Source organism: Xiphophorus maculatus, chromosome 20 (genome assembly GCF_002775205.1).
Source record: "Xiphophorus maculatus strain JP 163 A chromosome 20, X_maculatus-5.0-male, whole genome shotgun sequence".
NCBI lineage: Eukaryota > Metazoa > Chordata > Actinopteri > Cyprinodontiformes > Poeciliidae > Xiphophorus > Xiphophorus maculatus.
Genome location: NC_036462.1, coordinates 32,776,573 through 32,848,661, shown reverse-complemented (window position 1 = coordinate 32,848,661; position 72,089 = coordinate 32,776,573). Strand labels below are relative to the sequence as shown.

General features: G+C 39.6%; 1 protein-coding gene across 1 annotated transcript; it reads left to right on the top strand.

The window, feature by feature from the left end:
- Positions 1–29,610: 29,610 nt before the first annotated feature.
- wnt4 (Wnt family member 4) lies at positions 29,611–67,919 on the top strand. Its single transcript, XM_023353472.1, has 6 exons — positions 29,611–30,088; positions 60,916–60,997; positions 63,132–63,285; positions 63,518–63,649; positions 63,825–63,967; positions 64,649–67,919. Exons 1-6 carry the CDS (start codon positions 30,012–30,014, stop codon positions 65,117–65,119), a joined length of 1,059 nt encoding a protein of 352 aa, XP_023209240.1. The 5' UTR covers positions 29,611–30,011; the 3' UTR covers positions 65,120–67,919.
- Positions 67,920–72,089: the final 4,170 nt, after the last annotated feature.

Sequence of the window (72,089 nt, the reverse complement as noted above, 5' to 3'; positions counted from 1 at the left end):
GAGGGCTGGTAATTCCATCCGAAACCTGAGGGGTGACCTCAAAACACGTACCGACTACCCTTCACTCCCCTAACCCTGCCTGAGGCCGCACACAACCCAAAACAGACACACACACACGCACACACACCAAGTGAAGCCACACGCAGTGACAGCTAACCTCCCTAACATGAGCAGCAGCAGCTTTTCCTGTCTGGTACAATGACCAAACATGCGTCAGAATGAACATGTGCTGTACTTTTATCTGCACATAAATTCAGTCTGCCAGTGGTTGTGAACTGCAGATCCATAAATACACAGAATTAACAGACTTCAAAAATATTAACAAAATCACTTTTTGCGATTCATTCACTCCAGCCCTGTTCAGTCCACTTTCATCAAACTCTGGACCATCTGCATAGAAAGTCTGATTCACTTGGGTAGGTGTGAACGTATAATCAAACTCTGATACGTACCAAAAAATGCTAACTTTTTTGGTACAAACCTGAGTCTCTGTACAATTTAAGTGAACTCTGCTGCATGGACTGTAGTGCCGGGCATTCTGGGTAAAAACAACCAAAACCACAATTTCTCCCATTGCGCCAACAGGGGAAATGGCTTGTGGTCTTTTACCAAAAACAAAAGAGAACTCCTACAACAGCTAAACTCTGATGCAACTCCATTTTGTTTCCATTGGTGAAGAAGGAAGTTGCTCTCAGTGTCTTCAGAGGTTTTCGCGTCATTTCCTTCAGTGGTTCTTGGTGCAGCGCCCCCACAGACGGGGAGGGGAGCAGGTGGTTCATTTGAGACAGTACTGCAGCAGCTTGGTTCAAATTCCTTAATTTATTAATCTGATTTGAACACTATGACACATAAAACATAGAGGTAAGTAAGGTTTTCATTTCTTTGTACAAATTTGTCTTATTTGTGCTTTTAACTACAATGTTATATCTCTTTAGCAAACTGTGCTACACAGAACTGCCGAATGCACTCCATGTATTAAATAGCATCACACTGACTAGCTTTGGTTTTAGAAACGGCTTTCAAGCATTCGAAAGGTTTCCCATAGTTGCACTAAAAACTGCACAAAATACCAGAAATAACGACACCACGAGGCAAACAAGCGAACCTTCACTGGGGAGTGTCTGCGTGTGTGTGTGTGTGTATATGTGTGTGTTGCTGGACTGCTTTTATCACGCTGAGATTTTAATCGCTTGTTGTTGATTCAAGCCTTTGTGTCTTTCATCCCTGACACTTGTGCTGATGCCTTCGGTAAGCTGCGCTGCGGCGTCTGACTCCATGTGTGGAAGAACTGTTTGCTTTAGGATTGAGACTGGATTAGTGAAATTGAGACAAAACAAACTAGGCACAAATGTTGACACCATTTTGACTCCTCTACATCTCAGGAACTCATTTAGAAAAAAAAAAGTGAAATAACAATGTGTAATTGAAAGTTACGTTATTTATGAGGTCGATTAGAGAACAACAACAACAAAAAAACCAAGTATCTATGAAACTTGCCAGTGTTGACATGAATACTCAAAGCTAATTTTAAAAATCTAACAGTGAAAATAGTTATTGTATAACTACCGTTAAATGAGTTTCAATGTAATGTATTGTTTTGTAAGACTTATTGATGGTACAGGTCTGTTGATTCACTATATTGTTAGCACAGAGACATAAATAACTGTATATGGAGGAGTGAATGCTGCAAGTCAATGACTCGATGCAATTCCCTGAATTTCCCTAGAAAACTTTTCACACTTGAGCTTGATGCACTGTCTGATAATTAGGATCAATTGGAGTGTGTGTGATTGAATTAAAATGACTATTTTAAAAAGTGACGGTGACACCCTACCCATGTCAAAAAATTCAGCAAATAGCCTGAGGGGTTAGTGCTCTGTCGGTGCAGGTTTGTGCTGTTAAAACTGTCGTCTGCGCAGCTTTGGTTTCTGATTTTAAAAACATTAAAAATAATTTTTTAGGTCATCCAGAGTTCACCATCCCCACGTGTTGCTCCAAAACAAACCAAAGTGGGCTACTTCGTTAGTGCTCCGTTGGTGCAGGTTTGTGCCATTAAAACTGTCGTTTGTGCAGCTTTCCCGTACGAGTTATTAAAAGTTATAATTTTAGCCGATGACGTCACCAGCCCCCCATTTTTCCCCAAAACAAACCAAAGTGGACTACTTCGTTTGTGCAGGTATGTGCCATTAAAACTACCGCAGTGAAGTTGTTTTCAAGTTGGATATTGAATATTTGCTCTCCGCGGAGGAAGAGGCGCCCAGTTCAAGGTTGATCCGATTTATGAACTCTAATTTCGGTCAGCCGTTCTCTACCGCTCCCTCCTCAAGAGCTCAGAGCTTCACTTAGGGACTGTCAACAAATTTCTGAACCAAACACTCCTAAGAAACAAATGTAAATAGATATCTTTCCTTGAGACCAACTGACACAAAATGTATGCTGCACAAGGTGCACTGTTCTCTAGTGAATTTTTAAGTCATACTCAATATTTTTTACAATTATAATATTAAAAAGTATATATTTTTTCTTCAATAGCTTCCAAGTCATGTGCCCTATTGACTCAAACTCAGTGTGAAACTGTTCTTCTAGGCTCGTGAGATGAGGTACACTCATTTTTATTGCATTTGTAACCTTTTTGATATTATTTTACCATTTTTTGGTCAAAATTTAGTATTTTTCTTCTATAGCTTGTGGCGTCATGTGACCCATTCGCACTAAATCAGTGTGAAACTGTTCTAGACTCGTGAGATGAGGCACATCTGGTTTTATTCCATACTACTACTTTTTTTCTTCCATAGCTTCCCCATTTTAGATCTTTTTACATTTTTTACGGAATTTTGCATTTAACAAATATGATTGTTTTTTAATAGCTTACATGTCCCATAGACAAGGAATAAAATGTTTAAAAGGGAAAACTTTCTCATTTTAACAAGATGCAAATTTTATTAAAACAAGAAACAGTTTCTTGTTTAAAAAGGGATGAAAAAAATTGTTATAACAGAATGCATAACTCATTAATACCAAAATATTTTCTCTTTTAAATAAAAAAGGTTGTAACAGTATACAGCAACACCTACTGGGATTTTTAGAACAATAAGAAACAGGGTGAGAAGAAGAAAAGTCAGAGTGAAAAGTCCCAAGAAGAATCTTGATCCAAGTTGTTTGTGTGTCAGTAACTGAAAAACGATTAATGAGTTGGACAAGAACCTGTTTTTTTGTGGCTAGTTAGAGATAAGTCATCATCTACAAAAAACCTCCATTCATCCCAACTTAGTTCAAGTCACAACAAAAATCATCACAAAACAACAACAAAAAAACCCTCAACTTAGTTCATATACAGAAATACACAATCAATTCAAACCAATCATACAGACAGACTCCAATTCAGGCACATACAATATGCACATAATTATTATTCAAAAGAGTAAAAACTTTTCTATTGAGTGACTGACTTGCACTACTATCTCCTCCTGGACATTCAGCTTTAATTAAAAGTGTTGTGGAACATGGGCACTGTTATCAAGCCAGATGTACTGTATATCCACCACTAATTAGAACATGTTGTTTCACATGTCTCCAGCCGCGGCTGATGTTTTTCATAAAGGGCTGCGTTTGTGTGTAGTTTCCATGAAAGACAACAGTTTAAAAACAAATAAGACGGATTCGCCGAACATGGAAACAAAAGGTCCAGTCAGCGGTGATCAGACCACGTCCTCTGCTTATCATCGGACAGCATGCAGAACCGCACGGAGATCCCACATCTGCTCGGCATATGACCTGCAACCGTGCCACAGGGCCCCGCGGAGCCGCCAGAGACAACCGGGCTTTGATGCGCCTTCACAAAGGAAAGGGAATCGGCATGATGGAGACAACGAGACATGAGGGATGAGGCTGTAGCCATGGTGTGTAGAAAAGAAGAGGTGCAATGACAGCACATGGGCCAATATCACTTATAGATTCATGATGAATTTGTCTAGCGGATGCATTGTTTAAGCATGAATGTGAGCTTCAGTTATTCCTTCCAGATGATGATATCTCTCTGCCTGCTGATCATGTGACCTACAGGATGATTGGTTGCACTTGTATAGCCACCCTGCATCCTCTATGCCATCACTCTTCTGGACAGGCCTCATCAAATAACCTTTATTCTGGCCAAACTGCCAACAGAGTGACCGCCTGGAAGCCATCACTCCGACAGACGAGCAGCCAGGGGGTTTACCCGGCCACAGTCCGTGCATACACATGTGCATAAACCAATCCACGCATTAGCAAACCGGAGCGTGAGTTTGTTGTATACAACATTGTTCCATATCTGTCAGACCGGAAACAGGTCTCTCATCCTGCCAGTAATGTCCCATTAATCACCCACGAAGCCCCCGCCCCCTACCCAAAGCACATCAGGCCGGGTGGATGGGACTGTACGTCTGTAACTCTAAACCACAACTCCTCGCTACTCAGGAACATTACCCGTCCTCCATCGATCACGCATCTGGATCCCATTGTGTCATGCCCCGACATTGCAGTCATCTGGAGCCCACGGAACACAAGAGAAAGAAGGGCACTCCGATTACTGGTAGAGTGATTAATCATAAACAGATTGGTAACAGGATGAGGCAATGACAGAGTTGGACCACAGGGCAGAATGATAATGCTGCCTCCTTTGGGTTTGAGGTGTCAATATTTCTCTAATACTGAGGGCCTGAGGCCAACCGGGGTGGAAATGAGACCTGGGTTAATACGGACAATGAATTCATGCTTTCTATTGCCAATCGCAGAATTAAATTCAGGTAATGCAGTTAAGGTTTGATGTTTATGCTTTTTGATATCTTTCTCAACACACAAAGGCTCAATCTTCATCGGAAAAATGAAGGATAGTGAAATGCTTTTGGGCGGGGGAGGTTATTTTATGTTGGAAGTAACCTCGTAGCAGAAAGCTGGCAGGAGTTTACTGTGTTGGTACCAATAAGTCAAGTAATGCAATAGTCAATGTCCAGTTAGATTAGAAAAGTGTGCTTAAATGTTGTTAGTATGTCAGAGAGTTAAAGTTTAGCTTCTAATACTTAGAAAAGATTTCAAAACACAAGTTGATATTTTTATGCTTCACCAGACAAACCATGAGGTGAACACGATAACCACTCAAATGTTCAAAACTGTTTTCAGAAATAGTTCCATGAACAGTCATGCAACTACAGTAATTTAGTTTCATGATACTTGTAATTAAAAATGTCATAGGCTACTCATAGATGCTTTCCTACATCTCCAATACATCACTTTGAATGATGTCATTCTTTACTGAGGCAAAACCATAAGGAACTAATAATAGTGCTTTAGTTTCTCACATGACTTTCAGAAAACAGTATTCAAGCTCTCTTGATGACTTTTAAAAAAAAACGGAAACAACTTCAACATTTTGCTCCAAATAGTCTGAAAGTCTATTTGATGACCCTTTTACATCTGGACAAAATATATTAACTCTAAAAGGAGAATAGACTTTAATTTTCAATAGTTTAATCAAATGCATTTGCTACATAAATAATGGTAACTTGTTCAAATCCAGCGGCTGCCATATACAATAAACAACATGTATATTAAGGGCTATAAACAGAGAAATTGTGAAGGATAAAGGCCTCAGTGGTGCCAGTGGTGCAGCTGTAGCCCCCAACTTAGGGGAGTGGCTGAAGCAGCTATCAGGAACAGTCTGAGGTCTTTGTCTGAGAGAGCGCAGGAACAGCTAAGAATCAGCACAAGACCCTTAAACTCTGAGGCGTCTGGTTGAAGACCTGAACTCAGTCTGCTGAGTGACAGGGAGAACAGGCACAAGGGGAGGGAAGTGCAACAGGGTACATATGCATTTCTCATTTTGACAGGATGTCTTCTGAGTTGTGCCCACTGCCATCAATTGAGTGTCTTGAAATAAATATATTTAAAAAAACTGAGCATATCTTTTGAACGGCTCTTTAAAGGGACTGACTCCAGCTCCCTTTAAAAAAAACGTAAACCCCACGGCTTTTCCTCTTGGAACTCGATTTGTTTTATGATACGTTGAAGTTACTTCCATCCATCTTTATTTGTTAAAATTACCAAAGCAGACTAACTTCTCTATAGATAAAGCCAATGATAATGGGTTAATAGTGGACTGCTAAAGTGCCCAAAGCAAGTGTTGGGAATATGTGTGGGCAGACAATGTTGCTGTTCTGTTCTAAGTCAGTTCGTCCATTAACAATGTTTTTCAGTGCCGTACACCTTTACATCATAGAACACATGTTTTGTGTACAACTGTATCTCCATCCTTCATATTTCCCTCTAAAAGTTGATCTACATGAATGTTCTCTTTACCTCCTTCTAGAGAAAACTGCAAGCAGGCAATTAATCATGGAAAACCTCCTTCTGGGCCTCAGAGCCAAATTCCTCCCACATTCCCTCCATGACAGTCCTGTTACATGGCAGGGAAAGGAAGAGAGCCGCTGACAGTTAGAACTTATAAAAAAGAAGAATTTCTGTAAAAGTGTCTCCTGATTCGCCTGAGGCTTTCCTGATGCTGGACCCGAGACAAAACCGTCCATCTGCCTCTCATCCACTGAAGAACGTGTTCAAAGAATTTCTGTTAACAGATGAACTGTGAGTTTTACCTGGCTTTCCAAATCTGTCACTCTGTTTATCAGGAAGACCCGAGATAACAATCAGCATTAAAAAAAAAACTTTTAGGGTTGGAGTTTGGCTTGAAGACGAACAATGGTTCGTTTAGCTACATTTCAAAAATGATTTAGTTTTGTACATAAACGTAAATGGTTTTCAAGATGAAGTACATTATTGATCTTTCTTTTCAGGTTTTAGCTTATTCCGCAGTACTGATTGTTTATCTCTACTTACTCCTTTGCTGTTATATTTACACACTAAAAATATTTTTGTTAAATTGAAGTAAAAACTGATGATGATGATGATGATGACCATAATTATATTTTAATATGAAGTAGCACACACAATATATACAACTGCACACATACAGATCCTTGTACTTTTATCCAATTGAGGACTTTGTATTGACCTCCATTCATTTTAGTAACTGCACTTAAGCCTAACCCAGACATTTTTCCTAACAATAACTATAGTCTATTCCTAATCCTAACCAAAACTTAATTCACAGTGTACCTCTAAATGAGTGGAGTGCAGCAGAACTGAAAAAAGTGAGAACCAGTAAAATGTCCTCACTTCCACAAATGACCTCTATGTTGGTAAAAATTGTGAATGTGGTCTTCTATGTTTAGTACATACAAGTACACACTTGTACATACCAAACACACACAAAAATAAAAAAAAAAATTGTGACCTTTCGCTCACAAAGAAAAGTAAAGAAATATGGCGTGGTTGGAAAGATGTTTTAACATGAATCGGACCCAAAACTCAAACCAGGAATGGGTATGTCAATGTCAATGTCAAATTTATTTATATAGCACTTTAAAAACAGGCAGAAAACTGCACCAAAGTGCTGTACAAGAATGACAATAACACAAATGAATAAAAACAGAGTATCAAAACACTAGTTCAATTAAATGCTAAGGAATAAAAATGAGTTTTAAGAAGCGATTTAAAATGATCCAGGTTGTGGGCAGATCTAATTTGGAAAGGAAGATTGTTCCATAGAAGAGGACCAACAACAGAAAAAACCCGATCTCCTCTCCTCTTAAGTCGGGTCCGAGGAACTGTCAGTAAAAGCTGATTATTTGAACGTAGGGTTCTGGACAAAGACTGAAATTTTAAAAGGTCCCGAAGATAAGGGAGAGCTAATTCATTTAAAACTTTATAAGTTAATAAAAGAATCTTAAAATCTATTTGATAAAAAACAGGCAGCCAGTGTAAAGAGGCCAGTATGGGCCTTATGTGGTCACGCTTCCTGGTTCCTGTAAGAAGCCGTGCTGCTGCGTTCTGGATCATTTGAAGTCGCTGCATCTGTGATTTATCCAGGCCTCTATATAATGAATTGCAATAATCCAAACGAGATGTAATGAAGGCATGGCTAAGTCCTTCAAAGTCCTTAAAACCAAAATAAGATTTAACTTCTGCTAAAATCCGCAGGTGATAAAAACTTGATTTAAGGACAGAGCTAACAGAATCTGATGATCTACAGTGTCAAATGCTGCGCTCAGATCTAAAAGTAATAAAACTGCGACATTGCCTGAATCAACTGTTAAAAGAAGATCATTGTACACTCGAAGCAAAGCTGTTTCAGTGCTATGAGCAGCTTTAAACCCAGACTGAAATGTCTCAGTTATATTATTGTCTCTTAAAAATATTTCAAGCTGAATAAAAACTAATTTTTCAAGGACCTTAGATAAAAAAGGGAGTTTAGAAATGGGCCTAAAATTTGCTAGTACACTTGAGTCTAGATTAGGTTTTTTAAGAAGGGGTTTAACCACAGCATGTTTAAGAATTGATGGGGCACAACCTGACTGAAGTGAGGCATTTATCACCATTAAGATAAATAGGCCAGAAGTAAGAAAAATGTCTTTTATCAGACAAATAGGAAGACAATCCAAAGGATAATTTGATGGCCGCAGATGCTTAATTACTGAGGTCAGTTCATCTAAAGAAACTGGCTGAAAATGGTCCAGAACAGCTGTACATTGTGGCATTTCTGGGGAATCTAAATCTAATAGGGTATTCAAGCCTCTAAGAGCTACAATGTTTTCAGTGAAAAAATTAGAGAAAGTCTCACAAAGTTCAGCAGAGGCTAAAGGCCCAGATGTCATCGAGGGATTAACAATCCTATCCAGGACATTAAAAAGGACTTGAGGCCTGTGCCTATTTGAAGCTACAAGATTAATGAAATATTTAGATTTTGCTAAGTTGACATTATTCTGATAATTAAATAAACTGTTTTTCAATATTTCAAATAAAACCTGCAATTTATCTTTTTTCCACCTCCTCCTAGCTCGCCTACATTCCCGTCTGAGTGCACCAGTGGTTTCATTCAGCCACGGCTCTAAAAGTTTCTTTTTTGTAGTTTTTATAGTTTTCAAGGGAGCTACTGTGTTTCAGAGCATTTGAACATGCACTGTTAAAATTTAGAATAAGGGTTTCAATATCAAGATTGCTATCAGTACGGAATGTAGTATTAGCAAGGACTGCATTTAGCTGAAGAGCAGTATCAGAGTTTATAGTACGAGAAAGTATGGGTTTAGTATTGTTTGTATCCACAGAAGATGAAATATTGATAGAAAATAAAACAGGCAAATGATCAGAAATACATGTCTGAAGGATTTCAATGATATCCAAACAAAGCCCATGTGATAGCACCAAATCCAGAGTATGTCCCTTTAAATGCGTTGGCCCAACCACAGATTGTGTAAAATCGAATGAATCAATCAAGTCCAAAAAGTCCTTCACCAGAGGTTTATCTGGGCAACATACTGTACATGTATATTAAAATCACCTGTAATTAAAATATGGTCATACTCTAATGTAATCCACGCCATAAGTTCTGAGAATTCATGAATAAAATCCTTGTTGAACTTTGGAGGACAGTAGACCACCACACACAGAACTGGTTCAGTCAATTTCACTTCAAAGACTTGGAGCTCAAAAGTGGAAAATGAGTTTATAGATGATTGTTGACAGTGGAAACTGGATTTAAAAATTGTAGCCAGACCTCCACCTTTGCCAGTCAACCGGGGAGAATTTATAAAAGCACAGTTCAGAGGTGGAAGTTCAGAGAACGGGAACAAATGACCTTCTTGTAGCCAAGTTTCTGTGATGAATAAAAAATCCAAAACCCGAGAAGTAAACAGGTCGTGTAGCATGAAGGTCTTATTAGCTAAGGACCTAGCATTAAGCAAAGCCAAGCAGATGGTTGATGGTGCAGAAACACAAGTTGAAGACGTAACATAGTTCAACCGCCTGAGGTTTCCATAATCCACATTCCACTTTTGATCCCGAAACCGTCGATGATAGAAAAACTCCACCGCATCCTTCCGAGAGCAGCACAGCCCCGGAACAATGGGGCGAATCCAATGGCGTCCTACGTTCAGGAAATGAGGACACCATCCCAGTCGAGGAGAGCCGCCTCGACGGCGAAGAAATGCCAAATAGGCTTTAATCCTCACCGCCAGTCCTCCACGTTTCCCACGTCTTCGACGGAAATGCCTTTCCGGAGTCAAATGTGGAAAACTCAGCAGCTCATTAGGGATGTCAGTGAGGAACTGGAAACATCGGTTTCTCGGACCCAGACCATATCCAAATTGTAGATCTACCGAAGTTTTAATGTCCAGAAGTGCTTGACGGTCGTAAACAATTAAGCCACCAGAACCATAACAGCATAAATGTACAAATAGAGCAAAAAGAGTAAAAATAACAAAGTAGAGAGAGCGAGTCGGACGGCGTGCCGAATACACTGGCGCCATCTTGATCTAAATGAATGAATGAAGCTTTGCCCACACTAAGTCATGATCCAGCACAATGATCTCAATACAGCAGCATATCTGTAAGAGGATGGCTTAAAAGACAAAGAATCAGTTTGGGTAAAACCAACACTTCAGGACAGCTGTGCAGATATAAAGACCTGCAAATCTGTGCAAACTGAAGCAATGCAAGGAAAATTAAATGCTGACAAAATTAAATGTTAGACAGAAAACAACTCATTTAGGTTATTCCTTCGAAAGATGATTTTCATAACAACTGAATCATTGGCTTATGTCATGTTTTCCCATGATTTGAAGCTGGGGACCCTGACAAGCTGTTTTTCCAAGCTCCACTCTTACATGATCTCTGTATTCGCCAGAATTCATCTCTAGAGTAAATCTCGTTTGGATTCACTCTAACTCAACTTCTAGGCGCCTTTAATTTTCTTGGCACTGACATCGAAACTGAAATCAGAATGATGTCTTTGTGTCCTCCAGTCAAACTAATAGACAACTTATCCTCCAATTTGGATTTAAATTTTCTTGCCATTCATGTTTTTAGAGAATATTATAAGGTGTCATAACAGAAGAACTTCATGGAAACATTACAGAATGTGACTCTGTTTATGGAAAATGTGATTTTTCTTTTCTCCTCCCATAAATCTCAACCTGTTTGCTTCATATTTTTGACAATCAAACTCAGCTTGAGGCGAGTGAAATCCTGTAAACTTGTCTTGCTTCTATCGACTTGGACGTGCAGCGATAAAGGTTGGCCAGTATTTTATGTGCTAATAAAACCGACTGTCATTCCAATCTGCTAGCTGTTAGCAGGCGCAAACGGAACCTATCAGTGGAAGCAGATTGCAGAGAATCTGAACAGATGAGGAGGCTGGATCAAACGTAAACAACAAAAAAAAGACTTTCCTTCTATCTTTGATCTGTCTTGATGCTGAGTTTTGTAGGAAGGACAGTGTTCGGTCTACGGAATATGTGAGGCTTTGCCAGTAAGAATGCGGATGAGTCATTACAGCGTCCCCTCCTCGCTTCCCATTCAACTCCAGCCCCGGTCAGACGCTCTCGATCCCACTCTGGCACCTCTTCTTCGGCCCTGTTCAGGGCGATAAGCCCCAATTATGAACCCACGGTTCACACACACGCACGCATTCAAAACCTACATGTCGATAAGTAAGCATATACCCAAACACACGCGGCGAGAGGTCTGGCGGTCAGGTGACCTAGACAGCATTCTGTCGTGTGATTAGGCTTAGCGAGACATCTCCTCTGTCCAGCTTGTCGCCAGTAGCTCTGCATGGCCTTCACACCCGGCCGGCCCGGCTACACAACACCAGCGTCTGCATCTGTGTGCAGGGTGTGTGTGTTAGCATGGTTCCACAAATCCAGGCCCTGCATGTGTCGGATTTCTCCTCCACATACAAGGATGTGCTCTGTGTGTGCGTGCGTGAAGGCGCGTGCGTGTGTGTGTGTGTGTGTGTGTGTGTGCGTGTGTGTGTGTGTGTGTGTGTGTGTGTGTGTGTGTGTCTGCTGTCTACAGCCCTTAATGCTGTGTGGATTAGTGGCAGGACCCCACCAAAGCATGACAAGCCTTTGTCTCTGGAGCCCAGAGGTTTTATGGCTGGCTGGATGTATGTGAACCAGGTTTTTATATCCTTATGGGAACCTATGTCTGTCTACAATGTGGGGTTATGGGGACCACTGCTCTTTTCCTTCAACCCCCTGAGGGGAAATGTTGTTTTTGGGATAGGCGTAGGACACTGGAGGGGTGCGTGTGTGTGTGTGTATGCGTGTGGTGCAGAATGCTTTGTATGGGATTTTTCTGCCCAGTCTCAGCTTTATATTCTGGGATCGGACTGAATTTAGCCCCATCCATCCTGCTATCTGCTCTGACTAGCCTTCCTATCCCTGCTGAAGGTAAGCATCACACAGCATGATGCTGCTAGTGCCGTGTTTCACAGTAGTTGGTTTTACTGCACACATTATATTTTGAATGTAGGTCAAAATGTTAAACTGTATCCTCATCTGAGCAGAGAACCTTGTTCTACATGTTTGCTCTTTCCTCTAATTGTTAATAGGGATTCCTATCACCTTTTCAATGTTTGTTTTTTGCCACTTCAGTAATGATGTCTCCTGAGAACTTTACTGAACATTTGAGGTAGTCACAGAACAGCTGAACAGTTCACAGAACAGTTCAGAGGTTAATCTACAGAAAGGTGGACTCTGTTTTCAGGTTTGTCTTCCTAGACGAGAATTCTACTCGATTCTCATCTCTCTCTAGTGTGCCGGCTGGAATTTCTCCCATTCAGCTCAATTTCTCTGGTAGAACGTCATCCAAACATTTCACTCAACAGAAGGAGGAGTTGAACAATGAGAGAGTTTCTACTAAGGCAGAATTGTAGTCTGCCTTAGTTGTAGTTTTGGAATGGCACCGGAGGAAGTGAGTGTGAACTTGGACACCATGTTGGTCACACTTCCAAATATTGACCAGTTGAAATCAGACCAAGAGGAATGTTTAAGACATTTTCTTGCTGACAGAGATGTCATGGCCCCGCCCCTCATTCAGTTGTTTAAAGTGCACACAACACAATTTTTGGTAAGCTTCATTGAGCTAGCGCATTATATACCGCCATGATTCGTGATTAAAATTTTAAACTTCAACAGAGTTCACGCCTGCAGCAAGCTATTGTTTCTCACCCCTTCTGTACGAAGCAAAGGGCAGAACAAATCTGGTTTTTACCATCCTGCAGGCATGCACAACTTTTTATTGGTTTGTCACATAAAATCCACTCTCCACATGTTGTCAGAGCAACTCATAAGTATAGCAATAAAAATACAATAAACATTGGGACAACTAGACAACTTGGACACCATGTGTCTAATTAAAGCTTTCCTTCACGTTACAAGATCTATCACTCTTGTTATTAATTTTTTTTTTTTTTAGTTCTTCACATAAATGTGCTGCATGTAAGCAGAAAAAAGCAAGGTCGCATTTGCTCGGTACTGGTGCATGACAAACCCAAAGGCCTATGCCTGAACTTCTTTGGTCCTTAAAAAGGTTGACCACCAGTTTTGTCATGAGCAGTGAGATTGTGGTTGGGCCAAAATGCAAAGAGGAGCTGGAATCCCTGATCATGTTCAATTCTCTTTAATAACGATACAGCAAATAAGCATGAAAAAAAACCCAACAGGGAACGGGGAACCAGGAAGAAACAGAGAAGTAACAAGAATAAATGAGAGGAATCAGGAAGAGGTGAATCAGAATGAGTTCTACATGAACTGGGGAGGTTGATTATTGAACAAAAAACAGACGACGGATTAGAAACGGGTTGCAGGTGTGAGGGGAGAGACAGAGAAAGTGACACAGAGGCGAGGGAGAGTACATGGGATTAGGAAATGAATCTAACACTAAGAATGACTTGTCATAAGGAACATAGTTAAACTAGAGTAACAGAAATAAACATAATAAACAAGTATCATTAATAAAGGGCTGAACTAAAGTAAAAATAAAAAAGGCTGATTTAATCAAAGATCAGCCTTAGACCTAATCTAAGGCACACAGAATAATAATGAAACTAGACTCAATAAAACAAACCCCAAAACTCAGAACAACTTAAAATCCTAACAAGTTTGTTCTAAAGATTCTAAGGTGCACTATGGAGAAAATAGGCCACACCTACCAAATATTGGACTGCTTTGCCGTTGAGGAGTGAATTGGTTTCGATTATATTGAGTTTGTTGCAGTTTGAAATATGTCGATCATCTGATGTCGCCACGGCCTCCAGGGCAAAGTCTTTGTGTTTCAAAGAAAGTGAGACCAGATAGTTGCTGGCATTCTGTTTGCTGCCAACAACTAAGTGTTCTCCATCTCCTAACTTTCTACTGTTCTTAATGCAATCTGCCGGGTTTACTTAGATCAAAATTTTTCAAATCAATTTGGATAATGAACTGAACTTAATGCACTGTTTGATAACTAGGACCAGTTGGAAAGCTTTTATGATTGCAAAGACATTTGTCAATTGAAGGTATATAAATAAACTGAACTGTCTCCTATAATGTTTCTGAATGTGGTCTAGGAAGCATTGGCCTCAGATACACGTCACCCTGTTTACTGAGTTCAGTGAACTTTAATTTTGTTAAAGAAATTGCTCATGAGCTTCCTTAGCTCCCTTTGGTGCATGATGATTCACGTATGATTCATGCAACTTGATTACTGAAGAGTTCAACAGGCCCAAAGTCATTGTTAGTGCTGCTGGTTTTGTTATGAATTGTGAAATACATAATAAGCATCATTACAGCTGATCATCATCTTCAGGCACAAACAACATAAACCTGAATGCTTTTTAATGCTCAGCAACATGCCACTCCCTGAGCTGGCAAGCTTTAAGACACTAAGAGAACATGGTCCTTTGAAAGGAAGTACAGATGGGGGTAGAGGTGAGGGGGGAATTAGATTGGTAAAAACACTGATGTTCCAGGAAAAATGACAGTGAAGAAGAAACTGTCCGTGCTGACAGACAAGACTCCCACGCACACACAAGCACAGAATTCTCACCTCTTTTTTTTTCAAGCTAGTGAGGAAATAGTTTGCCGGTGAGTGATGCTGAGGAATAAACACATGCATAGTTGTGGCTCATGTCACTAAAATCAGAGGAAGTCACAGCCAGTAAATGTGAGGAGGGAGAAAGCCAAGTGCTACCAGAGCCAGCAGCGATCTAGATGCCTTGAGGGTCTGTCAGTTCTGCTTCTGTCCTGCTGGAAGAACCACATTCAGTACTGAGGAGAACCGGCTATGCTGATCTTCCTCTGGGTCGAGGCTTTTCCTCCAGGTTTTCAGGATTCCTCCTCTATTGCTAGCTGTAAGTGTGTTTGTCCATGCACACAGAACCCCCCAGTTAGTGGCAACAAAACATCATTTAATCAATATTTCTTCTTGGAGTTGGGTGAACCCGGTCATCAAGATTGTGACACCAAACAAAGCTGCTTATTTTCAGTTAGTCATTTAAGTGTAACGGCATTTCACTGTGGAGACAGTTTTATTTGCACAGTAGAAAAAAAAAACATCCGATCTTCACAAAGCCAACAAAAAACAAAATGATTTACATGACTTGTACCTTGATAGTGTTACAAGTTTAATATTTATTTATTACATAATTGTCAGGATCCTGCAAGGACAGATGAATCCCTGTGGAAGTTCACACTTCATTGAATCTCCACTAAAAACTCACCTGTTTGTGGTTTGAAACGTAATCAATTAAAAATGTAACGATGTCACTTGACTTAATGTCATGTTTTGATTGTTGATTCTATGTTGCATGACTTTGTGTTTTTGTGTTTGTTATGATTTAAAGCACTTTGAAATTAATTGCTGCTGAAATGTGCTATACAAATAAAATTTTATTTGATTGATTGATTGATTGAATGATGTCAAGCCATTGGTCCTACAACATGTTCAATTATTGACCTATTGAAAAATGTAAGTTATTGTTAAAACTTACTTGGTAAAATATTATGTTAAAAGCCTTAGATAAATGCCACAACATTTTAAAGTTGAATGTTCATTGTTATGAACTTATCACCTTTTGCTGAACACATTTAATCACCTAATTGAGCCAAATTTATTTGTGTTTCATATTCCTATACAGATTAGATTCTGAAAAATATTTAGGATTGAGAGAACAGGAAAATGGGTCAATAATTTCAAAAGCAGGAGCCACTTGATCATCTTTAAGGTCTCAAGACAAAATTGTTTCCAGTGACTTGAAAAGACTATAAATAAAAGGTTTGATGGTTAAGCACCAAATGCCTAAATGCTTTGATGACCCAGAATCTAGTCATCATAAAGAAAATCCTAAATTGGATATTCCACAGCAATCCGGAGGTTGGCTATTTCAGTGAGAAATTTAGATACAGGGAAGACATAAAGAAGGAATCAAAACCACAATAAACATATTATTGGCTTAAATCTTTAATTAGAATAGAGAATAGGGATGAGGTTTCTAGAAACGTTCTCTCCCTTCCTTAAAATCTTCAATGTGTGTTTTTTGGTGTGTTAGCTAAAGGTTTTTATCTAGAAACTTCTTTAACATAAAGTAGTTTCTATGTAGTAACTAAATGTCTCCTTAAACCACACTTGATGTTAAAGTAAGATGTGTAAATGAAGTTAGAAAAACTTAAAAGGTCAAATGACCAGCAGCTACTGCTACTTCACATTAACTTCAATAAACTATATTTAAATGGTGTATTAGTTTAGAAGTGGTTTACAGATTTTAAACATGACAAATATTCATTGTGCTGTACATTGCATCAGGGATGATAACATCGTTTTTATTAAACTGTTTCAAGTGCTTAAAACTTTAGCTCAGCAATTAGCCTAGCTACCAACTGTTAGCCTGGTTACCAACTGTTAGCCTTGGTACCAGCACCAATTGTTTGCTTATTTACCAACTGTTAGCCTAGCTATCAACTGTTAGCCTGATTACCAACTGTTAGCCTGATTACCAACTATTAGCCTTGGTACCAGCACCAATTGTTTGCTTATTTACCAACTGTTAGCCTAGCTATCAACTGTTAGCCTGATTACCAACTATTAGCCTTGGTACCAGCACCAATTGTTTGCTTATTTACCAACTGTTAGCCTAGCTATCAACTGTTAGCCTGATTGCCAACTGTTAGACTGATTACCAACTATTAGCCTAGTTACCAACTGTTAGCCTGGTTACCAACTGTTAGCCTGATTACCAACTATTAGCCTAGTTACCAACTGTTAGCCTGGTTACCAACTGTTAGCCTAGCACCAACAGTTCTCTCATTTGATGGAAACAAACATTCTGTAAAAGTATTACGTCAAAAATGTTTGGGGTACAATTTATTAAAGATTTTTAAAAAACCAACTGAAGTTCTTGAAGCATGCAGTCACTGCATTTGTGAGTCCATAAGGTGAACACAGCATCTCTGTCAAGCCAATTGTTTTAAACAGATATTGGTGACAGTGTAAAATGACTCCATTAGCATAAAGTTTACAATGCCCCAGTGGGGGAAAAATCATATGACTTGCATATGAGATACAGTATTTATATTCCTAATTTCATAGAAGAAACGTAAAAATAAAAAACAGCTTCACAATTCTTTCTTCAGGAAACGTCCCTTGCGGGTTCCTTCAAAGCTGGAAAATTGGTTACCTTCAAAGAATGTTCCCTGAATGTTCTCTAAAGGTCACATAGAATGCAAACTTTAAAGAACGTTCAGGAAACATTCTCTGTCTAGCTTTCACACACTGTCCATTCTTCACAGAAACCTCCGGGAATGTTGCCTCAACGTTCCAGTTACTGTTTGTTGAGTGCTCTGGTCCAAAACAGACAGAATTTTATGAAGCAGAGACAGATTATTTCTGCAATATATTAAATCACAGAGAGCAACAACTAACTGTTCTTGGTAATAAAAGAGAGAACACTTCCAGGCAGGGCTGTGCAGACAAAAGACTCTTCACTAATCCAAAAGATTTGATAATCCCAACATGCATGAAAGAATCAAAGCAACACCCCAGGAATGTTTTTGATGAGGGAATAACATTATGACATAATGTAAAGCTCAAGCCATCGATTTTACGTAACAGTAGCTCTTTAAAAGCCATTCATCTTGACTTGTTCACTCATGATCAAAGCCCTAGTCCAGTGGCTTCACCAGCTGAGTGAGAGGCTCACACTGGAGCTGCTGATTTTACCCACTTTTACGCCAGCCTGAGTGTGTGTGTGCATTATGGTGAAGTGTGTGGTCGCTGTTGGCTTTTTTCTGAAAGCCAGCATTTGTCCAAAGCCACAGCAGGTGGATGGGTAGCAGGGTGGAGGGAGATTGTGAGGACTCTCCTCAGAACGCTCCTTTACTCTGAGCAGGAGGATGATTAACCGGAGCATAATGGGATGAAGGACGTTTAAACCAAAGCTTCACTGACAGGACAGAGGCGGTTCTAGTTATTTCTGAGCTGCTTCACATGGTGGTTATTGGGGGCTGAAGAATGATGGGAATCACCCTTTAGTAGTGACAATAGAATACATCAGAGTGCTTAATTTTACGAACTTAGTGACAGTAAATTATTTTCTGTCAAAATCAGGAAGTTTTGAGTTTCGAAATGAAAACAGGCGCTGGTTGTTTTTACCCCCCAGGAATCTATTTGGGATCTTTTTGAAAGGAGATTAGGGTGAAGGCTTTACTGAAGCTACTAAAGGAAAGTAGTAGTTCAGCAGAACAAAGCTGCCAGGAAGACTGTTGACACACGTGAATGCATAGTGATAGAAACTTGCTTTGTCTAATTGTAGATTAGACAGAGATTTACTTTTACACTCGTAAATAAACTCCAGTCCAACAAACTGCTTGTTAAAATCACCTCACGAGTGAACAGTAATGTGATTTATTTAATCCCACACTGTAGAAAAGTCTCTAATTTATGGTAAAATACGTATTTTTAAAATTTTACTGTAGAAATGTGATATTTATAGTAAATTAGAGGCGGTTGTTTTTACAGTGCAGTATGAATCAAGTTGTTCTGCGAAGGACTCAGAGGTTTGTATGGAAGCCCAGAAGGGCAAGTCGGAAAAAGTTCTTAACATATGATCTTTTTCACTTCACATTAAAAGTCGTGTCTCTAGATTAACATATCGTAAAGTTGTTGTTTGGGGGGGTTTTGTATTTTCTATCAAGTGTTTCTGACTAAAAAAATATATTTCTTTCATTTCTACAGGAGACAGCCAACAGTGGAAAAGGAAAATAATTTTATATCTTATTTTTCCCCCTTCCTCAAGTCCTGAAGGGTAAGTGGGGGAAAAAAAGTAATTTTGTGATTTTTCTAAGTCTCTTTTGTTTCTTCTCATTAAACACACAGGAAAATAATTTTTTAAAAAAAATACTTTAGTTATATATTTTGGAGCAAAATAATTTCCCCCCACATGCCATTCAGGCCTGAAGCAAAAAAGAAAAAAAAGTGAAAAATAAAATCCTAAAATATTTATTTCTTTTCCTCTGTGTTGGACGAGAAGGGGAATAAAAAGTATTTAAAAAATAGCACGACAGAATTTCCTTCAATTAAAGATTTTATTTTTTTCTTCTTGCCTTTCAGGGCGTCCACCGGGATTGTCAGAGAACATGTAGAACAAACAGCATCATAAAGACCAAGGAACACAAGGTTGTGGCGAAACTAAAAGCAGAGTTTGGTTCTAAAACAGTATACCAACCTGTGAACATCTCATGAGGCTCCGTTTAACCCGTCATCTGGAAATCTAAAGAGTTGCACAACTGCAAGTCTGCCAGAGAAGAACCAAGAGCCCCACAGTACATCTGGAGAATCAAACTGCAGCAACATTTACTATTCTACCAATCTAGCCTTACTGCAACAGAGTGTGTTTAAAAAAATAAATAAATCATGTCAGATAAATTAGTTAGAAGACACTGACACCACATGTTGTCTTGGCCTATATGCAGCACTCTGTCTGGTAGAAAATAATGCTGCATATTACATGGTGGTGGCAGCACCATGTCATGGAACAAATACATTTGTTGAAGCTGATTGGGACAGCGGTGTACCGTCCAGCAGCACCATGAACCTGAACATAATGGCAGAGCTACACACTAAATTTACAGATGTGCATAAAACTTTTTTAATATTCCTCTAATGTCAAAAAACAAAAGTTCCCAAATTGTGGTGTTTCCATTAAATATGAAGTGCAATTAAAATCACACGTGAATAAGTTGCTTACGTGATAAGTCATTAAAAATCATGGTAGTGACGGATGTAAACAACCACATGAGACATATTAATAATTCAGTCATGGTTCTAGTGCCCATCACTTATCTTCATCAGGTCTTATTCAGGCTTTGGCTCGATAAGCCCCGCCTACTTTGAGGAAATTGTAGTTACTGAGGGTTTTGGGTTTGAATTTATGTGCTTCTATTAAACCAGGGTTGTTGAAACTTTGTGTCATGTGGGCCAAAATATTTGAGTCAAAGTTACTGCCAGGGCAAGAAAATAAAAAATAACTCAAATCAACCGAATAACATAGTCCACTTTATTATTATTTTTTTCGTAGGAAAGGGATTTATTCGTCATAGACTCAAAACTTTAAAAAGTATTTTTGCATGTTTGTGTATTAAAAGAAAAGTATCTGGTTTTCAAATAATTTTGAGCTTAATTGAGGAAATTTCTTTCAAAACGATTGGTTAGCCAAGTTTAATGAATTAACTGAAAACTGATTTGGGAGAAGCAAAGTCGGCTTTCCAAAAAACGTCTCTGGATTGACACGCTTCTGCTTATTATAAAAGCTTGGTTATAAAAATAGGAATACTTTGTGTCGTACTTCACACTTTCCAATGAAAGAAAATTATGTTGGTATTAATTTTACTCTGATCATCAGCCTCCACTAATCAGCTGCAATGGACGAGCTAAATAAGTATCACTTTCCAGTTACAGTTGGGAGCCATTCAAAATCAGTGAAGGGACTACAAATGGCCCCTGAGCCGCACTTTGGACACCCTTGTATTAAGCAAATTTATTTTCAGAATTCCAGTTTGTGAAATTTGAAGGTCAATGAGTTGTCCACATGAAATTCAGCGTAGAGATGAAGGGGAACACGGCGACCCACCGACCGCAGTGGCCCTCTGACGCCTGTCGGGCTTTGTCACAGACGCCTCTTGGGTCCTTTCAATTGAGCTCAGTCTGGCCCCCGGACCCTCACCTTCACAAGGCCTCTGGGAGACTGCTGCCGACTAGCCATTGTCTGTGTGCGTGTGTGGGGGTGGGTGGGGGTGTGCAGGCGTGTGTGTGGTATATGTGTCCAAAGGGGCCTTTGGGGGCCTCCTGGGGACCAGTGACTCCTCATTGTCTCCTATTGGCCTGCCGTCAAAGCATCTTTGTTATGACAGTTGGACTGCTTTTATACAGACTAAATCACCACTCAGCTGTTCATTTACTGGTGTAACCCCTGACAGCCCTCATGACACCACCCCCACACACCGACACACACTTTACTCACACACACCCACCTCACAGATTCAATGTACCACTCCACCTTTTCCACAAAACCCCCTGTGAAAGCGTCTCTTTATGAGGAACGAGAAAAGAGGATGAAACGAAAGGGAGGATGAGGAAGATGAGCAACAAAGCAAACGCAGAGAGAAGGCCAGAGGGCGTTTGACCTCTAACCTCTGTGTTATGGCTGGGGTCCTTTAGAGGTCAAAGGACATAGCAAGCCAGGCTAATCAGTAACTACATGATAGATGCAGCAGAAAAAAAACGGGCAGAAGGAGAGAAAGCAAAGCACGGGGGAAATTCAATTGAATTTAAATCTGGATCATCTGTGCGACAGGAAATGAAGTGTTTTTTCAAAGCAGTGAGGCAGATTTCCCCGTGGGGCGGCTCAGCTACTTCAGCAGTGAAACGAGAAACAACAACCGCACGTGTGAGGAGCTGCTGAGATGGGGAAAAAAACCACAACGAAGCGTTAGATCATCAGAAAACCAAATAACCAAATTAGTTCATTTCACTTTCAACAGCTGCCGTTCTGATTCTTCTGTTGATAGCTGGCTTTCACTGCCTGATGAAAAACTGGACAGAGCACGGTGTCACCATTGATTTCTAAGATCAACACCGATTGTTTGGTTTTGCTTGTTCAACCTCGGACTACATTAAGTTGACTTTTTTTAAGTTTCAGTCATATTCAAGATCAAGATTTTATTTAAAACATCTTTGCTTTTTTGTAGGAATACATTTTATTTGAAAGGCTCCAGATTTCTAGCTGATCCTCTCTGGAGTTTCTGACCTCCAGTCCCTGGAGCTCTGGGCTTCCACTCCGTTACTGGCACTTCACTGTAGTCAAATGGCTCTGGTATGTGCTTTATTTCCAATCACATCAGAACGGATTAAACACAGAAAGTTTGGAGTTAAATTTAATATCTTTTAAGGCATTTTTTAGAACTGTCACCGTAGCGGCAGCTTAAAAGTTGCAGTACCTGGGCTCTGGCTCTGGAGACCTGGAGTTTGACACGGGATCAGACATAGACGTAGATCAGGCCAGAGAAAGACAAGAATTTGTTTTATTTTTGTTATGGATTAAAAATAAAAATTAATCCACGATTAACAGCTTGTTAGATTAAAATGAGCTCCAATGAATTAACAAGTAATGTTCACTTTTTGGACGGCGTGCTAGGGCTATTGTCAATTTTTTAAAAAGTAATTTTCCGCCAAATTTCTGTGGAAATTTCTGAGTTTGAAACGTTAAAAAATTGCTAGAAAACCCTCTGAAATTTTCCAGAAAAATCTTGGATTTTTTTGAATTTCAAAAGTCTAAAATTTTTGACATTTGAAACTCAAAAATGTCCATAATTTTTTTTCTCGCTGTTCATGAGAGACTGATTGTTTCACATACTTTATTATTTTCATCTTTTCCTTTTCTATTGAGGTTCCTGTTTTATATTTTATAAACATGTCTATGAAGAAAGTGAATATTGTGTCTTTGGTCACATTATTAATCTGTCAGTATTCATTACAGCTGCAAATGCATGTCTCAAATGCAGAGACATGCATTTATTGATGGGTTTTGTCAATACATTTTCTTTCCCCTGGCCCTATGAGGACATTCATGTTTTTGATATGGGCAAAAATAAAAATGAGCTTAACATTCCTGCCCTAGAATTTGATAAGGACATACATTTTAATGAAGACTGTCCATTATGTGAGACCTGGTGTAAAAATGTGAATGAGACGGAGTTGATTGCTGCTTCGTTTTCTACCAAGCCTGGCCATTGCTTTCCTAAGCAATTCCACTTGATTCTCATCTCCGTTTAGTGCTCCGGATTTCTCCTACTGATCTTGATTTCTCCAGCAGAATTTCAGCTGGGTCAGTCAGCAAACAGAAGAAGTAGTTGTGAACGATGACGTTGATTGTATGCGCTGTTTCAGAATCGTGTAGTTTGTCATCGGCAGCGGAGGAAGTGAACGAAGCCGTTCAGTCCGTGTTGGTCACACATCCAAATATGGAGCAGTTGGGAATGTTTAAGACATTTTGTTGCTGGAAAAGATGTTGTTCACAGGGTGATGTGATGGCGCAGGAGGTTAAGCACAACCCATGTAAAGAGGACTTAGTCCTTGATCCAGCAGTCGCAGGTTTGATTCTTGGCCTGGTGACCTTTGCTGCATGTCTTCCCTCTCTCTCTACCTACTTTCCTGACTTAGCACTTTCAAATAAAAACCACAAGAGCCAAAAAATATTTCAACAGAGTCTACATATCAGTTATCATTTCTCAACAGCCAAGGGTCCGGACCCACTGAACGAAGCAAGATGTAAAATAATGGTCTGGTTTCCACTGGGATTCTTTTCTACCCAGCACACAGGTATAACACACTTTCTTAGAATGAACTGAGTTCCCACAACAGTTGAGTGTGATCCATTCTGGATACAGGCTGCTGGAAAAACCAGGAGAGAGGAAGAGACTTGTCAAATTTGTCACACATTGTCTGCTACGTGTGTGTGTGTTTGAGTCGGCGTGTGTGTACACACGCAACAGTTCATTTGTGCGTGACTGTGTCGCCAAAGAGTAAATGTTAGAAGGCCAAGCAGCATTAGCGTTACCGGGGTGATAGCACAGGAGTGTAAAGCCAGGGGCAATATAAAACCCGTGCTTTCCCAGAATGCCTTCGCAATGGGCATGTATGCCAGCTCGAGTTGCCATGGAGATGGGGACGTCGTAAGGGGAACACGTCCTTGCTCGACCTTTTCTCTCTCGACCCCATTTTAATATAGTTCATGTGGTCATGCCTGTCCATACTATGTGTCTTGAACTCACACAGTCGGCGTGTGTGGGCGTGTGTGTGTGTGTTGTCTGTCTGTGTGTAGTGAGCCCAGATATCTTGAGTTTGACGGGATAATAGTTCCTTTCACTAGCTGTAAACTTGGATCTCCTCAGCAGCCACACATCCTGGCAGTGTGTTCACTTTACTCAAGCTGAACGAACACAAGTTAGAAGATTTACTTCCTGGTTCATGTCGACTCTTCAGTGAGGTGACATCTTCTCTAAGATGAAGATGTGAATGAACTTCACATCTTCATCTTAGAGAAAAAAAGAATCCTACTCCCACTGATTTAAGAAAACAATGCAAAGACTTTCACCAAGAACATATTTATAATGCATTAAAAATGTAAGATTATTGAGCTTCAGTGTTTAGAAAATAAATGCATAATTTTGATGCAACCTTGATAATGAGCAAACAGAGAGGAAAACAGGACAAGATGTAACAAATGAACTAATTTTATTTTTCCTGTCCAGGTTTTTATTTATTTATTTATTTTACTATTAATGGTTAAAAAGATTAACTTATGATCCATATAATCTGCTGATAATCAGAGTGAATTGCTAAATTACATGTTCACAGGTTTAAAATATGTCTGAAAACTTATTTCCAATCATTGGCCTTCAACCAAACTGAAACTTGATTTTACCTTAGCTTTAGTGGTATTGATTTTATTGGTCTTAACTGTATCTTTTTATCTGCTTATTTGTGTTGTTTTATTGATTTGAGTTTTGAATTTATTAGAACTTTGTTACTTTACTTTTATACTGTGTTATCTTATTTAACTGTTCCACACAGTTTCAGCTGTGACTGGTGTTACTAAAACACTTCATAGATGATGATGATGATGATCATGATGATGATGATGATGAAGATGATGAAGAAGATGAAGATGATGATGCTTCATTGTATTGGAATTTGCCTCTCTCTATGGATATCTCCAGAGGTGGTTCGCAGCAGGCAGGGTACAGCCGGGACATCAGTCCATCACATCACATTGCTTTCTACTATTTCCGTTTTTCATGTTTTTGAGAGAATTACCGTGTCAGCAACTTTAGCAATCAATAAAGCCCTTGAAAGTTAAAGTAAATACAAGTGTATGTATGAACATGAAGTGTTTGAAGTGAAATGTGTCAATATATCATCCATCCACTATTTTCTGCTAATCCAAGATTAGTGAGCACAGGCAACAAGTCCAGGGGAGAAACACTGACATTCCTCTCCTGACCAACCCTCTCCACATCATCCCCCAGGATGATGTGGAGAGGGTTGATGTGCCAAAGCGTTCCCAGTCTAGAAAGAAGACTTAGGGTGTTTTCACACCTGATGGTCCAGTAGACTCGGTTTGACTGAGGAGCAAAACTGCAACATTTGTTACATTTTCAGCTGGAGCAATTTGCTTTCACACTGCACTGTCATGCCAACCAAACACCTTAAGCAACCAGTTCCTCCTTCGCCTGTGGTGGCGCTGCACCAAGAACAATTGAAATAAATGATACAAAGACCTCTGAAGAAGACGCTGAGCGCAACTTCCTTTAACAAAAATAGAGTGGCATCAGATTTGAGCGGTTGTAGGATTTCTCTTTTGCCTTTGATGAAAGACCACGAGTCATTTCTCCTGCTAGCACTAGACATACATGTTTGTTTTGGTTGTGTTTACCCAGAATGCCCTGTGCTGTAGTCCACTTCCATTTTATGGAGCGGTCTCGGAGCGGTCAGTACACTTCAGCTGTACTGAGACAGCTGAAGTGTGAACGTGATTGGTGGACCAGAGTTTGCTTTTTTGGTCTGTATCATAGTTTGATTTCACATTCACACCTCCCCAAACGAACCAGACTTTCTTGGCAAACAAGCTAAAGTTCAACTGAAGTGAGAATGCACAGGTGGTGTTTGTTTGATTTTGACATTTCTTTGACAGTCTGAAACGTTTTAGTTTGACGCAAAAGCAGATAGAATTTTTTAAGGGGGAAAACACTTTTTGCATAATCATCATGTGTGTGTGTGTGTGTGTGTGTGTGTGTGCGTGTGCGTGTGTGTGTGTGTGTGTGGTAGATCAGTGGGCCTTATGTACTGTTGTGTCCCAGGGGGGTTAAATATTTTGCTATCCGAACTCTGGGAACTGAAATGAGATTAGTGAACACACACACAAACACCCAAATCATCATGTCCACCAGCAGCAACACTGGCACACACACATGTGCACACCCAAGACTAAGCTTGACTTGTGAATAGAAAACCTTCTGATGAAACCTCCCGTCTCTGAGTTCTCACTGAGGTCTTTCCTTTTCTTTTTGTTGTGACTGAAACAGCAGCAATGTCTCACTTTCACACCTGTTGAGTTTTCTTTTTCTTTATTTTTATAAAAGGTGTCAGTTTGAGAAACTGCTGGAAATCATTATTCACTGCATATTGTATTTTATATTTTTAACGCTCAGACATGATTCAGGGGTCTCAAACTCCAGTCCTGGAGGGCTGCAGTCCTGCAACTTCTAGATGTGCCTCTGCTGCACCGCAACTGAACAGAATAATTAGGTCATTAAGGCTCTGAGAACAAATTTACACAAGGAGGAGGTAAGTAAACTATTTCATTCCAGTATTTTGTACCTGTGGCACATCTAAAAACTGCAGGACAGCGGCCCTTGAGGACTGGAGTTTGAAACCCCTGATTTACATGAAACAGATAAATCTGCTGTGTTTTGTAAAGAACTTCACAATTCAATTCCATGTCCATACGACTCAATTTAGTTTTAAATATTTCAATAGTGACTTAGTAAAAAGTAGTATACAAATCATTGATTAGATTTTTTAAATTAGTTTTATGCATTATGCGTTTTTTAAAAATTGTTTATGCCCATAAGAACAGCCATGGCGATACAGTGGCTACTTTAACATTTTTGAGTAAAATATCTGAAAATAAAACAGTCGCACAATAGCACTTGTGCTAAATACTGAGTACTGTATTAATAGTGTAAACATAAATAATTGATAATTCACATCATTTTTAGCTAATTTTTTAAACAATATTGCCATTCTGACCCTCACTCCTCACCAGTTGGTGGCAGTAATGTCCACCAAACAGCTGTTTGCCAACCGGATGTGAAGTCGTCTTCTTCCTTCACACCCCAGTGTTTTACATGTGACACCAAGCAAGCAGAACATCAAGTTGGTTATTTGAGCCGTGAGAAACGACTTTCTTTTACTGGAACTATTAAAGGACACAACTTTTATTTCTAAGGTCCAACATGATCTCCTTTTCAGCACCATTTTACCATTTTACCTCCTTGGGATATTTGAAACCCCGTCATGTAGGTTAGATTATTATCTAACCTATGAAAAAGAATCTGGCTGAGTTTTATTTTAAGAGATCAACAGTAACCTTTTCGTCACTGTTTTAGTCCCATTCAAATGTGGAAGCTACATTTTCAATAAAAATATATAAATTATTGAATTTACCTTTGGGATCAATGACGTTTTCTTTTTCTTTTTAAACAAGCTATGAAGTATTAAGGCTCTTATTTAGAAAAAATGTCTAGGTTTTAGTTTGAAAGCCCAAATTACTAACCTGTTAGCATCTGTTTTAATTTGAAACCTACTAATGTAATAATATACAGTATCTACAGCAAGAATTGGCTTCATTTGATGCTGTTGGTCCCTAAAAATGCTCTAGTTCTCTATGTTTACAGTGATCTATCATCTATTAACACTTATTCCAATTGCGTTATAGAAGATTATTCAGTCACAACATCATTTTTAATCTATATATTGCTTTACATTTCATTCCACCTAAATGTACGATCTGCTCCTGCGATGCCTGGATTTTCCTCTTGACAAATGTAAAAGGCTTATCTTATCTCACTGCATCTCACTGACTGTCAAAACACACACACACACACACACACACACACACACACACACACACACACACACACACACAAGGATTGAGCCACATGAAAGAAAAACAGCAACAAGTTTTGTCTTGTCATCTCCATACATAAGTGTGGTCTATTTTTGGTATTTTTCCCGTCAAAAATATATCTTGTGAATCTTTATTTCTGTGCATACACTGTTTACTGTAGTTTTCACTGTGAATTTAAGGAACTTGGATGCAAAACCTTCTTGTTTCCTTGTTCATCTGCACTGCCCTATGCACTGTCATAAGAATAAATAGCCAATTCGGACTGATGTATTACCAAGGATGGCAGAGATTTTTTATGCATTTGCATCATTTTTTAAACGCTTCTAGCATAATTCAGCCTGACATGGGTAAGGTCATTGAAAACCTTGGGGTCAAACTCATAACACTTTTTCAATGAAGGTGTAACTGCAAATGCTTACATTTGACTGTAAAGCTAAATTAAAGGTGAGAGACACTCCTGGTTAAAACTATTTACAAATGTTGGTGGATGACAAAAAAAGTAAAATATATATATATAAAAATCCAGTTTCCTGTTTTTTATTTCCTTTTATCCCTTTTTTAATTTTATGTTTTATTTATTTGTTGTACAAACTTACAGTAACTCTTTAGCAGCACATGGTTTCACCAACACAAGAATAAATATAACATTGATATTGCCTAAAGAAGGCAACGACAACAGAAAGGATCCCAGTCCAGAACCCTGAGGACCACCAAAATATTAACAAAATAAAGTTAATAAATTATTATTATGGACAAATTGGAATCCATCAAACGTCATTTAAACCAAGACACTTTTATGTCCGTGTTTTTGAATGAATAATTTTCCTCATACTGCTCAGCCTTCTTCTCGTTCTCTTTATCACGTCAGTCATGAAGTTAGTAGTTTCACACGCATCTCTGTTTATTACCTGCATGTACAAAGTTCTGCTGCAATGGTGTCGCTTGTCTGATTATTTGAATGTTTCTGGTTTTAAGCGTAGACCTTCCGCAGCCGAGCTTTTTATAGCCACGTTAGCCGCAGAATATTTGGTGGCGAGGCCAAGCCGAGGTGTGTGTGTGTGGGTGTGTGGGGGTGTGGGTGTGGTGCGAGCCAGGCGCGTGTGTGTGCATGTTGGACAGGAGCGGTGAGTGGCATGGGAGGGCAATAGTGAATGGCTGCGCTATTGCATCCTCCCAGGAGAACTCTAAAACACAAACACACACACACACACACACACACACACACACACACACACACACACACACACACACACACACACACACACCCCTCTAGACAACACTTCAGCAGCTCACTCAACCCGCCTACTTCATCCCCCTCACGAAAACGAAGATTTAGGAAAGAAGAAGAAGAAAAAAACCTCCCATCCTGGTGGCATACCTCTCCATCCTGGCACCGCCCCTCAGCTAAAGTCAGCGCTCACGGTCTCTCCTCATCAGACTTTACGGAGAGACGGCGGTGTGTGTGCAGGGGGCCCCGCTCAGGCTGTGCGCATGTGGCAGAGCCGACGGGACGGGACGGACTCAGCGTGTCAGACCGGCGCAGAAGGAGGAAGAGCTCGTTCACCTCTCCACGCGCTTTCAGTAATGCGCAGCAGAAAAGGAAAACAAACAGACTAAAAAACATCAAGTTAAAATTTCTTTTTTTTTTCTTTTTCTAAATATACTTAGTTTCTCTTCATTTATATCTGAGCTCTCTGTGCCGTGGCGTGGAAGCTGCCAGAGGCAGAGGACGGGACGGGATCCCCTGGATGCGGGACGATGGATTAACTTCCCGCGGTCTGGTTTACTCTCCGTCCTTCGAGCCCCTCTTACCTGGGGATTATTCGGCCCGTCGGACCTCCAGTCTCTGCCTCTCGAGATGAGTGAGGATCTTGTTCTGCGCTGCGCCCTGATGCTCTGCTGCGCGCTCCTCTCCGTCAGCGCCAGCAACTGGCTGTAAGTTTCTGAGCCTCCAGTTTTGTTTTCATTTCTCCTGACCGGAGCACTGCTTCTCACTTTCTCCCCATACTCACGGCGCGCGCACATATTCACCCCCCCCCCCCCCCCCCCCACCGCCCCCACCCACACACACACACACACACCTGTTCTCTTGCTGTTTTCATTCTGATCTCTGCATCGCCTGTGCTCGTTACCTCCGGCTCAGCGGCCGCTCAGGTTAATTGTTAACCATCTCAGGCTCTCTCTCTCTCTTACACACACACACCCCTACACACACGCACGCCCACACACACACGCCCGCACCCACACGCCCACACACCCCTCCCCCCCACACACACACTCTCTCTCTGTCAGAGGTTTAATAGCTGACACTCTATAGGGGAGTAAAAAACTTTTGCACAAAATAAAACTCAACAAAACAAAGAATCCGACATGTTTATTCTAAAAAGGAGAACTTTTCACTGACAAATTAAACTGTAGGCGGCTATAATATTTAGACAATTCGTAGAAAAAGAAGTTGCTGAAATATTTTGATTAAAGAGATATTTTTCCTTTTTTCACCTAAATATTTTTTGGACCAGTTCGACATTCTGTTTAAAAATTACCGTTAGAGGTGTGGGATGAAGCACAGCTCTGGTATCGATCCGATGCCAAATGAACACTGGGTCAGTGTCTCTAGTACTGATGCGCTGCTTTCTATTATTTACGTTTGACACACCTTCAAACTTCTGGCCTCCAGGAGTCTTTGTGGCTTTTCTTTTGTATTAATTAGTTAAAACCTCAGACAGAATTTTGACAAAGCTTAAAGGTGACCACACAATGTTTTAATAATAAATTAGCTCAACAAACAGGAACATTGAAAAATAAGTAAATATAAAAAACTTATCGGTTGAGAAAACATAATCTGTTTTTAGGTCGATTTGAGAAACTAAATTAAAAACAAAAATTAAAATAAAATTTCATGTGAAACTAGTATCAATCGTACCACCGTAGTGATATCGATATCAATATTACTGATATTTTTGGATTGATGCACCTGCCTTCATCTTCAACTTTATAACCTAACAATTATTCCTGCTATTGCCAAAATGATCAATCAATCAATCAATCAAATTTTATTTGTATAGCACATTTCAGCAGCAAGGCATTTCAAAGTGCTTTACATCATTACAAACACAGAAACACAATTTCAACATAGAATCAATAATCAAAACACAGCATTAAGTCAAGTTTCATCAATAAATTTGTAATTGATTACATTTCAAATACAATTCTAAACAGGTGGGTTTTTAGTTGAGATTTAAAAGAAGTCAGTGTTTCAGCTGTTTTACAGTTTTCTGGAAGTTTGTTCCAAATTTTGTGGTGCATAGATGCTGAAAGCTGCTTCTCCTCGTTTGGTTCTGGTTCTGGGGATGCAGAGCAGACCAGAACCGGAAGACATGAGAGGTTTGGAAGGTTGATACAACAACAGCAGATCTTTGATGTATTGTGGTGCTAAGCCATTCAGTGATTTATAAACTAACAACAGTATTTTAAAGTCTATTCTTTGAGCTACAGGGAGCCAGTGGAGAGACTTTAAAACTGGTGTTATGTGCTCTATCTTCCTGGTTTCAGTGAAAACGCGAGCAGCAGCATTCTGGATCAGTTGCAGCTGTTTGATTGATTTGTTGGACAGACCTGTGAAGACGCTGTTGCAATAATCAATACGACTGAAGATGAACGCATGGATGAGTTTCTCTAGATCTGGCTGAGACATTAGTCCTTTAATCCTGGAAATGTTCTTCAGGTGATAGAAGGCCGACTTTGTAACTGTCTTTATGTGGCTCTGGAGGTTCAGGTCAGAGTCCATCACTACTCCTAGGTTTGGGGCTGATCGTTGGTTTTTAGTTGTAATAACTGAAGCTGTGCATTGACTCTAGATCTATAACTCTAGATCGTTCCTCTTTAGGTCTAAGAATAATAACTACAGTTTTGTTTCTGTTCAGCTGGAGAACGTTTTGGAACATCCACACATTTGTTTGTTCTAAACATCTGTTCAGTGATTGGATGGGTTCTGAGTCACCTGGTGACATCATAATGTGGAGCTGTGTGTCATCTGCATAGTTATGATAGCTAATATTATTTCCTGTTATAACCTGAGCTAGTGGGAGCATATAAATATTGAGTAAAAGGGGTCCTAGGATTGAACCTTGGGGTACCCCACATGTGACCTTTGACCTCTTTGATGGGAAGTTTCCAATTGAAACGAAGAAATTCCTGTTCTTTATGTAAGATTCAAACCAGTTAAGCACTGGACCGGAGAGTCCGACCCAACTCTCCAGTCGATTCAGTAACATGTCATGGTCAACAGTGTCAAAAGCTGCACTGAGGTCCAACAGAACCAGCACTGTGGTTCTTCCACAGTCCGTATTTATATGGATGTCATTGAACACTTTTATGACGGCAATCTCCCTGATATAAGATGTAAGATGATGTAAGATATTGATTATTACAGGTATGGGCCTTGTACTTGTAAGTGAGGGGAACTGTAATAGTCTTTTCTGATGAGACAACATGCAGCATCAGGAGGACATTAGGCTCCATTTAGCTGGAGAAACTGGACATGCTGCCACTTTATGTTCATGATTGTAGAAGAACTCTCAGCTGGGGGGCATTTTGTTATTTCTGTATCCATGAGGATTAATAACCTTGGTTTAATCTGAAAACACAAACAATTTACATAATAACAGTAATAATAAACACCATTATTACTGTCTGCATTCACTCAAAATTTAGGAGAAGAAAAATCAATCTGACTACTTTTAAATTGCCGCAACATATTGACTTTTAGTGCTGTCTAATTTTTAATTATTGTAATTTTCATTTTGAAACACACATTTGAAGGAAACTATAGAATTAAGTTGGAAATATTTTTTGCTTTGAAGCGACAGGACAGTGAAAGTTGTCTTTCAGCTCACCCACAGTGCACAGCAACAGGTGGGGGAGGGGCCACACTGCGTTACATCATGCTCCAATACAGCGAGAGAAAACTCTACTCACACAAGCTGTTCCTTTACTAAAGACAAATGTGATTGTTTTGATAGTTTTCTTTAAATACATCACATAGAACTGAGGGTTTCTGAAGAAAAACACACCTTTGTGCCTTTATCAGAAACAGAGAGGATGTTTAGGATGAAAAACAAAGAAGCTAGAAATTCTTTGTTTTGAAATTGTCCTTTATAGAAATGTAAATCATTTCTAAGTATTACATCCTGCCTGTGGATGAAGCTGAGGTTTGTACTAGACTAGAGGCGTAAAGCAGTGAGTCCCTGCTGGGCCGGCGTGTCGCCTCCTCCCGGGTCCTGGGAGCCGGTCGGTTGGGCCACATGTGTGTGCCTGCTCTCCCAGCAGACCTGTGGGAGGTGTTTAGCTCACTTTCTGCATTCCTCTTCAGGCTCCGCTCCATTCTCTGCTGCCATTCATTTCCATTACCTGCAGAAAATCTGTTCGTTTTAGAGGTCGACCTCTTGTTTGTCAGTTCTCCCTCTCTGCACACCCTTTCCTTCGCAGTTAATACAAACTATACCTGCCGCAGAGATCCATTATTAGCTGACAAATCACCGCTGACACAAACGTCTGCTGTAGACGTCGCACGTTTCCTGGTGACGGCGACCTTGTGAGATTTATAACGGCCCTCTCGTGTTTGCGTCGGGATCTTGCTGCAGACGGTCTAACTGACGCTGTTGACAGATTCATCAGTGGAAGTCAAATTAAAGCCATGCCAAACAGCTCAAGCTGCCTTGAACTCTGTCACTGGGTGCAGGATAATTGTGCTGTTTGGGAGCTGAAGGTGTGGTGACAGCAGCCCACAGCAGGACGTGTACAGGCAGGCCGCGGAGCTGCCGCTCTGCTCTCTGGGATTTACACTGCTCAGACGAATCTGTGTGGTCCGCAGCAGTCGTCAAGGCTTCAGCAAGGGTCAAAGGATGGCCAGCAGTCAGAGGGACTGTTAACAAGCAGCTATAAAACATGTGACAACTACATGTAAGCAATGTCTTCATGCATGTGACCCCTGGGAGCCCTCAACCGATCACTAAATCTAATGAGAGGAGATTAGATCAGACATCAAGATCATTCAGCTTCCCGTGTGAGCTTTCGTTTTTCATCACTGCTGTTTAACTGGCCGCATGTTACAGCTGCAAGGACGCGCTGTTACTCTGTTGGTTCTTCTCTAACCTTGCGTCGGCCACACGAAGTGCTGGGAATGTTCAGTTTACCTTGGATGATATGATAGATAGTTCACCTTGATGTAGGAAACGGCTTTCCTATGTCACTTTCCTATGTTACTTCAATTTCAGATTTCTTTCAGATAATGTGCTAATTGTTGCTAATTATGTTGCAAAAATACTGAATCTTACCATTTACCCGTTTCTAATGCAAATATCTTTGTACACTTGAAATAAGGCAAAACTAACTTGCAAGTAAATCTTTAATAAGATGGAACAGCTTGGTTTAGGTCAATAATTCTTGAATATTGATCAAAAGTATGAGTTCCACTGGCAGATTCCTTTCACTGATAGCACAATTAAAAATTTATTGCTATCCGTGAAAAAGTCTCTCAATGTAACTAATACTTTCCCATGAATATTAAGGAATTATTGACTTAAAACAAGCTCCTATATCTTGTGGAAAAGTTACCTGTAAGCTAGTTTTGTCTTATTTCAAGTGTACTAAAAATATTTGGACCACAAATACTCACTAAGATTTTGTATTTTTGCAGTCCAATCCAATTAAAACAGATATCAAAGGTGTTAGGGATGCACAATATATTGGCTCTAATATCGGTATTGGCCGATATTACTCATGTTTTAACATATCGGTTAATCGACTGAATCGACTGGTATCGCTCTGATAAATAAAAATGGGCTGATATTAACAATATGATATTTATTTCCATCTTGCTGATGTTTGTTTCCATATTTGTTTGGTTACATGACAATGATAGTGATGCAGAAAAGGATTATGGGATTGTGAGTTTAACTGAATCAGAGAAGCAGTGGTGAAATCAGCTGCAATCATTTTTTCAGCGATATACACACATTTCCAGTAAGTAGTGGTTGTCGAACTTATCAGAAATAGTAATATCAGATAGCACTATATTTTAATGTTAAGAAAACTTTCAAGATCAAAATTTTGCTGCAAGGAGGCATTTATTCCAAATATTTTAGATTTTGCATCAAATTGATGTCTGTCTTTATCTGATTTCTACAAAACTCTTCAATCATGCATGTCTGCAGTACATGACAATTTCCCAGTGGCTATTTATAGTGTGTTCTGTGATTGTGACATATCTCAGTGTACCACTAATGTCCAGCTAATTGTTGTTATGGCGATGCCTTCTGCCTCCTTGCCGTGTGAACAGCTTTCTGTGCATACATATTGTTTGTGTCTTGTTTGTGAGTCTGTCTCAATTTGCTGTTCCTACTCCAAAGCAAAAATGCTGCCAAACAAATGATTTAAGAATAGTTGGGGCCTCTTCTGTTGCAGCTTGCTAAGGTGATGACTACAAGCTGCATCAGAGTTGATTCTGCATGGCTCCTCAAATGAGCCAGACTTTCTAGGTGATCAAACCAGAGTTCGATTAAAGGAGCAGCATCATGTAAAATGGACCTTTTTGAGCTTTATATAAAGTTCTAATGTTATTCCTTCATCAAAAACATACTTGGAGTGTTCCTTTGATTCTTTCATGCATGTTGGAGAAATCCTTTAATCTCCCATGGCAACCACTCAGCTGTGAAAATCACCTGGTTGGACCTAACCCTGCCTTCAAGGCTCAGCTTCTCCTCAGAGCTGCAGTTTCAAAGCTTCTGAGCTTCTGCCTCACAGAGCATCTCTCTACCCACAACTCCCCACTCAGCTCCTTCAGACTAGCAACCAGCAATTAGCAAACACCTGGTGGTATTGTGCATCAGCTGAGCTCATTATTCGAGGTATTTCTCAACAAAATGCTGGTAAAAACGTTGTTAAAGGGTTAATAGAGGAGCCATGTTGTGATGACTTCCTGACTTTCAGAAAGAGCAGGAGGTTTTAAAGACACAGAGGCCTAATTTCAAGGCATTAAATTAGGAAGTCAGATTTCTTTTAAGTCATATTTAATACATTTTTAGAACTGAAGGTAACATAGTGACTTAATTGTGCTATCAAGTGGCACTATGTGCCTTGAAAACACATAATACTGCCGTTTTAAAGCGGCTGGTGTGAATGTGAATGTGAATGCACCATATAATGGAACTAAGGTTCAAACTGAGCACTAAGAGAACTGAGATAAACCAATGGAAAAAATATGAGTGAAATTATTGCTTTTTTGTATTAATTTTGTAATTTTTTGTAATAATTGTATTATTTTGTATTATGACAATATTTCATAAATGCTGCAAAACAATCCAAATTTTCTGAATTGTTTTAATAAATGTTAAACTGCAATAATTTTCACATTTTCTTGATGTACAGTTTGGTTGACTGATATGTTTGACTTATTGTTGGCTATCAATGTAAATCCATTTACTTAAAGTTGACTAAATTTTGAAAAAAAAACTGAGAGACATCCATCCATCCATCCATCCATCCATCCATCCATCCATCCATCCCTCAATCCATCCCTCCATCCATCCACCCATCCATCCATCCATCCATCCATCCATCCATCCATCCATCCATCCATCCATCCATCCATCCATCCATTTGCAAAAATGACAGCAGGTTGCCAAATAGGAATTGTTTATTGGGTAGTTTCAGGGTTTGACCATGTGATGAACACAAAAATTCTCTTATGGCAACATCTGCACTGTGACGGACCGGCGACCTGTCCAGGATGGACCCAGCCTCTCACACAATGACCACTGAACGTAGCACTAGTTCCTCTGCTACCCTGCAGGGATGAATGGGTAAAACAATGGATGGATGTTTTCTCAAGGCACTTTCCAAGACCAACAGAACCCATTCACATTCAACTATATAGAATTAAATCAGTCCAATTATTTAGTCAGCATATCAATCATTTTTGTAAAAACACATTTTCAGAGGCTGATCAGAATGCCTGAATCTCTAACCAGAGGGTGGATAAGAAACCTCACTACGCCTGAAGGATTACATAGAGACAGGTTAAGAAAATGAGCAGACTGGCTCAAAGTCATTTGTTTGTTTAGTTAAACTGGCGCAAATCTCCTTTACAGAAAGGATTGCAGTCTTTATTTATTGTCTGAAGACAGCACATTGCTTTCTAAACCTCAAAGAACAGGCTATTTACTTTTGAAACCCTTGTGGGAAACAGTGAGTTCAAGTTAGGACGTCACAGTCTTCTGTCAACCTGATGCAAGAGATAGAGAAACAAAGGCAATCGCGATAAAGACGTGAATACTGTTGTAACTTTATCTTACATGTGATTTGCTCACCCCAGCTGCTAAATATACTTACATCATGTCACCGTATCTCTGCATTGTATGGAAAGTATGACTCCTTAGGTTTTCTGTTTGTTGCTATGCGAGTGTGTGAACATGTGTGCATATCTCTGGCATATTCATTGTGAGGCACTGCAGTGCATATCCACGTTGGCTTTTCCTCAAATCAAAACTGTCACATTTAGATATTTAGTGCTGCGCTCTGTTGTCACTTTGGTGTGTTTCTGAGGGACCAAACGCAGACGAAGAAGGAGGCAGAGGACAGTAAGTGCAAAAGGAAAGTCCAAAAACTAAATATTTCATCCAAAAGTGGTGATATCAGAAAAGAAACTCAGAAACTTGGCAAGTAGGGCCAGAATGGATCCAATTTAATGAATGGCAGAACAGAAACTATACAAGTGTACAAGCATAATGATAGGGAAAAAACTCAGAAACAGAGAAATAAAACAGGAAGTGAAGAGAACACTGAACAGAAAGGACCAACTTTAACAGAATAGGACAGGAAATCACATATCAGAAACTCCTCTAAGAGCAAGAACAGAACAAACACAAAATCATGTCGTTAACCTGAAGACCAGAACCTGTTCTTAACTCTAAAGTCAACTTTCAATTCCTTTTACTCTTGTTGACTCCAACTTGGGTCACTACTAATGGTAGTTGACTGATTGTTTCCAGTCACTTTCTAATGTAGAGGAGCACATTCATAAATATATCTACAAATATGTCCAAACTGTGTGACATTAGCTGCAACATATATGTAGTTAATTTCTGGTATTAGCGGGGGTCAGGGACCACGGCCACCCACTAATGGCTGAAATTCACAAATACTTGAGATTATCTCAAAAAATTCTTAGAACTGCCTGTTTCAATAATTCAAAACCAAATAGACCTTAGTATGGATTAATACACACATTGGACACAGTCTTAAGGGTCGAGTCAAACGCCAAGCGACCGACAAAATTCCTGCATGTGAAATTTTGAGCTCATAAATATGCACACGCCGGCCAGCGATGCGACACAAAGAAAGTGGAAAAAGGTTCAACTTTTGTCGCTGTCTCTGTCACTATCGTGTTGGTTGAGTCCAACCCAAGGTTTCAGAAAACTGTTGCTTTTCAATGTTGTCCTGTGAAGCTAATATCTACAGTCTTCCATATCTCCACTGCAGCTGGCCAGAGCTAAGAAAAATGACCTTGATTGGCTGCTTTGCAAGTGCCTACCAATAGTGTCTAGTACTATTGTGTCAAGGCACTTCAGCTGTTTTCTTTGACATGATATCAGCCATTAGGACTGAACTTTGAATAGGCAGAAGCGGGGTTCAATCTAGAAACAGCACAACCTATTTATGGCAAATTAAAAATACATTTAAAATTTTACTAGTACATTAAGTACTCTTGATGTTATGTGTAGTATTATTTCTGCATTTGTCCGTTTTTGTCAGACTCTACCAGAGCAAAACTACAAGTCCAAAAATCTGCTCACAAACGCAAACGACACGGACACAAATTCTTAAGTCGTTTCCCTTCTGTAATGTGAGACATCTTTACAGACCGCACAATTCATCCATTTGTGAGCAGTTTTTTTAAAAAGTGATTTTAAACAGAAAACAAATGAGCCGGACTCGGAGGAGTTGTACGACACTAAGCACTTGGCAGAGAATCATTCAATCCATGGTTCTAGGCCTGCCTGTCGCTGAGGGGCTGATGGATCTTGTTGCCAGTTTGGAGCTGTGAGAAGACACCTCAGCGAGGTTCACTGGAAACGACACTTGACAGTAACTATGTGACACATAATTAGTGTGTCATTTAATCCATTTATGAAAACATTCACTGCTTCGATATGTTTTATCCCTTGAAATGTTTCATTCCAAAGACAAATCCAATTTCAACATGGAAATTCAAAGTCTCTGATGTCGGTGAATTAAAAAACTATTCATACTGGATTTGTGTATATTAATACATTCTTGACTGATACAGTACGTTTTTATTATACATAGGAAACCATCTGCAATACACACACCCACACACACAAACACACATTAAACTGTGTAAACAGTAACCAGTAAACGCTGCGTGTCAGGACCTGTTCGCTGCTCATGAATGATGCAAATTTTCACAAGCAGGCTCATCTCCTTATCTGTCCAAAGTGAATGTGGAAATAAAAACAACCTGAAAGCTGCCAGGTTGTGATAAAATGTCTCATTATAAATGCAATACTAGATGAGAGCCAATTTTTTTTTACCTTTACTTAGGAGAGAAACAGGTGATAGTAACTGAATATCTTTTGTCATAAAAGCCAACTGTTTTAGTATCTCTACTAGCAAAATGATTCTTTTATACACCAATAATCAATTTAGTTAATAAAACTGTGTCTTACTATGAATGTTATTAAAATGTAAGATGAATTTGGTTGTATTATTAGGTTATGATGATAAAATCTGATACTGACAGTTAAAGAAACATTTCACTGCAGAATCATTTTTTTATTGCATTTATGTTATTGTTGCTCAAATCAATAAAACAAAAACACAAAGAAATGTTTTTTAACCAAAGATGCACCGATGATAAAGTTTGGCCGATGTCAATATCAGATATTAATATTGCTGCCAATAACCCATATTTACCAATATTTACATATCTTATATATATTTCACTACCCTGCTGACACATTGAGAAAAAAAAACAACCACACAGCTGATTTCACCTTCTTTGTGTCAGTTAAACATCCCACAATCCTGTGCTGCATGACTATCACTGTCACATGACCAAACAACCTCCACCTGACCAACTTGCTAGCATTCCTCTAGCTTTAATAGAGGATTAAAGCTGGATTTTCTGGATATCCTGGCTTAATTAAGCCTCGATTCACGAAACTAGTAACACATATTTTACCATGGTGATTTAACCTGTGCAGCCAGTCTGCTACAAACCAGGCTAACAGCCAGGCTTAGTGAAGTCTGGAGCCTTACCTGATCAGTCAGCGCTCACACTGATCAGAAACCAGTGAGTTTTGCCTCTGATTCTGTTTTCTTATCCGTCTGTTTTTGTCTTTTTTATTAGGCTGTATTAAAAAACCACTAATTCACTTTGGCGTTCAGTCAAGTATTATTGTTATTTGAACATTATGATGATGGAATATACAACTGTCAGTTTTAAAATGATCAATGTGGACTATGGGACCGTTCGACTGCATTTCTGAAGACCGCTGTTAAAAGTTTGACAGAATGGCCTTTAATAGACCATTGCAGTTTGGAGAGAAAGAAGCAAATGTATTGTAATTAAGTCAAGCCATATTAGCTGTAGCATACTTTGCATACTTTACTGATTAATTTTAACATAACTTAAAATGATGTTTAAAATGTAAATTATCTTTAGTTTTGGCATCTAGTTAAACAAATGCCCAGTTTAAATCACACAACATTTAAAACAAGTACTTATTTACATAATAAACATCATAAACATGCCTTTTGTCTCAATCATGAGGACTGATAATAAGACACATTTTATATGCTTATCTTCTATGTAGGTAACTTATCTGCTGTCTTGATTGTACGGTGGCCGACAGGTGCAAATGCGCAGCAAAAGAGAAAACATGCAAACAAAAATGAAGACACCCCCGAATGAAACGCAGCAAACAAAAAGAGAGACGCAAACACCCCCGAATGAAATGCAGCAAACAAAAAGAGAGACGCAAACACCCCCGAATGAAATGCAGCAAACAAAAAGAGAGACGCAAACACCCCCGAATGAAATGCAGCAAACAAAAAGAGAGACGCAAACACCCCCGAATGAAATGCAGCAAACAAAAAGAGAGACGCAAACAACCCTGAATGAAATGCAGCAAACAAAAAGAGAGACGCAAACACCCCCGAATGAAATGCAGCAAACAAAGTGTTGAAAACGGAAGTGCTCCAGACCACTAGGGGGAGTCAAAGAAAATAGTATTCATTTCTATGGGACCAGATGCAAGATTCTTCTTCTTCTTCTTCTTGGTATTTATTGGCGGTTGGCAACAAACTTACAGTAGCATTACCGCCACTTACCAGTATGGAGTGTGGTTCGAGATGGTCTATAAACTTTCACTTTCTACCTTTTCCCTCCATTAACTCCTGATTAAACATACCCCCACACATACACACCTGCTTATATTATCCAACTTGCTTATGACTTTATATACCCCTCTTTGATATTCTTTACACATTCACACCCAACTTGCTCTATACTCATACCCTATGAAATAGCTTTGTTTTTTTTAAGATACCGAATAATTATTTGAATATGTCTACTCCCGAAATCTCTCCTCAAAAATTCTATTAAATTAAACCTTTCTTTAATACCTACACACTCTCTCAGCATGCATCTTCTCTCTTCTTCATACTTACAACACTCTAAAATAACATGCTCTATTGTTTCAGACTTCTCACAATAATCACACTTTCCAGATGCAAGATTCAGAAAGATACCTTTACTTTCTTTCAAATTTCTTTCTCTGAATCTTGCATCTGGTCCCATAGAAATGAATACTATTTTCTTTGACTCCCCCTAGTGGTCTGGAGCACTTCCGTTTTCAACACTTTTTGTTTGCTGCATTTCATTCGGGGGTGTTTGCGTCTCTCTTTTTGTTTGCTGCATTTCATTCGGGGGTGTTTGCGTCTCTCTTTTTGTTTGCTGCATTTCATTCGGGGGTGTTTGCGTCTCTCTTTTTGTTTGCTGCATTTCATTCGGGGGTGTCTTCTTTTTTGTTTGCATGTTTTCTCTTTTGCTGCGCATTTGCACCTGTCGGCCACCGTATGATTGCCTTTAAGCTGCTGAGTGTTCAAAAACACATAATGCTTGTGATGCTTCAAAACAAAAAGCATCACAAATCAAACAGGAAGTTAACTATCGGTGCAACTAATTGAAGAGGATGTAAGTTATTAGTAAGTAATTTGCACATTGTCGCAAACATTTTATCCACGTTCTTCCCAGATACTGCAAAAATATTCTTATATTTAATCTTCATCTGTTATTGTGTTTGTTCTGTGTAATTATTGATAAGATGTGGAACAAAAAAGAGGAACATGATCAATCTAATCAGATATCAAAGGTGATTCACTTCACTTAAGGAATGAGTGTTACTCACGTCTCTCTGTGATTCGCTAGCTCAGAAGCCACATTAGCATCTAAACAGAGAGTTTCTCCTGTTCTCCTTTTCTTGTCTTTTTATCACTTTCAGAATAATTTCCCTCTATCTGTCGTTACATCAGGGATCCAATTAAATCTTGTCGCCAGTTTATGTTCTTTCTCATAACATAACTATATAGACTCGACGGAACCTCAGTGGAACGTGACTTACTTTATTAGACATTTTGCCAAAGAACATTGGGTGGAAGGACACACTTGATGTTCTTCTGCATAGAACACAAAATCGTACCACTGAATACATAATACTGACTTCCACTGTTCATTTATTTGGTCAAAGTTGTTTATTTGAACAAATGACATATGAATATGACATGTTTTTAGTTAAAAATGGTTTAGAAATGCATATTTTTTGCTAGTTACTCATTCAATCGATCTGCTATCGTTTGGTGTTGTAGCAGCAGTTTGTTCTCCCCATGGATTCTCTCAGGGTACTCCGGCTTCCTCCCACAGTCCTACAACATGACTGTTAGGTTACATGATTACTCTGACTGGTATGTGGGGGTGTGTGCGTGGGTGTGTGTGTGCATTGCTGTTTGTATTGCTTTGAGATGTGCACACTGTATGATCCAAGCATAAACAATAAAGCAAATCACTAGTGCAGTCTGCTGAAAATATGAATATTGCATCAGTCCCATTGACATCTCACAACGTTTGGATGGTATCATGGGGTGATAGAACTTTCTGGTTTAACTTTGCCAGTGTTAGTAGTTCAGTTGAAGCCACTGCTGGCCTACTCAAAGTTCACCCCCTCCCCATATTACAAATGCTTTTGACACCCCTGTGTGTCCGACCTGTCACTCAATGACTACTGGAGATAGCCACCAGCCCCCTGGCAACCCTGCAGAGAAATCGGTCTGGAGATGATGGATGTATATTTAGTTTAATGTCAGAAGAGAACTAAAGGTCACAAACTGTAAATTTACCATGTTCAGTTTTATCTTCAATTAGACAAAAAAAAAACTTTAAAGAAGCAGAAGATCCCAGCAGAGTTGAAGTTGTTGTGTAGTAATCCTTAAGCCAAAATAAATAACTGCAATGAAAACATTTTTGTCTCATCACACAAGTCAGATGAGCAACAGCAGGATGTCGCCGCCGTCACAAACCCAGAAGAAGAAAGGGAGTATTTGGAGGATGATGGTGCATGTTTTTTAATGACTTATCGCGTGAGGAAACTTAGTCATGTCTTATTTTAATTCCATTTCCTATTTAATGAAAACACCGCAATTGCAAAATTGTGTGTGTGTTTTTTTTAACGTTAGCGGAATGTGGAATGTGTGTACAAATTTTTTAACAGGGAAAATATTTCAATTTGTGACTGAATTTGCAAGTTCAACTCATAGCTCAGTTTTCGAGTATTAAAGTGAAAATGTTTGTTTTCTAAAGCCTGAAACTACTGAGATGTTGCACTACCAACATTAATGTTCAAAACAGAAGGGATGAGAAAGGATGTGGATGTAAATGTGGGTTCAGTTTTAGTTCTAGTATTAATGAAGTCGTTACTCTCAAGTACTAGAAACAACAAAACCCCATTCTGATTAATGTGGTCCAACTCGCTGTGATTGGCCGCGGTGACGTTCACCTTCGTTTACGTTCACTCTCGACCTCAGATACAGGAAGCACAGGAATCTTCTGCCAGGTCCTGCATTTAGAACCAATCAGCTGTTCACAGCTATTGTACGCAGATCGGAACATTATACAGGCGAAAACCACAACCAGCTACTGGTTGGCTCCCAGCCTGCTGGGGCCGTGGCACTGGCACCGGGCGTGGAGATAACTCTGGGACTTTTACGGCGTCTCTCCGCAAATGTGTGTTAAAGTGAGTTGGGGTGTGTGGGGGCGTGTGTGCGTGTATGTGTGCGTGTGCCCACGAGTGTCTGGGTGTATTTATATGCTGCCGGCTCCACTAGAGCTTATTTGCCCCTAAAAATAACACACACAGCCAACACCGCAACCCTCTCACACACACGCACACACACACAGGGAGCATGGTGATGCAGTAAAGTTAAGGGAACTTTTGATTTTGTTTCACCTTTCACCCTTCAGAATTTCCACCTCCTTTTCTTTTCAAGCAAACTTCTTCTTTATCGTTACCATTCTTTCTCTCACATCCTGTCCTCGGTGTTATCTTTCCTTCTGGTGCTGCCTCCCTCCCACATGTAGTCACAAGGCCATTTTGAGTATTATGACTGAAGATTTGACCCACCCAGCCAGTAATACAAAGACCCACACGCCTACCTATTGTGAGAACCAAAGCTCTTTAAGTCCAAAACCAGCTACTGGATGTCATTGTTGTCTCACGTTTTTTATTTTTTTTTATTTGGGTTTTCATTTACCTTTTTTTTTTTTTCCTTTTAACACATTCAGGTTTTTTTCTGCAGTTGTGCTTTCAACTTAGGAAGCGTACTTTGAATCATTAAAAAAAATAAAAAGTGAAACCATTCATAAATCATGAGAGACTTCTTCAGCCGAACAGTAAAGCATCATCAGCCTGGCAGCTCCAACAAATGAAGGAGTTCTGGCTTTGTTCACGTTCTTGTCAGGACGGTTCCATCCAACCGGGGTTTGCTAGATGACTCCTGTCTTATCTTCTCCGTTCAAGTTCTCCTCGGTGTAAAATATGCCGTCCATTCAGCCTCTTTGTCACACTCTCAGATTTGAAGCAGAGTACAGCAGGACCAGCTTTTGATCTCACAGACTATCAGCAGTCAAAACAATGATGGAGGACGATGGGGAGAAGCTCTGAGAAAGCACAACACGCGCAACAAGGACACAGCTGTGGCCCGATTCTGGGTTTAACGCAGGCCCTTTTAAAAACATGGTAGAGAGATTTATATTGTAAAAAAAAACAACAAAAAGCAGAAGTATTCTCATCCTGAACATGTTAAAACCCCAAACTTCAGTGTATGATTTTGGGGGAGATATGTGAGAGTAATAATTGAAAGGATGCACAATTTGAGAACAATTCTTTTGGTAGAAAATCTAAAGGCATCATGAACGGTGGGTTTGTGGAGTTGGGAGCATGGGTCATGTTGAATTTTCAATTGGAGATCAATCGAACCGATTGGCCTCCAATTGAAAATTATGGATAAAGTCATGGTTGAAAGAATCCAATAAAAAGGTATTGTTTGTAGGTTTAGGCAACCAGAAAAGAGAAAGAAGATGGTCTGGTCAGATTTAACAAAGATTTACATTTTTCACCTACATGTTAATGCTGTTCATCATCCAAAGGGTTACAAAGTGCTGGCGGTGTAGTGATGATAATATATATGGAGCTAATTCCAGGGCAAAAATGGGAGAAAACCTGGACAACAGCTGAGGCTTGCATTCCAGCTTGACAGGCCTAAACATACTGGGATGGAAGTATATCCAGGTGTTAGAATGGCCCAGTCAAAGTGTAAGCTTAAATCCATTTGAAAATTGGCAACAACACAAATCTGGGTTTAACTTTTCAACCGTTTTGACTGAGTTTCAGGAATCTTTCCATAAAAACGGGCAAGAATTTCAATCTCTTGTTGTGCTAAGATGGAGACAAACCCTAAATCATGGCTCTACTCACACACACTTTCAGTTTTTTTTTTTTTGGTGTTTTAAAAACCATCAACATATGAAAATGTTCACAGAGTGTGAATAGTTTGCGAGGCGCAGTATGAGACATTTCTTTCTCATGATAAATTCTCATACTCTGTTTCATGTTAGCGTTGAACCTGTTCTTCTTCTTTGGCTCTAACAACTGTCAGACTGCAGATTTTATGAATTAGTCACATTTTCCATTGACTTCAGGTTGTTTATGTTGGGAAAAATTGTTAACTTCAACCTGTTTCCAACTACTCATGTGGTGCCCATGCTTTGTTCCGTATTGTGAAATATGCTCCGACCTTCTTTCAATCTGGAGAGACTCAGACGGAGATGAGAAGACAATTAGAAGAGTTTATTGACAAACAGAATTTAAAGTCTTTGGCGCTCGGGCCCCGGCTGGGGATGACGGTTATCGCAGCGTTAGCGATAGGCTTCAGATGAGCATCCCGATGCTGTTAGGAACGTCATCCCCCCGGGCCCGGCACTGGTGGTGGAGGTTGAAGAAGGGTGCGGGCCTCAGGACCGGGCGAATGGAGGAGAAGGGGTGGTGGTGGGTTGAGCTCGGCTGGAGAGCGAAGGACGCCATGAATGAAGGTCCGTATCAGCTGGGACTTGATCGATGATTGGACGTGACGTGGCTTGGTCCGGCGTTGATAGGTCGACGATTGTGGGCAGGTCGCTTCAATTAACGGGTCCCGGTGGGGATAAAAGAGTCTTCCAGTTTGAATTTGCGCCTAGGCTTCATTTTCAAAAACTGCCCTGATATTAAAGGTCAGCTGGAAAATCAGCCATAACTTTATCATTTAGCCCAAGGACACATTAACTGTAAAAAAAAAAATGGATGTAATTGTCATGATCGAATAAAATATTGGGTACAACTGTAACAAAGATGTATTTAAAAAAAAAGGCAAACTAGAAATTTTCAGCAGCAAGTGGAACTTATTTGCAAACACTGTAAATATGGTCTGTGATATTTCAATTAAGCACCTTTTTAAAGGGTTCATTTCAGCCCAAGTCAAGAATGGAAAAATAAAATAAGTAAATGGTCAACAACACAGGAAACAATTTATCACCCAAAAGTTTGGAAATGTACTTTTTTAAAAAATAAGAAAACAGACTGAAGCCCTTTTTATGATTCGGATCTTTAATGAGATTCAGATTTCAGAAAAATGAATTTTATTGTTTGAGCAACTATAAAACAAAAATTATAGTAAACAGATGTTTGCATCCTCAATTTAATACAGTCTGTTACCACAGGCAGGTTAAATTAGCCAGTTCTGACCCGCAGGACAAAAAGCATGAAATTGGGCCCATTTTATCAGCAGCCCTAGAAATCAGAACTGGTTCAAATCAGCATAAACGGGTCAAATCGTTACGATTACTTGACACTGAAAATTAGCAGCAGAACTCTGTGCTTTTAAAGAGATATATAAATAAACATAGAAATATGAAATATATAACTGGACAAATAAAGCAGTCATTTAAAACAAAATGTCTCTCTCCAAACTTTTTACATTTTAATATTTTTGCATATCCTAAAAATGAAATTTCTTGAAAACCACAAAATGCTGTTGTGGTGTGATCTGTCTTCCATGCTGTTTTTCCTACCAAAATAATGACACATTTATTTTTGAATTGATGACTCTTTTGATTCCCCCCAACAGATTTGTATTTACAGTATAGCACCAATTTTACACTTAAAAGTGACGCTTTCCATTCCGTTGTTTAAGTCTAAAAAAAAGAACACGTAGAATTATGTTTTATTTCTGAACTTTCTCCTCGTGTAGTTTTATGTAAAACAGCTTAAAGATAGTGTGATGAACATAATGAGAGCTTGTTTTATTTGAAGCCACCTACAGTATAGCATGATGGCTGGAATCAACATGAGAGAACAGCGCCGTGCACAGGCCACAATCTGCTGTGCATGCTGTGTTTTCTCTGAGGAAGAAAGGCATCGAGGGTTAATTCAGGTCATTTCCACCTTAAATCTGCCAAAGGAGCTTCATGTGAAGGCTTCATTCAGCCCAATTTATGTCACTAAAATCTGTTCAGAGACTCTGAATTTTGGGTTTTCTGCCTCAGCCCAGAAGAAGCTGTTCTTCCAGTTTGTCTCCGCGTTTCCTATATATGCATCTGTCCCTGTGAAGCATCAGTGTGTGCTCAGAGCCAGCGGGGTAAACACGAGGATATTTTCACATAAATACACATTTAAAAAGGATGGAGGTGTGAGGCAGCATACAGATTCATGTCCTGTTTTGTGAAGAGGTTTGTCCAAGTCCAACACGGTGAAGCGGTCTTTAACAGAGCCTTCTGTGAGCCTTCTATTTGCTCCTTTTTACAGTCTTTTTAAAAAAAAAATATTCTAAAGAAAATTGCAAAAAGGTGAAATAGATAAATAAATAAAAATCCAGGAAATCATAGAAGTTTTATGAAATGTAGGAAACATCAGAATCTGAAGCTTGTCTGATTTGCCAGCACAAATTCACACCAAAGGTTCACATTCACATTAAAGGTGAGCCATTATGCTTCCTTTCAAACAAGCTAAGATAGGACTGTGGTCTATACAAAACATGTTCACAAAATGTTTTGCACAAAATTGTCCTCAGATAATGAGGTTTCAGATAATGAGGTTTCAGCTGCTCTGTCCTTTCTATCTTGAGCCGTTTTTAAACTGAGCTGTCTCAAGGTAACGTCACTTTCATGCAAATAAGCTACTGCTGGCCACGCCCCCAAGTCAAAGTGAACACACACACTTCATCAAAAACCATTAAATGATTGGGATTTATTAGCACATGGACTGTTTCTAGAAGCAACAGACACCCAATTGGAAGGACAAAAACAAAAATGATTTTTGTTTGCGTAGTAGATCCCTTTAAAGGTTTTTTTTGTGTGTAATTTTGTTTATCTCATATTAAGCTTATATTCGGTTCACGTGAGAGTTATTTTAGGTGTATAAAAGTATTTTGTTGTTTAGCCTGAGCGTCTACATTGATCCAGCGTTCTGGGAGACCAGAAGCAATCATTTTTGAAACCATGGGGAAAAATGTCAAAGTTCATGTTTCACTGTGTGCAGGCGAGCCGCGTCTTTTTAAAATCACTCTCACAAAAACCAAACCTGGATGTTCAGTGCTTGTAGCAAAGTTCTATGGCAGCGTCACAGCGCCACCGATTGGCCTGACAGACTTACTGCAGCGTTTTCTGTGCGGACGCTTCCTGTCGCAAGGATGCATGTTATTTTTTTTGTCTTTATCATTTATGAAAATTTACCGTGTTGTTTAGTTATTCGTCATCTCCCTTTTCCACTTCATCGGTGCCTTGTAAAGTATTTCTTATACTTTATTAATATAGTTTTAATGAGACTAGACAACGCAAAGTAGTGCAGAATTACAAAGTGGAAGGAAAAGGGATTCAAATTTTAAAACATCTAGAAAGCGTGAGAAATATTTGTATTTATCTGATACCCCAAATTAAAATCAAGCAGCTTCAGAATGGATCTAATTAGTTAGTAGAGAACATAAATCCAGTTCTTATAGAACATCAGGGAATCAGTTGTGGAGATGCTTAGAGCAGAGTTCTGTTATAAAACGGTTCTGAACCAGTTCTATCGCCTTACAACAGAGAACAGCACAGCTGGAAGCCGAGCAAGACATCAGCAAGCAGAACATTAATCATGGAGAAGTAGCTGAGATTTAAGGCTTTGATTTGGAATCTATTGGCACGACTGACTTATAGTTGAACAACCAAAAATGTGTCCTTCATGAAGAACAGTGGTAGACAGTAAGTTATTGTTGGAGGGCAGCAATAACATTTAATAATTCAATAATTTTATCTACTGTCATTTTATGTGTGCAAACATGAGGAAAGGTCTGAAGAAGGGCTCAACTTTATATCCTTATTGTAGAAAAATGGACAGACTTATAACTTCATAGGGAAAGGAAGTGAAGTTTCTTAACATTGACTTAGGCTTTTATTACAATAATGCATAGTTTTGGGTAAAAATGCAAGAACTAACAAAAACATCATTTTTATTTGTTAATGATATTTTCTATTTTGAATTGAGCGGACAGCTTCATAATTTGCTGGTGTTCCATCAAATTTGATCAAACACCTGATGGATCTGTGTGTTTGCTGAGTTCATTATAGGAGCTGCTTCTCAGTGAAACGCTGGTGGAACCGTTCCTAAAGGGTTAACAGAGGAGCCATGTTGTGATGACGTCCTGAAGGCGGAGCTTCAGAAAGAGCAGGAGTTTCTTAAAGAGACAGAGGCCCAATTTCAAGGTGTTAAAACACAAACGCATTTTTGTATTGCGTTTGTATTGTATTTTAATACAAAAACGTAGTTTTATACTACAACATTTTCTGTTGTAGTATAAAATGTTTTATACTACAACAAAGCAGTAAACATCATAACACCTGAAGGTAACATAGCTACTTGATTGTGCTATAAAATGGCACTATGTGACTGAAAAATACACAATACTGTACCTTAGTATTAGTTCTGCTCTTCTGCTCTTGATAATGACATTTTAGAAATGACAAAGAACTGGTCCAGGAACCTAAATCTTGTTTTTTAACCATCTTTTTATCAACGTTTTTTGCGTATTTTGAAGTGTAACATTAGAAAAGGTCAATGGAAATAGCAAAATTCAAAATACAATCTGAGCAAAAGTTTCTGACTTTGAGCACAAGGGAACTTGGGTGATGCGGAAAATCGTTGACCGGCAAGTCCATCTGAATTACTGACAAATAAAAGCGGAGCTTTTGAATGGACCTTCTTTAATCTCAGACTTCTATCTGACTGAAATGCTGCAGTGATCTTTAACAAGGTGAGTGGCTGAAACTCCTCTATAGGAAAGTTAAAGACACAGTGCATGACAGCAGTTGTCATGCACTGTGTTAACGAGGCTTAGTTGATCAGTGAGAATGCATCATGCATACTCACTTATAGTGTTTCTGTTTCTCTTTATTATTATTATTATTATTATTATTATTATTATTATTATTATTATTATTATTATTATTATTATTATTATTATTATATAATGTTCCGTACGTTTTACTACATTCAGCTACTTCTATACCTTCAACTAATTGTGCTAGTTCATATTATCAAAACGTTCTGCTTCTTCTGGAGATTTTTACTTTGACTTTTGCTAAAACTCACTATTGTACTTTCTGAAATATTTGTGCTTTTTTGTGCAAATGTTTTTTGCCCCATTGAAATACATTGAAATTCCACAAAATTCTGCTAAAATCTTCTGCTTTTTCAAAGCTTACTACGTCTGCCTATTTCGACCTAGAAACTCCATTCAACTTTGAAACAAGTCACAAGACTAAACTGTATTCAAATGTCTCGGCTTTTTGATATCTCTTGTGGTTTTTCCACACTTGCGATTTTTGCAGTGAGTTGTATGGAGATTTGGATGGTTTTCAGGTTTACCAAGTGATCCTATACTGGGATTCTCTGTCAGTTGTTAGAGTGTACGCTCTAGTAAGGGACTATTTTTGAACTTTTCATGCTTTTTGACAAACAAAATGATGCTGTTCATACATATTTTACTGCACAGGAATAATTTATGCATTAAAATGTAGCCACGCATATCTACTTTAAGGAACTATAACTATCATTACTACAGGTCTCACTGTTTTCTATCAAACTCTTCTGGAGTACAGACATGTCACACCTTCTATTCCTTCAATGTATTTCTGTGTTTCTATGTGTGTGTCAGCGTTCTGCTTGTCTACCTTTCTGTATATGCCTTCTGCTTTTACTGCTTTTAATGTCTACAAAGGTCTTCTGCAAACTTTAATCAATTTTAGCTATTCATATATCAAAATGTTCTGCTTCTTTTGATACATTAAGCTATTTCTTTTGCTATGTTTCACTTTTCAACTTTTTCAACCATTTCAGGTTTTATACTAATTTCTGCTTCTGCGAATCTGTGCTATATCTTTGGCTCAATTTCGCTCTTTAGGAAAATATTTCTACCATGTATGACTGTAGCTTTCTTCTGCTTTTTCCATACTTCTTATGCTATGTTCTGCTGTTTCTTGCTTTTTCTGCAGCAATCATTCTGCAAATATGCATTCTCGCGGCCGTTTCGCTAGAAACAGCAATTTTTCTAGTTTTATGTTTGTGTTTTTGTGGTTTTAATGTCTGTGATGGGTGCTATATTAATATATTTTACTTACTGATTAGTGTTTTAGGGAGGCTGGGTACAGATTGGATTTCGTTTTCCTGGTTATTGCTTGTTGTCCATACATCGTTAATTTTTTGACCAGTAAATCTTAGGGGCCACTACTGCCACCTACTGGAAGGAGGAGTTTGTGCCAGGAATGGGAAAACTGAAAAAAGCGAGGCTTCTACTGTGTGTAATTTATCAAAATATCATGTTAGAGTCCGAGTCCTAATCTATACCGGAGGTAAGCATTTGAATTGAAATATTTCAAATGCTTACCAGTAAACATTTTTACTGTTTTTACAACAGTAAAAATGCCACATATAGCTGAATGGCTGATTCAGCTATATGTGGTTTTCTTGGCATTTCATTAAAAATAACTTTACTTAATTGGGATTGTTTGTACTTGGATTAAAAACTGATATAAAAAACTTTTTCCATGCAAATCATGAATTTATATTAGCGGTCCTGACACATCCTCACTTAAAAATAAGGATGCTGCAATGAGAGAATGAAAGTTAGTAATGAATATCACTTTTCTATCATATTAGATACAAAGTGTTTTGGTTTGTATGCTGCTTGGAACGATCTGTTGCGATGGAGCGTTCCACCTGGATCTGGGTGCGTTCGCAGTGTTGATGTTGCACTACGCATCGCAGGCCTTCAGTGGGCTTAGGCCCCCAGGATTTAAGCAAGCAAACCACCAGGGGCCAAGGAGACAGACAGAGGAGAGGGAGAGCCAGGATGAGAGGAGGGACCATGGTGTGAGTGTGGGCGTGCGTGCGTGTGTGTGTGTGTGTGTGTGTGTGTGTTTGTCCTTCCATGAGTTGACTCCCCTGCAGAGGTGTTTTGTTAACCTCGTCTCTGGGAAACGAAGAGTGCACACGGCAGTATGAAAAGATACAGTGAGACACCCGCCCCAGGCCTACGCTCAGCTTTTCCCACACATGCACACACACATGCATATCCAGAAAATTACCTGAATGCTAGCTTTATCCGATGTTTATTAAATGGTTCCAAGGTGAATGTCAGGCCAGTGTGATGGCGTTCTGAGTGCCTCCTGTCAGAGAAGCGCCTTTCTTCCCTGCTTATTTCTCTCACTTTGTGATGGTCTTACCCAAAAGTAGAAGTAGTGAAATAAAATCACATTTCACACATCCTGGGAATTCAGAATTGATTCAAAATGTTAAAAAAAATCAATTTTAAAATGTGTTTAAGTTGTACGTCTTTGAAAACTTTGATTTGTGAGTGTGCTGCATGCCGCCTCCTCTCACACGCCGTATGTATTTTTAGTAGGGTTGTTGTAAACTAATATTTTAGTAAACAAGTAATCTATCGATTATTCTTATGATTAAACAAGTGATCGTATAAAAAGAATGATCAAATAAACTATTGGTAAATCTAGCATAACAGCAGTATTACTATCGCATATCAACATCGGTCCAATTTTTCACAATTAAGCTTCCCTAACAGTTACTTTTCTGTAGTTTAGAAAATTAACCTGTAAATATAATAGCTCACTTTCTAAGTTAACCTGAAGAAAAGTTACACAAAAATCTGAAATTATATTCAATTTAATAATAAAGAGGCAAGCTCACAAATACGCTAAGCTAACCTAATGTAGTAATTTACAGGGGCAATATGGTGTCATTTTATAGCACAACCAATTAACTATGTTACCTTCAGTTGTTATAAACATGCTATATACTGTATATTAAATATGGCTTAAAGAATTTTTTACTTTGCAATGTAACCCATTGAAATTGGGTCTCTGTCACTTTAAAACTCCTGCTCTTTCTGAAGCTCCGCCTTCAGTAAGTCATCACAACATGGCTCCTCTGTTAACCCTTTAGGAACAATTTCACCAGCGTTTCACTGAGAAGCAGCTCCTATAATGAGCTTAATAGATCTGCAGTTCCACCAGGTGCTTGCTAATTGCTGCTGGCTAGTCTGAAGGAGCTGAGTGGGGGAGGCTGTTCTGTGAGGTGGTGCTAGGTCCACGCAGACATTTTGCACAGCTTAGTGGTTGCTATGGAGATTCAAGAATTTCTCAAATATCCTTGATATCAAAAACCCCAGGCATGTTTTTGATGAGGAAACCTAAACTGATGGAATTTGATACAGTCTGGATTTTTTTAAAATAAATGATCTATTTGTTTACAATGTCTTCTTCTCTTGTCAGTCACATAATTTAAACAGAACCTCTTGGTCCTTTGAACTGGAAAGTTGTTTCTGAATTTGATCATAGCCCTAAAATTCAGAATCAAATCGTTAGGCACCGAGAGATTTGCATCTGTACCTTAACGACGTCTCCATATCCAAGGCGGCAGAACAAAAAGGCATCAAGCATCACACATGGCTTTGATGAACGTTATGAAACCGCGCTGGAGCGAATCAGAGCAGCTGCAGCAGTCTGGGTTTGGACCAGATCCAATATGAATAGAAAGAGAAACACAGGTCACCCACCCGGCAACAACAGTTTACAATTCCTCCAATTGAATTTACAGAAGTGTTCATTAATGAGTTTTAGTGATTGAAACCTTTCGTAGTTGATGACTTGTGGCACCAATATGTTTCATAAGGCGGTTGCAGAAAAGAGCATTTGTACTGATGTTATGTCCTGAAGCTGCTGAGGTTCTGTGTCTGTGTACCTGTGATGACAGGAAACGGAGGTCGGACCTTTAACTTCCCAGTTCCAGTTTCTAGAAGCCACACTTATTCAGCTGCACTCAGGCATTTGATAAAAGTATGTGTGTCAGATGAATTAGTCACCGCAATCATCAGGCAGCTGTAGCATGAAGTTGATTGACTTTAGCAAACAAAGCCGTCCTGCTAAATGTTTTTTTCCACCTGATGAAAGACGGTTTGGCCAAATGAACTTTTGTTCAATAGCCCATTTCCATTTGTACACATTTTCCTCACTCTCTTCTTTCTTTATCCTCATCCCAATGGCTCCACCGCATGACTAGAACCTTAAAGCTGCAGCATGTAACTCTTAAAAAATATATGGATTTTTACATATTTGTTAAAACTGTCACCTTGTCATGACTGTATAATATGAGACAGATAATCTGTGAAAAGATCAATCTCCTCCACCTCCTCTCCTGAGCTGCTATTGCCATCAGAAGAAATGCACCAAAAGCAACCAATCAGGAGCCAGGAGGAGGGGCTTATCCCTGTCAGTCTACCTTGCGTACTCGCTGTTCAACGTGCTAATGCTACGGAAAAACGGTTTATCCACCGCCATGCTAACTAGCTTTAGCCTTCTGGTTACTTCTGGTTACCTACAAAAGTTGTAGGTAACCAGAGGAGGTGCATGCGATGGTGATTGACAGCGCTAAGACCCTCCTGCTAGCTCTGATTGGTTGCTTTTAGTTAGCACTGGAGGAAAGCAGAAGAGCTCGATTTTTTTCACAGATTATCCGTCTCATACCAAACTGTCACGACATGGTGACAGTTTCAGCCAATAAAAAAAGACATTTTTAATGAACGTTGCATCTAAGTTTTCCTATGGTTGTCTTGTGTTACATTCTCACGCAGCAGTCTGAACTTTTCACCCCCCGCAAAAAAAAAAATCCAATCTGAGCCGCTTCTGTATGTGGAAATTGGATTTGTATCCAGTCGTTTTCAAAGCGTCTGCAGTCTGAATGGCCATGTTGCATTTTCTCCGAACTTTACATCATTCACGTGAGACGGAATCCTGAAGAACGCTGTAGGCAAGAAGCTGGTGTGGCTTGAACGTTCTGAGATGGTGAGGTCAGCTTGGAGGGAAGAGCCAATGTGGCTGAGATGTGGTGGAGTGGCAGAGAACAAGGTTATCACAGCGATGAGTGTTTAATACGGACCCTGTCTGGACGAGAAGAGAAAACAAGACCTTCAAAGAGACAAAGGAAGGGGTGTGGGGGGGGTCTATCTGAAATACTGAGAGGGTGAGAGAAGAAAGACGTTGGTACCCATAGGAGGAATCTTTATTACAATACAGTGGTTAAAAAAAGAGAGAAAATAATGCAAAAGTTTGATGTAAAAATTCTCCCCTAAACTCATCAGATTTAAGAAGTTACTTAAGACATAATATTAATAATCATTATGATGTTTCTCATTCGCTTTGCAGTATTGATTACACTACATGGTATAAAGCACATATAGAAAAAAGACTTTGGATTCTATTTGAGTTATGCAAACAGTCTGACAGACAGAAAGGCCTCTTCAGTCTCCTGTGTGCCAGGCCTTGATTTAAATGGACAAACATTTAACAGGGATTTACGGAGGTATGTGTGGTCTTGGAAACTCATAACCGCAAACTCATAAAACAAGTTGGAGAAACGCTAAGCAGATCCATGTCTGTAAAGAATAATGGTCCAAAAAGTCAATTGTCTTGCTTTTCACAACGTGCATTTTGATTTACAACTTTGTTCTTTCTGTGCCTTGTGGAACTCACTTTACAGAACCTCAAACAGACTGAGTGTCAGCTGCAGTTACTGTGGAACAGTCTGAGGGTGTTTTCACACCTGGTAGTCCAGCAGACTTAAATTGCAACATTAGTTACATTTTCAGCTCCTGCGGTTCTCTTTCACACTGAACTGTGTCAAATGAACTAAATCCTTTGAAATACCTGTTCCTCCTTGCCCGTGGGGACGCTCTGCACCAAGAACCACTGAAGGAAACAACACAAAAACCTCTTAAGAAGACACACACAACTTTCTTCTTAATGAAATGTAAACAAAAATGGATTGGGGTCAGAACGGAGTGTTTCTGACTCCACTCAGGAGAATCAGGATTTCACTTTTGTCTTCGGCAAAAGACGACGATGAGCCATTTCTCCTCCTAGCAAAAGACTTGCGCGTTTGTTTTGGTTGTATTTACCCACTTTAGTCCACTTCCTGCTTTTCAAATCAATTCAAAAGCACATTACACAATGTTACATGTTAAAAATAAAACAACTGTTGTTTTGTGCACATGTTTTCTAGCCACATGCTAATTTGCAAACCCAGTCCTTGGTAGGACCGTTATTTAAAAACAGCAAAATTGCCACAGAGGATATAGCCGTTCACCATCATCAGAGTAGAGGGCTAATTTACAAATGTTACAATATTTTACTTTTAGCTTTGAAAGAACATAGTCTCTCATATTTACAAGCATGGAAAACTGATCTGCAAACAGAAATCCCTGAGGATGAATGGAATAACTCATGTCTATTGGCTCCAACACAAACTATTGACACAAGGTTTAGATTATTACAATACAAATGGTTATTTAGAACGTAGATCACTCCTGTAAAACTTCACCATTTCAATTCAAACATTCCTGATGTGTATGTCAAATGTAATATAGATTAGGGTACTCTTTTCCATTGTATGTGGCAATGTCTGGAGCTTCAAACGTTCTGGAAGGAGGTTATCATGTTCATTTCTCGCTTGATTGAACAGGATGTGCCAATGGACAGTAAACTTTGCTTGCTGCACTTTTTTCCAGATGGATTTAAAGGACTTACAAAGAGAAAGAAGCTTGTGAGTTCTTGCTTCTTGCAGGCTAAACATTTGATTGCTCTGAAGTGGAGGAACACAGAAAGACCAAAGATAAATGAATGGATCAAACTATTGAGCAACAACCTGGAAAAACTGACTGTAAAGAATTGACTGAAAAACTGTAACAAAAGGAAAGCTTGAAGACTTTAAAGATATTTGGCTTCCCTTTCTACATCTTGTCAAACACTTTGACATGTAAACTTAATTTTTCTTTTCTATTTGTGCAGATGGAGTGAGCCCTGGGGTTGTGGGTGTGTGTGTGGGTGTGTGTGTGTGTGTGTGTGTGTGTGTGTGTTTTGGGGTCGGGGCAGGGATTGTACTGTATGTTAACTCATTTTTATCTATTTTTTAATTTTTCATGTTTTGTTTTTTTGTATGTCTGTATAGCAGAAGATTCTAATAAAAAGATTTGGGGGAAAAAACCCAGCAAAATAGAAATTAAAGATTCCTGCCACACACACACACACACACACACACACACGCCCACACACACCGACTGACAAATGCCAAATTTCTACAAATTTCTGAATTTATGAATAAATAAAGTTTATTGAAAACTGAATAAAGTTTTTGAAAAAAACATGATGATAGATTTTAGAAAATACAAATTCTTCACAACAAAGTATTTTGGTATACTATTTGTTGTATACCAAAGTAGCCTCAGGGTTCAGTCATTGTTTTTTCCCTGGTCCAGAGTTCACTTTAACTAAACCCAGATCTAGGTTTGTAGGCGGACCAGAATTCCCTATTTTGGTTCACATCAGAGTTCGATTACGCATTCACACCTCCCCAGATGAACTGGACTTTCTTGCAAACAATCTAGTTTTATTAAACTGGACTAATTACGACTGGTGTGAGTAATTATCATGCTGATGGTAAAAATGAGAAGTGATGAAACATGTCAAGGTACAGAATAATTAAAAACAAGCTGCAAAACACTGGAGACTGGCTGTGGAGGTTAACCTCACCAGGACAACAACCCTAAACCAGTTTAGACCACGGCATATTCATGTCTAGTCAAAGTCCAGGCCTTAGTCCAGTTGAGAATCTGTGGCAAGACTTGAAAATGGATGTTCACAGATGCAAAAAGGTTTGGCATAGTGAAGAAAAACAAGCAAAACTTTCAGTCTTTTCAGACCAAAGTTTGTAGAGACACTGTACCTCAAGAGTTGCAGCTGTAACTAACTAAAGGTCCATTGTATGCTACGACAGTACTGACTCATGGAGGTTAAATATATACGCAGAGCACACTTTTCAGATTTTTACCTACAAAATATGTAAGCCATTTATCTGCTCCTTCTGTTCATATAAACAACTCTGTTTTTAACATTCAGAATGAATGAAGCACTTTCAGTCCCCCTTCAAAAGAATGGGAACCATTATTAGAGCTACAGTGTGGCAGCGCGTCACTGCGACAATTAACGACAATCCAGCCCCTTGTGAAGTGGGCTCTTTAAAGGCGCAGGTGTTTATCTTGAGAAAAATGGCAATTGAATCCTTGTTGAAAATTTGGATTGATTACATTCTTTTGTTTTAGTAAAATAACTTCTAGACTCAACACGCGTTTAAAGGCCGTTGCTGGCCATGGAGCGGTGCAGACGCTACATAATCTGAGGGTTATGAGAAGGCCTATTTCTGTGAGGTGCAGCTGGGACTTCAGATATGAGCCTGAGGTGAAGGTGGGAGGATCAGGTTATTCTGACCAGTGTCATTTTCTCACACATCTTCTTCTATTGTGTGTGAGTGTGTCCGTTGGCAGCATATCAGACCTGTCTGGCCTGGAGGTGCTGTGTGTGATAAGCCACTCACAACCAGACATCCATCCAAAACATTCCCATATCAACACAAAAGCTAGCCCTGTCTTCGAGACCGAGATCCCAGCGGTTTGTTCCTGGAATCTGTCTCCACTCCCCCGGATTGGGAGCCACTGCTCCAGCTGAGGCCCTGCCTCTCCACAACGCCTCTGTTTCCTCTTTGAGACCTTGAAATTTCTCTAGCTGCTTGTGTTCCTTCTTCTGCATCTATCACTACTGCCCTCTTTTCTGCTTTGTTCAGCATCACAATGTCCGGTTGGTTAGCCATCACCTTTTGAGCAGTCTCATTCTTGGCGGTTTCGTTCTCCATCACTCTCGGTGGCGTCTCCCACTTTGACCAGGGAACCTCCAGTCAAAGTGGGAAATATATATTTGATGATATACTGTTTATATCAAATATATCATTCGATATATTCACAAATGAATATATCAAGTTTTGTGGAGATTTTAAGGTGACTGATAACCAAATTCAAATGGTGAGATATTGACTTGTTTGTTCCAGCGACTGCAATCAGATTAAGGCATTGTTCTTTTTTCTACTGTGCTGTTCTTTGGGATGGCAATCAATTATTTTTTTAAATATCAGATTAATCATTATGCTTAACTGTAAATATGCATGTTTTAAAAAAAATTGACAATTTTTTGAAAATTCAGGAAGGTTTAAACCAAATGATTTTGTGTTAAATGTTAATTTACAAACTGCTTGTTCTGTGGTGGAAGGATATCTCATCGCTTCAGTATCTACAGGCTACCTCGGTTTTATCCAAACATCCATCAGGGTGTTTTTTTCAAACAGAATTTGCTGCTCAGCACACCACTTAGACTCTCCTTGGTCATATTTTCATTTGTGCGTGCAAGTCTGCATTGATGACCGCAGTACAAGAACGCGTAATGGGCTCGACACACAAAAGGTGATGTTGCTCCTACTCCATACCCTCCTAGAAGAGGCTTTTAGGTCAAAATAGTTGATTCAATTAATCTGCTTTATGTAATATCAATGCATTAAGCTTTCCAGAATAATTGCATTTGTTAATGGGATACTGTTGACAGTCCTGCAAAAAACAGAACTTCAAAAAGGTGTTGATGAGATTTCATTGCTGTGCTCTTTTGTCAGGTATCTCGCCAAGCTGTCATCAGTGGGGAGCATCAGGGACGAGGAGACGTGTGAAAGGTTACGAGGCCTTATCCAAAGACAGGTACACTCAATGGAAGGACCGACAGTAAGGGGGTCTGAGTAAGGGTCTGAAACCCTTCTCTAACCCACAAGAGAAGGGTTTCAGAGTTACACACAGAATTCCTCGCCTTGTGCAAGGAAAAAAAAGTCTTAGCTGAGTTACAGCAGTGAGTTTTGAGATTTAGGAAAAAGCATGTTCTAATTCAGGGTACTGTCAAATAGAGTTGCCCAGATCAAGATGTTTGTTGCTACAGAAGAGTCAAGAAAAAATAGGTATCAGCGAATACCAAGTCCCAGTCCAGTACTCCATCAAAGTTATTCAAAATAAAGTTAGGTACAGGTACATAAAAAGCCTTTTTTATAAAACCAATATGCATGCATTCATTACACATAGAGTGAAATAGTGTCTCAGAAAATTTTAATATTGTGAAAAAGTTAAACTTTGGAAACTGGTTGTGACACTCCCTGATGCTGCATCCAAGCATATTCATAGAAAGCTGAGTGGTAGGAAAAAGTTTAGTAGGAAAAGGTGCACCAGCAACAGGGACAACCGCAGCCACTTCGTAACATTAAGAGCCACTACACATAGACAGCTCCTACACACAGGATACAAATGTTGCATGCCTTGAGTCACAGCACTTCTGAACCAGCGGTAACGGCCAAAGTGTCTCAATTGGGTTAAGTAGAAAAAGAACTGGACTGTTGCTCATTGGTCCAAAGTACTATTTTCAGATGTGTTTCATTTTGACATTAAGGTTCCAGAGATTAATGTCAGCTCTGGAGAGACATAGAATCCATGTTACTTGAAGCCCAGAGCGAGGTTTCAACAGTCAGTGATGATTTAGGGTCACGTCATCCGTTTTCTATATGCAAGTCATAGGAGTCATAGAATGGCTCCTATAGTAGAACATAGGAGCTGTTCGGGTTTTGGGTTAGCTCCTGCGGTTAATGCATAAGAAGCAAAGTTTATCGTGGACAAGTGGCCAGTCCGTCACAGGGCAAGACAAGCTGAATATTATTATGTTTAAGCTTCTTCATGTCTTTCGGTACCACCTAACTCTACAGTCAAACCAACTCATTGACAATGAAGAGCAAATTGTCAACAAACTTTTGGTATACTATTACCTATTGTGTACTACTTCACAGACTTGAGTGCCATGAATTTTTTATATCGACTTTGCCCTTTGCTGTTGGCCAAACAGCAGAATTGAACCTGTTCTATTGACAGCTCTAAAATGCTGATTTGTCTAAATATTAACAATGTTTTGATCAAAAATAATATTGTCTTTGTTACCAGCCTTAAGAATTTAAGAATTGTCAAGAGGACTTGTGGAGATTTTAAATCGCTCATCAGTGATGTTCTAGACCCACCGTATCAGTTTTACTCAATAGCAGCAGATATTCTGTTCTAACATTAGGATTAACTTTGGTTTCTAAACAAATATCTGACTCAAGATAGCTACAGTCTTCAAAGAAGTTACACTTTGCCCCTGTTGATGACATGTTATTAAGATTTTATAGGTCAAAGTGCTAGGCTAGCATTAGCAAGTTACAGTTTTGCTATGACTCATGGATAATTATCTACAGCTTTTTAGGGTTGTTGTTCATTTATTTCAAAAAGGAACAATGCACATCACATAATATGCCAGAGTTAGCCATAAAGGCTAGTTTTTATCTGCGTCAATATAAATACAATATATTACAATGCAATACAGACATCTTATCAAGCTTCTTTCAAAAAAAGAGAATAATAATATAATAAAAGGCATTTTTTATTTAAAAGGAGCCTATTACAAAATAAAAAATACATTTATCACAAAAGTTCACCACAAAACAAACAATATATATAAAAAACAAACAAAAAACAACACAAATAAGGTCCCAGTTAAGTATGCGCAGAGCAGTCTCTAAAAACAACTTGATTTCCTGCTTCATAAAGTTATCACTTGCTTGAAAGTCTTAAAATTTGAAGATCATTTCATACCTGTGGTTCTTTATGCGTTTAATGCCGCTCAGAGCTGCAGGGGAACTGGTGACTAAACTTCAAACTGTCCCCACTTTCTTTTTTCCACACCTCAAATGACAATGGTAAGGAGTCCGTTCAAATAGTTAGGTCATGTTATGACCGTAACATGTCCACTGTGCTTGTGCTTCAGGTGCAGATCTGTAAGCGCAGTGTGGAGGTGATGGATGCGGTCCGCCGTGGAGCACAGTTGGCCATAGACGAGTGTCAGTTCCAGTTTCGCAACCGTCGATGGAACTGTTCCACTCTGGAAACCATGCCTGTGTTTGGCAAAGTAGTGACCCAAGGTAGGGTTGTGCACGGCAGCAAGTCCTGAAGGAACACCACTAACAGCATCAGTCAGCGCTTTTATGCTCTAATCAGTCACAATCTTCATGTATTTTAGGTCAAAAGTCAAAACTACTTTGCATTTGGCTTCATTCTAATTCTGAGTGTGTTCCCTGTTTAGGCTGCACCATTCAGAGCAAGAAGCTCTTTTCATTTATACAAAATGTGTCTGTGTTTTCCTACGTGTGTTAGGCACCCGTGAGGCAGCCTTTGTGTATGCCATCTCAGCAGCCAGTGTGGCATTTGCGGTCACAAGGGCCTGCAGCAGTGGAGAGCTGGAAAAATGTGGCTGTGACCACAATGTGCATGGAGTCAGTCCAGAGGGTAGGTCTCTGCAGCGCTTTCACACATGGAAAGGGAACAGAAAGGCCAACCCCATTTACTCTTGAAAATAAGATGTAATAATGTGACACTTTAAATAACTCATTTTGACCTTATAAAGCCAACTCCGTCATAACGGTAATAACCACTTCCTGTACATGTTTATGCGTTTTTAAAGGTTTCCAATGGTCAGGCTGCAGTGATAACATCGCATACGGAGTGGCCTTCTCGCAGTCTTTTGTGGATGTGAGAGAGAGGGGTAAAGGCCAGTCCTCCAGCCGCGCTCTCATGAACCTCCACAACAACGAAGCTGGGAGAAAGGTAGCTCACTGCTCAGTTCTCTACGAGAACTGAATTGCCTTGTGGCTAAAATCTGCAAATAAACTCGCATTGCTTTGCTCAAATTTAATTTCAATTGCCATCAAGACTCAGGATTGATGAGATAATTGAGTTATAGATGATCAGATTAAAAGGTGTGGTTTTACTTCTAGTTCGCTTCCTGTTCAGTTATAGTTACTACCAAATCCACAGGAAGTAACAAGTCAATAGAAACTTTTCTGCTAACAAGAAAAAATCCTCAAAGTTCCAAAACAAGCTTCCACTTGAGGAAAAATGGGGTTTGTTGAGTTAAACATTCATGTAAGTCTGACCTTAATCTTGAATTTCAGTCTAATTTATGTTTTAGGACAGAGATTCCAGTCCTAGAGGGTCTGCAACAATTAGATGCCTCTGTGCTATAACACACCCAATTCAAGTAATTTCATGATTAGGACACAGGTGCTTGAGGACTGGAGTTGTCCATCCCCATTTGGGGACATTTTTAGGACAGTCAATTCCTTCTTAGTTTGAGAAAAGCCCAAATGCCATGTCCAAGTTTGTTGGTTCATGTCTGTCATCTTCATCATTACGTTTTATCAAGATGATCAGTCTGTTAGTGATATAATGTTACACCTGTCGGGTGTTGGTGTTCAGAGAATGACAATGGTTGTGATATCTCTTCAGGCCATTTTGTCCCACATGCGAGTGGAATGCAAATGCCATGGCGTGTCAGGTTCCTGTGAGGTGAAGACCTGTTGGAAAGCCATGCCACCATTCCGCAAGGTGGGCAACATCATCAAGGAGAAATTTGACGGCGCCACAGAGGTGGAGCAGCGCAAGGTGGGATCTACCAAAGTCCTGGTGCCTCGCAATTCCCAGTTCAAACCTCACACAGATGAAGATCTGGTCTACCTGGAGCCCAGTCCAGATTTCTGTGACCATGACCCACGTACACCGGGTATGTTGGGCACGGTGGGACGCCAGTGTAACAGAACGTCCAAGGCCATCGATGGCTGTGAGCTGATGTGCTGCGGCCGAGGCTTCCAGACGCAGGAAGTGGAAGTGGTGGACAGGTGTAGTTGTAAGTTCCACTGGTGCTGTTACGTGAAATGCAAACAGTGCCGCAAAATGGTGGAGATTCACACTTGCCGGTGATGCAATCTGCAGAGAGGGCCACGTTGATAGACGGCTCCTCAGTGACGGTCCAGAGGGAGCAAGGAGTTCCATGAAACTCCCTCTTCTTCTGCTTTAAAACCATCCCACCCTCCTAAAACAGCAATGGGCAATGATTCTTTCAGGTCAATCATCATCACGCAAATATATCCTGCTGTAGTAATGGCTACTTCCAGTAACAGAGTCAAATTTTTTTTTATATAAAAGAACATCCATTCTCTTCCTGTCTCCCTCATGCTCACATTTGGTTTGTCATTGATGCCTTTTATTTTTATATTCTCTAACTTATTTGTTGAGACTGAGGAGATTGACAGATGATGGACACAGAAGGAGATAAGTTGGGACAAGAAGTGACAAATTTGGAACTGCGACTGTACAGTCGAGGGTGGAGGTGGGGTTGGGGATCAGAAGGAGGGTTGCCGGCCCACTGTGCTTGATGATGTTGCTGCTGCTTCCAGGACTCATTTGGAGAGCCGGATGTGAAAAAAGGGAGTCGGCAAGTCTGTCAGAGGACGCACCCGCACAACACAGAGAAACACAAACCTTCTGTGGATCTTCTGTGGGTTTCTCAGTGTGCATGAGTCCCTAACTGGCCACTGAAATACGCTGACGTTGACACGCCAACTGGGTTCTTCCTCCGATGAGGATGATGAATATAATGATAATAATGGAGAGGAAAAAGCCACTTTCGTCTCCTTCTGGTTTGTTTCATAGCACTGGCAGGTGATGGGTATCGAACAAATCTAATATACATGCATACACAGTAGGGGTGTAGCAAGAGGTCATGCCAAGAAATCTTGCACACGTTAAAACACTATAATGTTTCTGGCCTGAGTAAAATTAGTGTCAGTTTATAAGGCAGGTTTCTGGATATGAAGATGAGAGCTTAAGGACAGACCATCTGTACCTGCAGCTGTATTTCCATTAGAAATGTGCTCAAACATTGATATTCTGCTAATGTTAACATAATTGTAAGAAAACATTTATTTCCAGTAGGTGGGAAATGCAATTAAAATCACACATGAATGAGTCTGCTCACACAATAAGTAATTAAAAATTAAGGTGGTGACGGATGTACACACTGATAAGAAATATATTCATAGTTCAGCCATCAGAGGAGACGTCTTATTCAGGCGGAGCAGCAAACCCCTTATACTTGGGAGCGTCTACATAAGCTGTGTTTTGCAAAATTGTAGTTGGCGATTTTATAGAATAGCTACGGATTCAACTTGTTTGAATGCCAAAATCAACTTTTAATGAACTGTGTGATACTTTGAGAGCTCTGGGAGAGCCAGCTGTGCATTGGCTAAAAATACAAACTGCTGAGTATAAACTGAAATGATCCGAACAATACAAAAAAGTGTTTCTTTTACAGTTTTGTGAAGTACACAAATTTGGATAGAGCCAAAAAAACCCTCAGTCTGGTGCAAACACTTTTCATTGACAAACATGAGGTTTTCTTATTGTTTTGTTTCCATTAATTTACTTTCGCAATCCCAGTTGTGTTAAATTTTATGGTTAATGGAAACACAGCTACTTATCTGAGACTCTTATTTAGAAGTAAGAAAAAAAATGCTACTTGAGTTGCCTCCTTTTGTTAAGAGATTTAAAAACAAAGACTTGTAACAATGCTGGCCCAAAGGTTTGTTGGTAAAGCATTGAAGAAAGTGTTTTATTAGTATCTATTTAGATATAAGAAAGAGATGAAAGTTGGCATCTGCTTTGTAGAGTCCCGTAAGTGTCAAACCAAAGTTGGGTTCACACTGCCCAATGTCGTAAGAAAATCTCTGGCTGTGAACCTGAGTATGTGTTCTCTGGCCATTAAGCAGGGCAGATGGACCAAGTGCTGATTTAGCACTTGCACTACCAAAGACCAAATAGTGTCAGAAATGCTCTGGGAAAATTGTGCAGCATGGCTGCTACTCCAACCAACATCTGATTCTTGTCCTCTTTTGCACAAGCATGAGAGCTACAACCGTCTCCTTTTGCTCTCCCTCTTTTCTCAGTCTGACTTCAATAATAAAGTCAATAAAACCCACAAGTTGGCCTGATGGAACTGCCATAAAAGAGTGGGGATTCCAAGTTTTTCCTAAAAATGAGCTAACATCTTGCCTCATACTTGCAATGTAGTCCATTGTTCTGACCCGGCCGTCTTGCTACACCACTAACACGCAGTAAACGACGCCACAGAACAACACCTGCATCCAGCCATGACTGTCCAGGACACCTGAAAGCTTCTGTCTAAACATTTACCAGAATAGATTTGTAATGACTTGCTATTATTCCTTTTGTGTTCTTTCGGAGTGATGTTGACGTTAGTTGCCATCTGTCAGAATGTTAAGTTTGCTTCATACAAACATGAATAACATGCATGTACCAGCCAACTCTCCAAAGACAAACACACACATATTCACACCCAAAGGGGTCATCCAGAGGGCATGTTCTGAGTATGACTGAAGCACTTTCTCTCCAAGCGCACATAGAACCCTCGGCACACAGCAACGAGTATTCAAACTTACATTCGCTTACCTTCTGTACATCTATTGCACTCACTCTCACACACACACACACACACACATAAAGTTATCAATGCCACTGTCAGGACTTCCTGTACCTCCACCATAAAGCCAAGCTTCCCTATAACGTGTTTATATCATAAAGATAAACTGTCAATCTGTAAAGACACTGAAGAAGACCATACTGCCTATGAATGTATGCTGATAATGAAATATGATGTTTTTAAGTTCAGTGTTGTCATTTTTTTTAATAAAACAAAGATTATATGGTGTTTGTGTGTGTAGGTAAGTGTGTGTATGAATGATAAATATTAAATATTAAAGAAAAAAGTGGGAAACCATGAGAAACATGAGAGATTGCGTTTCACCACAAGACAAACGCACACACACACACACACACACACACACACACACACACACACACACACACCCCCGCACACATATAGTATGTCTTCATACCTTCACAAGGTCTTTGCATCAACTTCCATTTATTTTATATTCATTTCTACAGCCTAACCCTAACCCCGAACCCAAAAACAGCACTTCTTATGGGACTCTAGCTTTGGGCATAAGGAGCAGTGGGTCCCCACAATGTAGTATGTCTTAGGAAAATGGTCCTTACAATGTATGAAAAACAAGGACACACACACACACACATACGCCCACACACTGCTGACAGACATTCACATATTTCAATAAAATCGTCCATTTCCCGTGTCTTCAGCTGTATTATTATGTGACCACAGTTTGCTTTGTGCAGCATTTTGAGTGCGTGTGTGTGTGTATGTGGGGGGGGTGTTTGTGTGTGTGCTGCATTACACCCCGAGGTCTTTCCCTGCACCCCGTGACACCTATAAACATTATTTATGTGCCGTATACAGTATCAGCACAGACAGTATATCAATAGGAGATGGATGTGTTTTCTGCAGCACTGGGACTGCGGCTGTCCGGGTTTGGGAAGAACCGAACTGGCCTCTTGGGTTTCAGAGACCACTTGACTGAGGCAGAGCAGGGGGCTACGAGGGGAGAGCAGAACGCCGGGCTAGATCATGGATTACAGCGAAATGCGGACCACATGGCACAAACTTTGTTCCTCTTTCTGTCCTATTAATATCATACTGCCCCCCAGCTCTCCCCACTCTGGCCTTCTTGTTCTTTCTCTTTCAATATCTTTGACTTACAGTGGTTCCAGTTGGATTCCCCCTCTGCAGAGAGTGCAACTCCAGCCATTTGTGGTTTTGGGATGGCTGGGATCTGTCCTTCATTAAACCGCTGCCATGGCCTGGGTGCAGTGGGTGGCGGGGAGCCGCGCTGATTGGGAATGTCTGCTGGCTTATGTGTCCGTACGCTCCCTCTGTGAGACGTGCAGGGGTACAGTCAGTCAGGGAGTTCTCATGCGGATTGTGGTTTGTGCCTAAGACAAGAGACTGGCAGTCAGGCTGTGTGTCTATGCGTGAGTTAATAAAGTGCAAATAAAACAAATGGTTGTGGTTTTCAAAACTGCTCAAATGTTCCATCGTGTCGTTGTTTTGGTGTGACATATCAAGAAGGCCAGCACTGTCCCTCCCCTACCTGTTACTGTGCAGTGCGGTAGATGAAAAATGCTACGGCGCTTCTCTCTCCCTTGACAGAAGGACCTACACATTGTTCCCACAAGTCTGAACTGGAAGTGATCCACGGCATCTTGATAGGCAAGTGCAGCGCAACGCTGACCCATGGCTTTGAGACCAACATAAAGAAAATACATGGGCAGTGTTCACTAATGTGCGAGAGAAAGATATTTCAACAACATCATTGCTTTTGGGATTGACCCATATGAGACAGAGAATGGAAACATGTCAGACGATGTGGGTAAGCTGCCTCTGATCTCCTACTGTGACAGTTCACTGCTTAGTGGACACGAAGAGTCCGTACACCATGGAGGAGCTTCATGGCCTGAAATCCATGGACGCATGGAATCTGTGTTTCAAAGGCTTTGTATGATGTACGAACTCTTCATGTGAATGACAAAGTTCTGGTGACTGTCAGAGTAAGTACATGTGGTAACTATATGTCTATCTAAGCTTGCAGATAAAAGACACATTAGCTAAGCTAATTTTGCTAGTTCAGTAGAAAGTACTCCAGTAAATATTGCTGATATTTATCTTAGTATTGCACTGAGGTGGGTAGAGTACTCAAAAATTATAATTGAGTAACAGCCATAATGTACTTAAATTGTTTATACGTTACATAGGAATAAGGCACGAGCTAGTTCTAAGCTTGTGACTTGTTTATTGTTGTCATAGCAACTGCCTACCAAGATGGCTGTCAGTTACAAAGTTCCAGGAACTACAGTACATGCCATAGCATTTTTCATCTACCGCACTACACAGTAACAGGTAGGGGAGGGACAGTGCTGCCTTTCTGGAAACGTCGCACGAGAAATATGTATTCCACTGAAATATTCTTTGTTACAGAACTGATGGAGCATCATTAGACAACCATTAATGATGTGAAACTCTTTCACATTTCTGTTGTTCCAGGTCCAAAAACATGCAGGACAGATGAATGGGTACAGCACAGGTGTATTTGTGTGTTGTTGTTTATCTTGATGTTGTAAAAGATATTTGTAAAGCTTAAAGTCAATACTAAAAGTTGATATGATAAAATGTGTCTAAAAAGTAAGGTCAAAAAGTTAGGATGATGGTAGGGAGGCCTTCCAAGAAATGCTTAGATTTTTCCATTAATTTTTGAGAAGGTTGTAAATCATTTTTGATGTTCTGTATTTTAGTAAAAATCTAACTAAAAATCAACAATTTTTTTGTGTCAATACTAATACTTGAAAATTGAAATTAAAATTTGATTGATGCCCACCTGAATATTAGCAACTAAATTCTTTAGTTGAATTAAAATTATTTTAATTCAACTAAAGAAAAAATAAATGTGATAGGTATATAGATAATTTTGAGCCTAACTGTATAGTCCCTCCAGAATGTTCCGGGTCCCAGTGGGATGTACATGTGACCAGAGGTTTAATCCTCTCAGTCTCTCTAATGCTGAGCTACTTTAAAAGATCAAATAGTATCAAACACAGGTTTTCATCATGCATTGCAACACTGATTATTTTCTGTACTTTTCCAGCAGCGAGTAAAGTTATAAGATGTAAGCGGGCAAAGATTTTGTCTCATTAAAATCAGAAATCTAACTCGACGTTCATCTTGAAGCTGATTTCGCTTCACATATCTGCTTGATACTCCGGTTTGCAGACTTCCCAGGGCCGTCTCTGCGTCTGGGCCGGTGTGTGTAGCGAGTCTGCAGGGTTAGCCGTGTGGGTTGCCTGGATATTAATGCCAGTCACCCAGAGAACCCAGGAGAAGGCCGGCTTTAGCTCCGAGCCTGGCCCTCCCAGCGCTCTCCCAAACTCCCAGATCTCTCCAGCATACTTCTCATATTAAAAGAAAACAAGTTACACAAATGAGACAGATGGTTCTTGTTTGTGATGACAGTGGCGATTCTTTTTCTCTTAGCCTCCCCCCTCTCCCCCCTCCACACACACACCATACCTTCTGCTCCCTCTCATCCCTTGTGTCTTCAGTTTTTTGCTCCGTTGTATAAGATGCAGAGCCGCCGTGGCACAGCATGACGTCACATGAGCACACAACACTTTATTGGATCTCCGCTCCACACTGTTTTTTTTATCTTGACATCTAAAACGGTGGCTGAACCGGAACTCTGCACAAAGATAAAACTTCATCCTCTCACACTGAAGCTTTCTTTCTTGTAATAAATCCCATTCGTAGGCCTACGACTTAAGCTTCCGTGCATTTAGTTACTTTGCACCTACAAAGTTTATTATGTTATGTTTATATTTAATAAAGTCTATTGGGATTTTAAGTGATAAAGGTGGAAGTGGTACATAAATATGAAGTAGAGGAAAAAAACTGGAAAAAATACAAATTTGAAAAGTCTACCAGGCATTTCTGTTTACCTGTTTACTCTGATACAGTTACATAAAATACAGTAATATTTATTTTCTTCAGAAGCATGGTCATTGGTAAACATTGTCCAGTGATGCATAATTCAGTCTCAGTATTGACCTTTTGTCACGCTCTTCAGAAAGTGGCTCACTCTGCCATGATGGATGTCAAAAGAATGGAAAGCTGGTCAGTGAACAGACAGTTAGCTTTAATTCAGTTAATGTCACTGTGAGAGTAATTATTAGGTGAACAAACGGACAAGGCTGCAAACCAAACTTGTTATTTTATTGTTCACCTTTTATGAGAGCAGAAGACGGCGATGATAACACGGTGAAGAACCGGCAGCTCTGTGTACTCACAAACACTTTTTACAAGGTAAGAAGATTAATGTCCATCTATTTCATACAATGGAATAAAATATTGCATTATGGCAAAGGTACATGTTTAATCATTAGTAACGATGGAGGAAATGCCCTGCCA

Excerpts from the sequence above, each read along its gene's own strand:
- wnt4 (XM_023353472.1), top strand. The coding sequence starts at position 30,012 with ATGAGTGAGGATCTTGTTCTGCGCTGCGCCCTGATGCTCTGCTGCGCG. Across the intron at positions 63,650-63,824 it reads GCATGGAGTCAGTCCAGAGG|GTTTCCAATGGTCAGGCTGC; the intron begins GTAGGTCTCTGC and ends GCGTTTTTAAAG. Across the intron at positions 63,968-64,648 it reads ACAACGAAGCTGGGAGAAAG|GCCATTTTGTCCCACATGCG; the intron begins GTAGCTCACTGC and ends ATATCTCTTCAG.